Source organism: Cotesia typhae, unplaced genomic scaffold (assembly GCF_013202065.1).
Source record: "Cotesia typhae breed Kobodo isofemale line unplaced genomic scaffold, CoteBio_Ctyphae contig_81, whole genome shotgun sequence".
NCBI lineage: Eukaryota > Metazoa > Arthropoda > Insecta > Hymenoptera > Braconidae > Cotesia > Cotesia typhae.
The window spans coordinates 536,954-609,042 of NW_027423768.1; the positions used below are offsets into that span (position 1 = coordinate 536,954).

At 30.3% G+C, this 72,089-nt stretch overlaps 4 protein-coding genes across 7 annotated transcripts; 2 read left to right on the top strand and 2 right to left on the bottom strand.

Moving 5' to 3' along the window:
• Nucleotides 1-4,662: 4,662 nt before the first annotated feature.
• Nucleotides 4,663-5,541, bottom strand: LOC141533024 (uncharacterized). Its single transcript, XM_074251675.1, has 2 exons — nucleotides 5,463-5,541; nucleotides 4,663-5,396 (listed from the first exon to the last, which is right to left on the bottom strand). Exons 1-2 carry the CDS (start codon nucleotides 5,539-5,541, stop codon nucleotides 4,663-4,665), a joined length of 813 nt encoding a protein of 270 aa, XP_074107776.1.
• Nucleotides 5,542-18,404: 12,863 nt separating this feature from the next.
• Nucleotides 18,405-34,726, bottom strand: LOC141533026 (uncharacterized). Of its 4 annotated transcripts, none has more exons than XM_074251677.1 (5): nucleotides 34,581-34,726; nucleotides 30,836-30,977; nucleotides 28,359-28,601; nucleotides 28,220-28,279; nucleotides 18,405-22,940 (listed from the first exon to the last, which is right to left on the bottom strand). In XM_074251677.1, the coding sequence occupies exons 2-5, from the start codon at nucleotides 30,932-30,934 to the stop codon at nucleotides 20,727-20,729; spliced, it is 2,616 nt and encodes an 871-aa protein (XP_074107778.1). In that variant the 5' UTR covers nucleotides 30,935-30,977; nucleotides 34,581-34,726; the 3' UTR covers nucleotides 18,405-20,726. The 4 variants fall into 4 exon arrangements, with proteins under 4 accessions (XP_074107778.1, XP_074107781.1, XP_074107780.1 ...); XM_074251680.1 differs by lacking the exon at nucleotides 34,581-34,726 and having other exon boundaries at nucleotides 28,359-28,523; nucleotides 28,589-28,601; nucleotides 30,836-30,900; XM_074251679.1 differs by lacking the exon at nucleotides 34,581-34,726 and having other exon boundaries at nucleotides 28,359-28,523; nucleotides 30,836-31,764.
• On the top strand, nucleotides 34,587-47,015 carry LOC141533027 (uncharacterized). The gene is made up of 6 exons (XM_074251681.1): nucleotides 34,587-34,896; nucleotides 38,391-38,527; nucleotides 38,616-38,708; nucleotides 38,814-39,122; nucleotides 45,194-45,259; nucleotides 45,351-47,015. Exons 1-6 carry the CDS (start codon nucleotides 34,734-34,736, stop codon nucleotides 45,999-46,001), a joined length of 1,419 nt encoding a protein of 472 aa, XP_074107782.1. The 5' UTR covers nucleotides 34,587-34,733; the 3' UTR covers nucleotides 46,002-47,015.
• A 1,916-nt stretch (nucleotides 47,016-48,931) lies between these two features.
• LOC141533064 (uncharacterized) lies at nucleotides 48,932-49,624 on the top strand. The gene is made up of 3 exons (XM_074251735.1): nucleotides 48,932-49,225; nucleotides 49,295-49,418; nucleotides 49,596-49,624. The coding sequence occupies exons 1-2, from the start codon at nucleotides 48,950-48,952 to the stop codon at nucleotides 49,325-49,327; spliced, it is 309 nt and encodes a 102-aa protein (XP_074107836.1). The 5' UTR covers nucleotides 48,932-48,949; the 3' UTR covers nucleotides 49,328-49,418; nucleotides 49,596-49,624.
• Nucleotides 49,625-72,089: the final 22,465 nt, after the last annotated feature.

A 72,089-nucleotide genomic window follows, 5' to 3' on the forward strand; every position in this document is an offset into this window, starting at 1 on the left:
CTCGGACTGAAAAAAAGACAAAAAATTTTTTTTTTCAAAATTCTTTATTTTTTCGATCAAAGAGATTGATTTTTCAAGAAATCTGAAAAAAAAAAAATTTCAATTTTTTTCGAAATTTTCTCAATTTTTTTCGACTGTTGTTTTACCGCCGGCATTAGCGTTACCCAAAGCGTACCACGTGGAGGTTGCTCGGTCGGATTTACGCTTCTCACACACACACACACACACACGTGTGTGTGTGTGTGTGTGTGTGTGTGTGTGTGTGTGTGTGTGTGTGTGTGTGTGTGTGTGTGTGTGTGCCTTTGTCTGCGTGTTTGTCTGTTTGCAGCTGCCGAATGACCTCTGTACGCACGGCAGTAACTGCTCAGTACCGTGTATTGCCACCTCTGTTCCGAATCACAGCTCGTAAACGCTCTTGCATGTTGATGCATCGTCGAATATCACGTTGCGAAATTCCTTGCCAACAACGTAACAACGCTTGAGTCAACTGATGAAGATTGTGCAGTTGCGGATAGTCTCGCCGCAATCGACGCCCAAGCATGTCCCAAACATGCTCAATTGGGTTCAAATCAGGACTCATCGCTGGATGATTAAGCGTTGTTACGTTGTTGACGCGGAGAAAAGTTCGCGTACGAACTGCAGTGTGAGGACGAGCATTATCCTGCATCAAAATGAACCGTCTTGCCCCCATGCGTGTGCGCATAGGCAGGACGTGTGGCTCCAGAATTTCGTCGACGTACCTATCGGCAGTCAACGTCCCACGAACGATGACCAACGGGGTTCTGGTATTGAAGGACACGCCTGCCCACACCATGACTGATCCACCATTGAAAGCTGTAACTGGTCTCGTAAAACCATCCCGATCTCGTTCTCCACGACGGCGCCAAACGAGAGATCGTCTATCGCTGCCATGAAGACAAAATCGAGATTCGTCAGTCCATAATACACTGGTCCACTGTCTACGACCCCAATGGTGATGATCATGAGCATAGGCCAATCGGGCTCGGCGATGTCGTGGAGTGAGCATAGGCACGCGATTTGCGCGTCTAGCGCGTAGTCCTTGCTCTCGAAAGCGATTTCGAACCGTCGATGCCGATATGTGTTGTTGGGGAGGACGTTGTCGACGATTGCGAAATTGATGAGCGATCGTGTGGGCATGCGCAGTAGGGTTTCGACGAGCATCTCGAATGATAGCTCGATCATCACGCTCGGTAGTGATTCGTAATCTACCTTGACCCGGACGACGATCGTAACTTTGAGTCGCGTTAAATCGGGCATAGGCCCGACTGATAACGGACTGGCTCACTCCCATAGAAGCTGCTATTTCCACCTGACTGTAGCCCTCTTGAAGGAGGGTAACAATGCGAGCCACATCTGTGGCAGCTAAATGTCGACGAGGCATATCAAAAGGTGCTTATCAAAGAAAAGCTTACATAAAATTCACGTAAGGAATTTAGGCTAAAAAGAAAACGTAAAATTCAAGTTTTGTGTGAGGAAAAGCCGAACTCCGCGGGGGGTATATCAATTTGTTTTTATTGAATTTTTAAAATGAGATTTAAAACTAAGGCAGTTGTAGCGGACAGAAAAAATTGAGTTAATTTTTTTTGACAATAGTGAAGCATTCTGAAGACGATAAAAAAAAAAAAATTAAAAAAAAAAATTTTTGATAAAAAAAATTTCGAAAAAAATTTTCGAAAAAAATTGAAAATTTTTTTTTTTTTTTTTCAAATTTCTTGAAAAATCAATCTCTTTGATCGAAAAAATAAAGAATTTTGAAAAAAAAAATTTTTCCAAAAGCTCTCTTACCGCAAACCGGAATGATCGTTTTAGCCACCTATCGAGGCTCGCGCAAGCTCATTAATTAACGAAAATTTCTAAGTCTTAATTTCTCAAATTTAATTCTTTAAAATAATAATCGTCATTTCCTTCATTATACATCCATTCGTTTCATCAAATTCACAATTCTTTATTATTTTAATCGGCCTTTCTTTCATTATCTATCCATTCGTCGAGTTTCCATACTAAAATCGGCTTGGGACTTAGAATAATTTTCGTTTGCCTAAATTATTTTTTACAAAATAATAATTTCCCTGGTCTTTTAATTTCTTTTACAATTAGTTTCTTTTGATCGCTTAATTTGCTCAGCTTCGAAAATAAATTCTCACACGCTTAATTTCTTAATTTAATCACACCTTCCGAAACAATAATATAATATTATACATAAAAAATATTTAAATAATAATCACTGCCATAATAAATATTTCCATTAAATAATTAATAAACATCGCCCTGAAACTTTTCATACGAAAGAAAAAAACTATACATAATTTATTTATCAATAAATTTTAACGCCAATAATACTCGAAAATACTCGGTTTGGACCCGCAATAGCAACTACTAATTTAATAAACTAATACTGGACACGTATTTTTAATAATAATAACGGAGAAACAAATAAACCCGGTGAAATCGGCCGGTCGAAGTATCAGGCGAACATGAAAGTTGAAGAGTAGGTAACCGCTGTCCTCTCCCTCCTTGCCCCGGTCTCCTCTCGCCGTCCCTTCTCTAATCGTCAGTCCCTTTTTCTACCTAGCTGTCTCTGTCTCACAACCTTGGTCATAGCTTCTACTATTGTCTCTGATTGGATTTTCTTCTTCAGGATTATTTCCAGCTCATCTCGCTGTGGGTAAAATCGTGGGCACTCAAAGAAAACATGCTCCGCGTCTTCAGTGATTCCTGGGCAGGACGGGCACTCTGGTGAATCATCATACTTGAAGCGGTGAAGATACGTCCGAAAACATCCATGTCCTGACAACATCTGCGTCAGATAGTAATTGACCTCGCCATGACTCCGGTTTAGCCAAACGTCGATTTTCGATATGAGACGGTATGTCCATTTTCCTGTTGTCGCGGCGTCCCACTGCGATTGCCATCGTGCGATGCTGTTCTGCCGTTCTTCAGCTCTGAGTTCCTCGGCACTTAGTGTAGTTGACCTCTTTCGTTGGTAAAAGTTCCGTCTTTCCTCAGCTAGAACTCTGAGCGGCAAAGTTCCGGAAATGACACACACTGCTACTTCTGATATCGTGCGGAATGCACTGGCTAGTCTTACAGCGCTCAGTCGATATACTGATCCAGCTTTTCTCCATGATTCTTGCAATTTCAGCGCGTCTGCCCAAATGGATATTCCATATGTGAGCACCGATGTGACAACTGATGATAGTAGTAGTCTCCTGCTCTGCTTTGGGCCTCCGACGTTCGGCATCAGTCGTACGAGACTAGCCCTCATTACTGACGCTTTGGCACTGACGTGTTCCACTTGCTGTTTAAAGTTGAGGCGGGCATCAAGCATCACTCCCAAATATCGGATACAAGGTTGTGATGTGATTTCTTGTTCACCGACTTTCAGCTTGATGGTCTCTAACACTTTTCTGCTGGATATAAGCACTGCCTCAGTTTTGTATGTAGCCAGATGCAGGTTTACCGTATTCATCCACCGATGGACTCGCTCGAAGGTGATGTCGAAGATGTTGTTAATCTCGTCAAGGTGTTTAGCGACGATTACTACGGCTACGTCGTCTGCATACGCTACGAGTTTTACACTTCTTGGCAATTTCAATCTCAATAGGCCATCGTACATGATATTCCACAGCAGTGGACCAAGTACAGAGCCCTGAGGTACACCTCCGGTAATATCGTACTCTTTTTGACCATTTTTCGTGTCGTATTTAAGAACTCTATCGGTGAAATAGCTGGCCACCATTCTACACAGGTATTCTGGAACGTTTTTCTCTCGAAGAACTTGCATGATGCAGTTCCAGTTGGCGGAATTGAAGGCGTTTTTAATGTCTAATGCCGCCACTAGGCAATACTTCTTTGTGCCACCCTTCCATCTGGTTCCTGCGATCGCTTCTTTAGTCGTGCTAACAACCAGATTGATCGCGTCCAGGGTTGATCGTCCTTTCTGGAATCCATACTGGTTGTCTGCCAGGAGTGGGTCGACTACTGCATTTATTCGTTGATGAATTATGCGCTCAAATATCTTACCCGCCGTATCTAGCATGCAAAGTGGTCGGTAAGATGACGGTTCTTCTGGTGGTTTCTTTCCTTTAGGTAACAGTACCAATCGTTGCTGTTTCCACTTACGAGGAAAAGTCCCTCCTTGTGGCATGCATTATAAGCGTCTAGGAATAATGTTGGAGCTGCCTTTATGATGGTTTTCAAGGCTAAATTAGAGATTCCGTCCAATCCCGGCGCTTTATTATTCCCTACACGGTTACAAGCCTCCAGCAGTTCGTCTTTAGTGACAGGTGGGATGTCGTCCAATTCGCCTGGCGCCAACTGGTAATCGAAAGTGCGTTGCTGTGGAAACAGTGCAGTGACGATTTTCTGAAGAAGTTGGGGACACGTAGGTGATGGCATTTGTTGTTTTTTCAGGTGGGTCATAACCACCTTATAAGGCCTACCCCACACGTCTTTATCCACCTCGTATATAAGCTCTTTTCAGCATCTTCTTTTGCTCTCTTTGATGGCTTTATTCAGTTCACGGCGCGCCTTTTTGTACTCTGCGATCAGCTCCACTGAGTTGGGCCGTTGATAGCCGCGCTGAGAGATTCTTCTTTTCTTATGGCACTCTTTACGGAGGACGCTGATGTGGTCGTTCCATCAATGCACCGAAGGTCTCGAATTTATGCCACGTTTACGAGGCATACTGGCATTACAAGCATCTGTTACTCTCCTCATCAGGTCCTTAGTCTGTTCTTCTGCACATCCAGTGTTGATCGGATCACCATCGAGGGCTATTAGTAATGCTTCTGGGTCAAAAGATTTTACCTTCCAACCAACGATGTTAGGCTGTTTGACTAGTCCCTTGGGGTTCTGGTCGCTTGATATTTCCCAGGATATTGCATGATGGTCGCTGGCAGTGTAGATGTCCAACACTTTCCAGTTGCAGTCGCCTCTAGCAAGACTATTACTGACAAAAGTGAGGTCTACAATTGAGCTTGCGTCACCTTTGGTGTAGGTCGGCGTATCACCACTGTTGAGCAAAACTACATCTAGTGTGGTAAAGGCCTCCAGTAGTGCTTTCCCTTGTGCGTTTGTATGTTTGCTGCCCCACTCAACTGCCCAGGAGTTGAAGTCTCCGGCTATCGCTACAGGATGGTATTGCTTTGCATCTTCGGTTAGTCGATTCAGAAAATCAGTGAAGTCAAAAATGGAGAAGCTAGGTGGTGCGTAGCAGCTATAGAAGCGGATGCCTTCTACTGATACTGCTACAAAGCCGGCATTGCTGTTGTCGACTGCATTTTGGAAAGAAAGCTTGCCACATGACCAGATGACAGCTTTAGATCTGCTGTCAGCTTCCCAGGGCTGGGTACTCAGGTGTTTATATGGCTCTGCTATCAGTACCAAGTCCAGCTCTAATTCTCACACGGATTGCATGAGCAGGTCATGCGCTGCCTCACAATGGTTGAGATTGAGCTGCAATATCCTCATGCTTGTTTGTTCGTCAACTTCTCGAGCGCCTCCTGAAACACCGGGCATCTGTAGGTTCCGGCATGGTGAGCCACGTCCTTTGCTCCTTGCTGCTCAACACATATTGCACACTTGCCAGAATTTTTACAGTCAGCGATACGGTGCCCTTCTTGTCCACATCTGATGCAGAGCTTAGATCGGTCTACTTGGCTTTTACATTGGGGCCCAACATGTCCAAAGTGCCAGCATTTAAAGCATTGGATTTATTTCAAGTAGTTTTAAGCATTTCGTTTATTTTGCTATCCTATTTTGTTAACGACGAGTATTTCAGCATGGCCCGCCGCCCTGAAGAAGAGGTAATAGCTAGCCGAAGTCGAAGCAGTAATTAGTTGGAGATCACTTTCCTGGGGCCCTTTTATTAATGATAATTTTTTTTTAGTAAGCCAAATTTTAATATAAACGGTGAGCCTGGCTTGGTAAATCCCCGGGTCAGGCAAAATCCCGTTATAATATATATATATCTATATATATATATATATATATATATATATATATATATATATATATATATATATATGTATATATATATACATATATATATAATATATCTATTATACATTAAGCCACACCGTCCATCTTACGGCTAGCATTTTTAACAAATATAAATAATGCTGTGAAGCGGGAAAGAATAGGAGTTACGGATAATTTATTACGTGAAGCGTTCCAACTTATACATATATATTTATACGATACTAGCGTACCCAGCCCGCTTCGCCGGGCTTTATTTAGGCATACAGGAATTTTATTATTAACCAAGGGCTTAACCAAACTTAGCTTTTTAATACACTTTGGACCGATTCGAGCCGGTAGATTTTGAAAAATCTCAAAAAAACTACAAAAAAAAATTTTTCAAATGTGGTTTTTTTTCAATTTACTTTCAAACGGCTTTATCGATCGATTCTAAAAACTAATCAGCTCTTAACATTGAAAGACCACGTCGATTGTCGCCAGTCCCGTCAAAATCGGTCGGTTCGTTCGTAAGTTATCGTTGTCGAAAGAAAACTGAAAAAGTGTTTTTTTGGAATCACTCCGAAATTCCTAGTTCAATCAATCCATACTTAAAGATTCTTTATGAGGCTTCAAAAACTGCGTCGAATGTTGCCATCCGCGTGAAAATCGGTTGATTCATTCAAAAGTTATTGGGATTGAAAATTCAAAAAATTGTGTTTTATTAAACTGCTATTAGAGTTTTGAGCTCGAAGAGCTAAAAATGACACAAAAATCATATTTTTGAGCTCGAGGAGCTCAAAAACGTAATGTGTAATTTTGAGCGCTTAAGTACGAAATGAGCGGGAAGTTGTTGTAGAGATGGCCTTTAGGGTCAACTATCGTCCTAATTTTTTTCTATTCGTTTTTCTGCCAGGTGAAGATCATCACCTACACTCATAAACATATTAGTTAACACAATATCGTCTCTACGATGAACGCAAAAACAAATAGGGCTTGCTTGAATATTCACAATAAAAGTTCAATAAAAGTTATTTAATATTAAGTTACATATCTCTAATGATGTGAATTAACTAATAATTTACCTGGTGTTTATTAAGTTCGAGAATATAAAGTGCCGAATCCCCAACATCATTACATAATAATTAAAATTATTATGCTCAACAGTGAACATAATATAGTTCATTTTCCCATATGATCTTACAACAATTACACTCGAAATTATGCCACCAATTCTTATAATCTTTGCAATTGTTTGATAAATGTTCGAGAAACTTTTTCTTCACGAGCAAATTTTTTTTCCGAAATTTGGTCTAAATAGTTTTAAATTTATTATTGAATTTTGTGTTTAATTCATGAATTAAGTTATACATTATAAGTATTTATATAATTTCATTCAAAATCAATTTTCTTTATTTGAAAAATCTACTTCCATTTCGACTGCCGAATGGTCTTTTTATTATTTATCATTATTTTCAAATAAAAACAACAGTAATTATTATCCTTCTAACTATTCAATTATTTTTTGTAGTTCAACCATTGAGTTAAAACAAAAATTTTGATTTTTTTCCAGTTTCTCCACATAATAAAAATAGTTATTTTCGATACATATGCGCAAAGGTAGGGATTCTGACAGCTTGAAGTGACGCGAATTTGAGGTCTATATCTATGTAGGAAAGTGCGGCGGGGCCAGGCCTGGCCCAACTATGCAGAACTCTAGGCAAGGCTTGTAAGCCAGAGCCGGGCCCAGTTTTGGTTTAACTCTGGAATGATAACGATGGCCCAAGCCTAGTTACCACGCCCCTGGCTGGTTATCAAAACTGGGCCATAGTTAATTTTCATATCTAGCCTATCATGTTTGATAAAAAATGATGAAAAAAAATTTTTTTAATTATTTCGTTTTATTCTCATTTTAATGTAGAGCCAACGTAAGTTTAGACCGTTAAAATTAACTCTTAATTCAAACCTAACTTTCGTTGATTATAGAAATGAAGAGAAAATCGCATGTGTTCTAACCGATATTCGAAGCCGAGCTGCGTGCTAGACCGATAACTAACCCCTATACCTACATCGATAAGCTAACGTACATCTCATCATTCTTTTAAGCTCAATCTACATGGTGACGGTGTGACGGTTTATTATTTATATTATTCATGTTATTGTACGCCTCATAGCGCGAAGCGCGTGAGGTTGTGCTTTATACTCGACTCGTCAAGGTCAAGCAATTTTGTGATCTTTAAATGCATCTATCACAACCATATTACACTTATACAATGATATAAGTAGATGTACACCGAAAAAACACTTAAATTAAACCATCTGTTACTTTATAAAATCATTTCATGTTGCTATTTTGAAAAAAAAAAACGTTTTGAAAAAAATTTTACGTGGACGTCCGGATGTCACCTCATTTTGGATGTACCAACGATTACTCCCGAACAAATTGATATTTCAGAACCGGATCTTTTTTATTAGTTTAAGAATTCGATAAACTGGGTCCGTATTGCATATCAGTGGCCTAGCTTACGTATTTTTTTTTTAAATTGAATTTTTATTAAAATTTACTACGATACAACCGTACAAAGCTAAACGAACTTTCTTTATTTGTCACGTGAAAACTATAGCGCCACTTGATCAAGCTAGATTTTTTTTAGACTGCGTGCGCGCATGACAAGAAGAAAGGGCGCCGATATTTAAAAAAAAAATAAAAAATACTCTGTAAGAAATTACTTAATTATATTTTTTTTTTTTTTTTTAATTCATTAGACAATTAATTTTTTTCTTAAAAATTGAATGAGCGCTATGAGGCGTGCACTTTTAGATTTTCCAAACTTTTTAATATTGTGTTTTGATGAAAATTAACAAATTTTTACAAATGTTTATTAGTTAAAAAAATGTGTTAAAAAAAAGTTAAGTTTATATATTACTTTAGACTTTGAAAATCGTTCTGTATACTTTCAATATCTTACTATAAATTTTAATTTGTAAATTAAAAAATTTAAGGGCTTGCTCAATAGTTCGATCGAGAAATGAACAATAATGCGTCAAAAAAAAATGTTTATCACAATTTTTAACTTCCCGCTAAAAATCTCAGATTTTCAAAAATCGGGAAGTTATTGTTTTCACCCCGTTTTACAAAAATCGAGTTTTCATCAAATCTCGACGTTTGAAGGTCACAGGAAGCTTCCCTGACTATTTTTACGATGATGCCCGTGTGTGTGTGTGTGTGTGTGTGTGTGTGTGTGTGTGTGTGTGTGTGTGTGTGTGTGTGTGTGTGTGTGTGTGTGTGTGTGTGTGTGTGTGTGTGTGTGTGTGTGTGTGTGTGTGTGTGTGTGTGTGTGTGTGTGTGTGTGTGTGTGTGTGTGTGTGTGTGTGTGTGTAAACCTCTTGTAACTTTTGAACGGCTTGACCGATTTGATCGCGGTTGGCGCCATTCGAAAGGGCTTACCCAAACTTAGATTTCCTGAAAATTTGAACCGATTCGGACTGCTAGATTTCGAGAAAATCCAAAAAAAGTGAAAAAAAAAGTTGTTTTTTTTTAATTTTTCTTAAATATCTCCGAATTGGCTGAACCGATCGGTCTCAAAATCTAATCAGCTCTTAACCTTGAAAATCTTCATCGATCGCCACCAAAAACGATAGAATCGGTTGATGCGTTCGTGAGATATCGTTGTCGAAAAAAATCGAAAAAAGTGTTTTTTTGTAATAACTTCAAATTCATGGCTCGATCGATTTAAACTTAAAAATTTTTCATGGAGCTTCAGAAACTACGTCGATTGCCGCCAAGCACGTGAAAATCGGTTGATTCATTCAAAAGTTATAGCAGTTTAAAAATTAAAAAAATCGTGTTTTATCAAATTTTGATAAGACTTTTGAGCTCGAAGAGCTCCGAAGCTTAAAACAGCTACTTTTTTTATAGAGTTCGAAGAACTGCGTCGATTGCCGCCAACCACCTGAAAATCGGTTCATTCATTCAAAAGTTATTGCCGTTTGAAATTTCAAAAAATTGTTTATTTGAACTGCCATTAGAGTTTTGAGCTCGAAGAGCTCAAATTGACACAAAAACAATATTTTTGAGCTCGAAGAGCTCAAAAACGTAATGTGTAGTTTGAAGCGTTTAAGTACAAAATGAGCGGGAAGTTGCAGGGATGGCCTTTAGGGTGAACCGTTTTTCTAATTTTTTTTTTAATGATTTTTTGTATCAAAGATTGAAATTGCATCAAAAATTTTTAAATTATCTTATAGACAACGCATTCGTTTATAACAATTTATTAAACAATAAGAGATAAAAATTTAAAAAAAAATTATATTTATGCAGCTTCTGGTAATATAGAAATGGATCATTTATAATATTTTGAATAAAAAAATTTTTTTTCGACCATTAATCTAAGTTTTTAATTTTGCCACAGCGAAAATTATCAATAAAAAACTTAAAAATAATTTTTTTTTATTTTTTTAACAGTGGTCTATTCTGAAGGCTTTCAAGAATTGCTCCAAAAGAAGAAAAAATTTTCAAATTTATGGTTTAACAATTATCACACTTTCAATCTTCATGTTCAATCAGAAAAAACTTATTAATTAACTATTGCATAACTAATTATAAAATTGTGATAAAAATTTTTTTCGGACGGATTATTGTTCATTTCTCGATCAAGCTATTTAATAAGCCCTTAAATTTTTTAATTTCTTAAATTTTATATTTAATATGATAAAATAATTTTCAATAATAGTGTCCAAGATAGGCGTGGCTTTTACGCAAGCCAGAGCACCCGTTTTCGGCTTTATTTTCATCCTTCTGGAAAAATTATAGACATTGGTCCTACAATTTTGGGAGTTAAGACTTCTTTAAGGAAATTTCTTGCTATTTTGATTATTTTAAAAAACTTTTGAAATCCTTATTACTCTTGCAATTTTTGCAAGCAGAACTTAATTCTTTTCAAAAATCATCTAGATGCCATTCCGAATCGAATGACACCTTAAAACAGTTATACCTTAGCAGGCTTTGTGACCTCCTGACTAAGATATCCTATTTCGCGCCAGAGATGTTCTGGACGCCACCAGGAGAGTTAATTGATGTTAAGTTCACTCGGCCTCCTGGAACCGAGTTACTAAGGCTAGCTCACACTCAGGGAGTGGGTATCCAAAACTGATATTCGGTTACAGAATATAATTTAATCAACTAATTATTACTAAGTGAGAGGAAAGAGGCTAGGTTGTTGAAATTATTGGCACGGCAAGACCACAATTAAATCAAATAAATTAACAAGTTTATTCCCAATGACTCTACGATTAATACTTGACAATTTACTCCCCAGAATAGAATAATTACTTGATGGCCTGGTCTTCGCCATAATCTGATTAACACAACTGAATCACTTCGAGGATGCTAACCAGTTAGCTCGCAGATCACAACTAATTAAACTAAACTATCCCTAACTGAGACGACCTCGTCTTCGCTAGTACAACCCGCTCCGTCTGGATAATGATTAGCCCCCTGGCTTCTTTGGAGATCCTTCGGGTTGTAGGCTCGAAGATCGACTGCCTGTTCCACCGCTCGACTGACTCTTTTAGGGCCTCAAGCTCCCCACTCCGAGAATTAAAACGAGCGACCGCGCCGCCTAGTGCCTGAAAATGAAACTGACGAAGGCCGGTACGCAAGGCTCCTGCACGAGCACAAGTATATCAATTTGCACTGTTACAACCTGAATCCTAATTTTCGGAGACTGCTGAAAAAAATTGACGAAAAAGGCACTTGTTAACTAGATTATTGGTCGCTCAAAAAGTTTCATAATTTCCAATTATTAAATTAAAATTTTTATGTAATAAAAATTTTGTATCTATAATTAAGAATTTTTGATGAAAATATTATCATTTGGTCACGACAAGCTTAATCTTTCGAAAGAAAAATAATCGTTTTCACGATAGTGTACTCTATTTTCCCTGGTTTACACTTTCAAAGAAAAATTTTTTTAAGAATTTTAAATTTCCACGCTCAAATTATATGCGCAGGACACACAATGCAAAAAAATTAAGATATGATGAAAAAAAAATTTTTTTTAATTCTTAAATTTTCCCGCTGAAACTAAATGCGCAGAATCTTGGCGTATGTACGTTCTGCGCATGCGTAAAAATTTTTTTCCAACGAAAGCGGCCAATATTAAAAATGCAACTGTAAATTATAATATTTTAATGTTTTTTAAGACCATATCAATTATGACGATATGCAATTGTTTTGATTAAATAGTAAATTTTTAATTTTAGCATTCGCCAACAATTATTCGTTAAATAATAAATATCTTCTGTTTAAAATTCTATTACTTCATGATTAATTAAGTTTCGATTTCCCATTGAGTGGCCAAGGCTAAGGTTACCTAAATTCTGGCTCAAGTCTGGGTTGCCATTCAATGGCCATGGCTAGACTTTCTAGTCTTTGCTAACGCGGGTCATCTTTGGCCCGATTGCGGCTTGGTTACCCAGTCTTGGCCCAGGCATGGGCCAATATCGGTGCGCCAAGCTTAGTTGCCCATAAATAATGTTATTTTTGTTTGAAAATGATGATAAAAAGTGAAAATTAAAATTAAAATCTCTTTATGTGCATTTATTTAAAATCCATAAATACTTGTTTCTACTTTGATGGCCTATAACTTTTAAACCGTTCAAGTTATGAAAATTTTATATCAAAACAATTTTGTATAGAATTTAATTTTCTACAAGAAACATTTGTCAAAAAATTTTTACTATTTTTTTTCTACGAGAAATAATTGTTTTTTTAAATAAAAATTTTTTTTCCATGTTATTTACATGGGAAAAAGGACCCCTCTTTGAGGCTAATTTATAATCGGAATTAACAATTTTTTTCAGGCCGGAAAAATTTTCTCTTACCCTGAAGAAACTTTTAAGACGTCAAGCAAAAAAAAAATTTTCAGAAGAATCACCCTAGTATGTATGTATGTGAGTGTATGTATGTATGTGGCCCTCTTATAATTTTTGAACGTCTCGACCGATTTCATCGCGGTTGGCACCATTCGAAAGGACTTGACCAAACTTAGATTTTGAATATACATTGGATCGATTCGAACAGGTAAATTTTGAGAAATCTCAAAAAAACTACATAAAAAAAATTTTTTGAAATGTGTTTTTTTTTTTCAATAACTTTTAAACGGCTCTACCGATCGATTCCAAAAACTAATCAGCTCTTAACATCAAAAAGCCACGTCGATCGCCGTCAGCCCGGTCGAAATCGGTTGATTCGTGTGTGAGTTATCGTTGTCGACAGAAAACCGAAAAAAGTGTTTTTTCGGAATCACTCCGAAGTTCCTCGTTCGATTAATTCATATTCAAAGATTCTTCATGCGGCTTTAAGAACTGCGTTGAATGCTGGCAACCGGGTGAAAATCGGTTCATTTATTCAAACGTTATTACGGTTTGTAAATTCAAAAAGTTGTGTTTTATTAAACTGCTATTAGAGTTTTGAGCTCAAAGCTCAAAATCACACAAAAATCATATTTTGAGCTTGAAGAGCTCAAAAACGTAATGTTTAATTTTAAGCGCTTAAGTACAAAATGAGTGGGAAGTTGCACGGGTGGCCTTTAGGGTCATCCCTCGTCCTAATTTTTTTTTTCATTTTTCTTTAGCGAAGTAATGCTAACGCGGTCCCGCAGTACCAGGTTAAGAGAGGGGAGGGTTTTAGTGAGTAAGAATCTCACACTACCGGCAACCAACGTCATCAATATCTAGCCGGTGTCTATGAAGATTTCCCTCCTCTCGCCCAAAAAAAAAAAAAAAAAAAAAAAAAAAAACACACACACACACATACATACATACAGACACCGTGACAACCTCGCGGGGATAGTCAGGGAAGCTTCCTGTGACCTTCAAACATCGAGATTTGATGAAAACTCGATTTTTGCAAAACGGGGTGAAAACAATAACTTACCGATTTTTGAAAATCTTCGATTTTCTTAGCGGGAAGTTAAAAAAATCGTTTTTTATCGAACTTTGATAAGATTTTTTAGCTCGAAGAGCTCAAAAGCATAGGAACGCTATCTCTTTGAGTTCGGAGAGCTTAAAATAACACATAAACTGTATTTTTGAGCTCGAAGAGCCCAAAAATATCATAAATGCAATTTTAAGCGCTAAGGTACGAAATTAACGGGAAGTTACAGGGATGGCCTTCAGGGTTAACCGTTTTCCTAATTTTATATTTTCTTTGTTTAATTATTTTTTTGGTTAAATTCAAAAAATATTTTTCTTTTAGTTATTTTTAAAGATTTGAAAATAATATAAAATAAAACAATAAAAACAAGATTATGCATACAATCTTTAAATTTCGATAATTTATGTAGAATATGAGTACCTACGGCATGCACATTAGGATTTTCCAAACTTTTTTCAATTATCGTATAGAAATTTTAGAAAATTTAAGAACTTAAAAGTTTTGAAGCACTTTTTGGGTTTCAGCATATTATGGCTACTTTATCACTATTTTGAAATTGCCTTAAGAACCGGATGTAGAGGTTGGTATATAAAAGTGAAAAATATAGTGGTTCAACTTGATTATGAGAATGTGGTTGAACTCATTATCGACTTGAGATTACAACTATCATGATAATAAATGTCTAAGCCTTATCCGCCGAGAAAAATATATTGATTAGACTGTTATAATTCAATCTTGCTATACTAAACTATATTTTCATCAGTGGGTAAAGTAGTTATTTATAATTTCAAGAGTAAGATTATAAATATTAAGAAATAGTTCATTATTACGCCACTAGAGGAAGGATATTACATCTACTTTTTTTACATTCATTGTGGATAAAGTTTATTTACGTGAGAATAGATAAAAGTTATTGGACTTCACTCTTATTTAATAATTATTTATGAACATTAACCATTGATATAATTGAAAAAAATAAAACGTTTTTTAATTAATTTGTCTCTCGAATGCTACGATGGCACACCTTTTTCGAGTTAACCAAGAATTTAAAGACTCGAAGGTGTTTGATGATTTGGTGAGTCAATATGTAAAAAAAACCAAGTATACTTTTGGTAGAAATGATTCGAAATTGATGAAGACTCACTGTGAGAATAATAATAAAAATGTTGATGACTATCCCAATCTAAAATATTATTATCGCTACATGCGATGTAGTAGAGGTGGAACGTATATTCCGAAAAAAAAAGAAGGTGCGAAATCACGGAATACTAAGTGAGTATATATTTATAATTACTTATTTATCAAAATTTATCAGTTGTGCTATTATATTTGGACTAAAATAATCTGGATTTTAATTTTTTAATCTTACATTTTACCATATACTTATATTTAATATTTATTACAGATCTAAAAAAATCCATTGTCCCGTAGTGCTTCACGTAACAGCAAATTTAAAAAAAAAAGTACTGGTAATCAAAAAATGGGTTTCTCAACATAATCATCCACCAGTAAGTCATATATAAACCAGGCAGTAAAAATGACAGTTAATATAATACAATAATATAAAATTTATATCCAATATTCTACACTTTTGTTTATTAATTTGATGAAATTATATTAAGCACAGTAGTGCTAACATAATAATTTTTAACACACAAAAGATTTTAACTTAACTTTTTAAGCAGAAACTCTCAGTAACATTAAGTATATTTATTCATAAGATAAAAAATGGATTTCTTAAATAGTCCTCTTTTGTTGACAGGAAAATGATGATGATAATGTGAAACGCAGTGATGGTCATAGTGAAGACACGGCGAGGAACGATGAAAATTCTGATGATGAATTTGAAACTGCTCATAACAAAAAAATCTTCTAAGTCTTCGGTGGTCTACACACAGGCTAAAAAGAGATATGAGCTTACTCCTAAAAATGTGGGAAACAGCTCTGAAAGTCAGCTTTTAGTTTCGGAAATCGTGAAGCGGATAAAGAAAAGTGTCGATTATGATGAGAAGACAGTTCCAATGAAAAAAATATGCTTTTAAATTTACTGGAAGAATTTGAACAGTTAGATAATCTACCACATTCCTCAGATGAATCTGACGAAGAGTCTGCGCACCTCAAACTTGTACCTTCAGCTAATCAGTCTCCATTACATCTTCCAATCTCACCGAGTAATTCATCATCGCATGAACAATTGCTTTCACTGAATAATTCTCCAGTACATCTTGACCTTTCATTGTCAACCGAGTCACCGCAACATTCACCGAGTTACCGCAATATGTCACCATCACACCTTCAGCGTTCAAATTCACAAGAAAAGTCTCAAAAGAATTCTCATAATGCAGTACCGTGTTCACTAAAAAAAAAACCTATTCCAAAACCATCAAATGATGACCGGGAATTGTCTACTGCGAATAATAAAATTATCGTTGAGAAAATAAAGTCACGTGGACGACCTAAACGCCAACAAAGGCCTGCTATAGGCGCCGATTATTTGACTTATGGCATTAAAAAAACTAAAAAAACATAATTACAGCTGTTATAAAATTGAATTAATCAACTCAATTTATATAAGTTTCATAGAAGCTTCATATTTAAATATGGGGTATTCCATGCCAAATCGACCGCTTTTAAACCTGACTCCTTTAAATTTAGCTGAAACTTTTCTATTCTTTTCTACCCTTTGAGAAATTTTTTAAAATTTTTTTATCCAACCCAAAAAGAGTTATGAATTTTTCAAAAAAATGGCTTTTTTATTTTCAAGTAGCCATAACTTTTTTAGACATTGACCTTTGGGTACTTTTTTTTCTTTTAAATTTTTGTTTTTGAACGAACTTTTCGAAAAAATACCCAAAAAAAAAAATTAAATATAGATTCTATAAAATAATCCGTTTTTTTTTTTAACAAAATCGTTATTTTTCCAAAATTCGTCCTTTTTTTTTTTTTTCTCAAAAAAATTTAATGAATTTGACAACTATTCCAGCTCATCCCGGACAGGGCCGATTTCTTTTTATTTAATTAAAAAAAAAATTTGTTTTATTTTAGATTTGACAATTTTTTTTTTCAATTTAATAAAAAAAATTTTTTTCAATAATTGGCCCGGTCCGGGATGAGCAGGAATAGTTGTCAAATTAATTGAAGGTTCAAAAAAAAAAAAAAATAAAAAAATAAAATGACTAACTTTGAAAAAATGACTAACTTTGAACGATTTTGCTAAAAAAACCGATTATTTCATAGAATTGATCATATTTAATATTTTTGTGTATTCCCTTGTGGAAATAATTTGCTGAAAAATCTCTTTTAAAGTCTTTAAAACTCTGCAAAAGACATTTTGAAAGTCTTACCTTCCTTAAATAAGTCCTGAAAAGAGTGAATAAGTCTTATAAACTCTTCAAAACTCTGAAAAAATCAAATGTTCCCTGAAATTTCGGACTTTCAGTAAGATTTCTAAAGAGTTTAAAAGACTTTTTTTTAGTATTACAGAAAAAAAAAATGTAGGCGAAAAATGTACTCTGCAAGAGTTTTAAAGGATTAAAAAGACTTATGAAGTAATAATGCTCTAAATCGTAAAAAATATTTTAATACTTATTGTATTGTCTAAAATTTATGTTTTTTTATTTATAGTCAGCTTTAATACATCAATTAGTATATATATGTACCAATATATGTGCATATATGTGTATACATTTTTACAGCTAGAGTACATCTTTTGAATAACTTAAAGAGTAATATAAAACTGGAAATTGAATTCTTTTCAACTTGTTATCAATTTGTGCAATTAAGTAAGTTTTTTTCATTAGTTGAAAAGTGTAGATCAAAAAATATTTATTAGTGTAGCTCCATTATTTATAATTTTAATTTAACGATGAGAATTGGGCTCCGCGCGGCCGTTTCGGTACTTAGACGTTGTTGCTAACTAAAGTATGCAACACAAAATAATTTTTTTATAACATTCAATATTAATTTAAAAATCTGAATAAATTATAGTATAATCTAGACAATTGAGGGAATATAGCCCCGCCAAAAAAAAATTTTTAGCTTGATTAAATAATTTTTCGGAGACTTGAGTCTTCATAAAATCTTTTATGAAAGTTAAAAGAATGTGTCTACTAATTTTTTTTCTTTTGAGAGCTTTTGTTATATAAATACTAAACAAAATGGCATACTGAAAATTTTTAAACGTTTTTTCATTTGTTTATAATGATTTTTGAACGTTATCATATATAGAAATATCCGGCTAATGTGATAAAAAAATTTTTTTTTCCAAAATATTTAATTTTTGTTGTTTTTGTATTAGCATGTAGCGTTTTATAGCTTGGCTAAAAAATTTTTAACTTTAATTGTTTAAAAATTTTTTTTAAGCTTTATTAAAAACTTTTTATAGAATTTATTAAAAATTCATTGAAAATTTCGTAAGATTGCAAACATTAATTAAAGAATTCATTATTATTGAGATTTATTAGTACAATAGTACTAATAAATAGATTGTTAGCATTGATTTATATAGAGTCACTTAATATACTTTACGATTTTGTCAAAACTCTGTCTCCAACTTCAACTATGTATCAATTGAGTGGCCCTGTCATTGGCCATTGGTTTTAATAAAATAAATGAAATGAAATGAAATAAACAAACAAATTTAATATTTTTGAAAAAATTGTTTTTTTGGCATTATCTTGTCTTAGTAAAATGATGATTAAAAAAAAATAACTTTTTTATTGTCTATAATTGTTTTTTTTCATTTATCCACCATTTGAATTATTAATTAAGAAATCGTTTTTTTAAAATCATCATTTACTAATCTTATTATAATTATGACAAAAAAATTTTTTTTTTAAATTTTCATTGTTTATTTTATAAACTATTTGTTGTAAACAAATTTAAATTTTCGTTTTATTTTTCTTCAGTTGCTTTAAAAAATTGTAGCCAGATATTTCTATTTTCGATAACTTTGAAAAATCATAAAAAAATAAAAAAACTTTTATAAATTTTCAGTACGCGATCTTGTTTATTATTTATCTAACAAAAGCTCTTAAAAGAAAAAAAATTAATAGACAAATTTTTTTAACTTTTATAAGAGATTTTATGAAGACTCAAGTCTCCGAAAAATTATTTAATCAAGCTAAAAAATTTTTTTTTGGCGGGGCTATATTCCCTTAATTGTCTAGATTATACTATAATTTATTTAGATTTTTAAATTAATATTGAATGTTACAAAAAAATTATTTTGTGTTGCATTCTTTTGTTAGTGACAACGTCTAAGTACCGAAACGGATGCGCGGAGCCCAATTTTCGACGTTAAATTAAAAATATAAATAATGGAGCTACAACTCCGGGAGTCGGGACTTGTTTTACTGTAATTTTCATCTCTTTTAGGATCTTTTCTTAAAATTCAAATATTTTTGATATTTTTAAAGTTCTATCTACAAAATGAAAACTACCTTTTTTCCTCTTCGTTTTTTGTTTATAACAAATGAAATTTTTGATTCTGAATCCAATCCACTAATTACCATATTTCTAAGAGAATCGGATCGATTTCTCGCGGAAAACTTACTTCTCGACTAGACTACAAAGAAATAATCAAATCTTTCCTCTTTATAATATCATATAAAATAAATAGATACATCTTGACATAAATATACTATATCATAGATCTTAAATAACAGACATCTGGATGAAATGTATAAATAGGATTAGAATTTTCATGCAAAGTTAAAACATTAATAATGAAGACGTCAAACACATTAGAAAAATGTTACCAAAATAGTTCACAAAATACAATTTAACGGAAGAAATGTAATAATAACGTCAGGTTTACAATTTACAAAGTTTATAATTTTTAACTTCCCGCTATGTATATATGTATGTATGCACGTACGTGTATGTGTGTATGTATGTGAGCCGCTTATAACTTTTGAACGACTCAACCGATCGGAACCTACTAAATGGCGCTCTGAACAGTTTTCTCAAACTTAGATTTCCTGAGAATTTCAACAGATTCGGATCGATAGATTTTAAGAAATTTAAAAAAAAGTAAGAAAAAAAATTTTCCGAAGCTCGTTTTTTGAAATAACTTCTAAACAGCTCTATCGATTAATTTTTTAATCTAAATAAGTGTTAACCTTGAAAAACCACGTCTATTGCCGCAAATCCGGTCTAAATCGGTCAATTCGTTCAATAGATATCGAGAACGAAAGAAAACCCAAAAAAGTGTTTTTTTAATTATTCTGAATTTCCTTATTTTATCAATTCAAACTTGAAGACCCTTGATGAGGCTGAAGAAACTGTGTTGTATGCTGCCAACAGCGTGCACATCAATTGATTCATTCCAAAGTTATCGTTTGAAAATTCAAAAAACATTGTTCTATAAAACTTTTCTTACACTTTTAAGCTTGAAGAACTCAGAAGCGTAGAAAAGCTTTCTCTTTGAGCTTGGAGAGTTCAAAATAATAGATAATTTGTATTTTTGAGCTCGAAGAGCTCAAAAACATTATTAATCCAATTTTAAGCACTTAAGTATGAAATTAGCGGGAAGTTGCAAGGATAGCTGTCAGGGTCTACCGTTTTTTTAATTTTTTTATTTTGTATTGATTGCATGCAATTAACTGATGAGCTTGCACGAAATCCACTGAAATATTAAATGTAAATGACATCAAGTAATTTTAATCATAATTTCTTTCCAACATGTTGTTTCCAATAAATTAACTTATATTCTTCATTTTCTTGTACATTCATCCGAACAATATATTTTTTAAACAGTAAAATTGTAGATTCTTTTGACTTAACTATTTATGTTTTTATGTTGTTTTCTTTAATCTCCATAACACCCTTGTGTTATGAAAATCACATACTGCTTATTCTTTATAGATGTCAACATACAAGGTTGTAGGATCATCTTTGCTTCACAAATTTGTAAATTTTTAGTGATTAAACACTTTTCAATGTTGTGGACGGTCACATTTTTAGATGAATGAAAATACTTTCTTAATCTGATCACTTCTTCGTAAAAAATATACATTTTTTTCTCTGTTTCATGCAAATAAAAATAACAAATATTTTTAATGATACCAACCCGGCCATTTTTTAATAATACCACAGAGTCGTCTATTTTTTCACATGAACGATAATTTTGTGAAGTATATCTTTTGCTATTGTAGATGAATCTATTAAAACACTTACAACTATCTATTCTATTGAAAAGCTTTCGCTCAATATCATTCAAGTAATATTCTTTACCATTTCCAATGAGAATGCAGCCGTCTACTTCAAAAAAGTTTTTTAAACGTCCTGACAAATTTTTTCCACAAAATTTCAAAAATGGTTCACTTACATTAATTTTTTTCTGTAATGGTGATAATGCTTTTTCAAACAAATAACGCCGGGCAATCTGAATGGCAATATTAGTGGGACTTTTTTGTAGTTTCAGTAAGAAATGATTTTCACTCTCGAAAACGAATGTATTGTGACATAGCAATGGTCCTAATTTTCGAACACTTTTCACAATGTGTAATAATAAGTGAATATTATAGGTCATTACTTCCTTGCCAAAATATTCTTGATAAGTTACTACGTATCTTAATATTAAAGAGTCTGCCCTATCTATATCATCATTGTCAATTTCGTCTGATAATAAGATATAAACAGCCTCCACCAGTAAAGCTAGGTGGTCTAAATATTTTTGAGGAAGAATCCCCTTGAAACATATCAGTGAATAAAAAAGTAGCCATGATCGCCACTCTGTAGCCTTCCACATTTCTCTTTCATGTAATGATCTGGGAGAGCGAGTAATACAAGAAGGATGTTTAAAGCTCAACAATTTTACATTCAATGCTTCTAGTTGATTCGGGTTTCCAACGTAGTAATCTTTACCGAATGCAGTAAACAGAATTTCGCTATGTTGCTTTATTACACCCAATAAGATCGCGTGCATATAATCGGGTGACATTCCATCGACGATATCAAAATATTTCAAATTCATTAACTGCGATGGTCCCCATACACCCATAACATCTTTACCATATTTATCTTGAGCGGCTTGAACCATTTGTTTTTTGATCGACTCGTCTGTTCGCTCTTTCGGAACAACCATTGCCATTGGAAATTTTGTGGAGTTGCCTACACGTTCCGTTGGATGCTCACAGTATGTACAACCATAAGTACCATTGTACTGTTTCATATTTAAAATTTTACATCGTGCTACCGAATCAACGACGGCACAAATAGGGATAAACTTGCTTGTTATTATTTGTTGTCGTAGATTCCATTGTACACCTACTTCTGATAACTCATTCATTTCATCCACGAATGGCTTCAAAAATAAGAGCATATCTGGTTCACTTTTATCCGCCCATAAGCCTATCATTATCATGTGTTTAGATTGCAGTTTAGGAGGAAGTTCATTAATACACGCATATATGGGCCAAATAGAAACTTTACTTGATTTAGATGGTTGACAGCCATCGGTATTGAAGGTATACGATAAATTATATTCTCCTGAAAGAGGGTTATTCGGCTTTAACAATTTTTTATATAATTCACCATCACTCATATTTCGAAGAATATTGTTGCACTTCTGATTTTTAGTTTTAAGACTCTCCATTAAGACTTCTTGAACTTCTTCATCTTCTAAAATTGCTTTTAATTGAGCAGCAACACCAAATGTTAAAAAATAATTTACATCTGGAGATTCCTCATTATCTACACACACTTCACATTTAAATTCTTCCCTGTTGAATTTATTTCTAGCTCCAAAGTAATTATGGCAATCAGTGCAAAAGATATGATATGTAAGAATTTCTTCGTTGAGTTTTACTGTCTTAAGTAATTTGTACTTCGATGCAGGAACCACGTCATCTTGAAACAAAGTATTAATCAACGACAAAATTGCAATTATACTTTTCCATGTAAGCGACTCTTCGGCTCCTAATGCCAGTGTCATCATCAATGCTTCTCCACGTGTGACTGCTGAACAGGAACAAAGTGGTTTTTTAAAATTGTCTTCTAAGTCATCCGTTTCTTCTGCCTGCTGTGAAAATTAATAAGTCGAAAGTAAATAACAAAATACTAAATAGCTTACAATTAATATTAAATCACGTCAAAAGATTTGAAAAAAAATTATAATAAATTATTAAATGTTGTGAAAACGTCTCAAGTTTTATATGATTGTAAGCATCACACAATTAAAGATAATTTTAAGATTTCTAGTTAAATGTCAAAATCTGTTGGAACATGAGTTTCTGATAATTATGTATCGCATTTCTTAACTTATTACGAGTTTTTTTTTTCTTCTTAAAATTTATTAATGTAACGATTTAAAAAAAATAATTTGAAAGCTTCTTTTTTAATTTCTTGTTTATGTAGATTAGTTTAATGAATCCAATTTTCACATTACAAATTTTAATTTGATTTTTGCTTTAGATATTTCCAAAACAAATTTTACAATATTAAAATCATATTCAAAGCGAATTCAATACTATTGTACAATCAATCACGCACAAAGTCAATCCTGATCAAAGAAATTCTATTTAAAATGATTAAAAACAATTTTTAAAAAATTAAAATTAAGTTGACTGATACACGGAAAAAAAATTTGACGCTGACACATGATTTTTTCGTGTGGTTGCTACATGATTTCTTCATGTGACTGCCACATGATTTTTATTTCTAAATTACGTATCTAGAGATAGAGTTTTTTCGAATACACCCTTAATTCTTATCATATAATTAATTGAACATTGGTAAGAATGATATGGAACCTTTCAAAGGCACAACTCCAGGTCACCCTTCTAATGCTACCTAATCTAACCAAAGAAACCCGTTTTATCATATACATTACTGGCTTCAAAATTTTTTTTATTCTCTTGAAGAAGTACGAGCGTAACTAATGAGTCAAAGTAATCTTAAAATTTTTTTTCAAGTTTAGTCTTCCTAATATTCATAAAAATTCTTTATTTTAATTTAACATTATTTTGAACAATTTAATAATTAATGATTCTTATTTATTCAATAAAGTAAAGTAATAAAATGACTTTCGTATTTATTACTTGCCGAAATAAATAAACAGATTTGGCAATAGAGCGCTTGATTATACCCATAACAGAAACGTGGATGAATGTGTGAGTTAAACATTTCTCTCTGTAACAATAGCTGACAGTAAACGAGTTACAGACATAAAAATTTACTTCAAATATTTCAAAAATTATATCGATAATGTATTATTATTAAACTGTTTTTATATTTTGGAATAATACAAGTTTCTTGTGTATAGTTTTTTATTCATTCAAGTTGGGAGATTAATATTGAATAAAATAGTTCAATTCTCGACAAAAGTTTGTCCGCCATAAGAGCTCGTGTATAAGGAGATAAAAATGTGATTTTTAAAATTTAATATCTAAAGAACTAAGCAGTGAATCTTTTTAAAATTTTGGGATTATACAGTAAAAAATTCTGCGTCATTGCGTCAAAAAATTTTGTGTTAAAAATTTTTGTGTTAAAATTTTACACTTTTTTGTATTAATTAAACACTTATTTATGTTAAATTGACACAAAAAAGTGTTAAATCAACACATAAAGGTGTAAAATTTTAACACAAAATTTTTTGACACAATGACGCAAAATTTTTTACTTTGTAGATAAATGACCTATTTATTTATCCGTATACTTAATTTCAAAACTCAAAGTTGGAAATTATTTTTTACATTAAATTTGTTCGTACTTCTTTAATAATATAAATTATTATCATTGCCTGCCACATGAAAATCTTGTGGCTGCTTCAAGTTCTTTTTTCCGTGTATATTGATATATACTTTACTTGTATTGAACACTTTCAAACAAGATTTCTTTATTAGGTGAGTCCTACGGATTTCAGATTTAAAAAAAAAACAGTTTTTGGGCTTCCAATTTTCGTGTAACCGTCTTGAAGCATATTAACAGCATTTTTACTTTTTTATGAAGACGAGAGCAAGGGATATTCAATCTACCACATAAATTAGAGTTTTGAATTCATTGAATACTTTTTAGCATTAATTGAAATATTTTTTACGTTGTTTCTGATTAAGTTCAGAGGAACTGAACGAAATATTAAAAAATATTTTTTCAAGAAACATCAAAAAGAAATATTTATCTGTAATTGAAATAGTTGAAGTGTTTTCAAATAGTTTTTAGTGTTAAGTTCTTTTTTTATACCATTTTAATTTTTTTCTTATAAAAGCACAGATAAGCTTTAAGAGGTCTCAATTTTGTTATTAGAATCCGCATTCAGGTTTTGAAATATTTTAAGAAGTCGCAATATGGCACGCCGTTTTACTATTTAATAGCAAAATATTTTTTAAGAACATGAAAAAGAAATTTTTCTTTTTCATTTAAAAAAGAATTTTTTGAGTCAATTGTTTTTATGTACTGACATAATAAAAATATAATAATTTTATGTACTGACATAAAATTAAATGCTTATACATAGGAAGAGATACAGGAATAGTCGAATTATAATTATGTTACAACACAATTAAAATGTTTTAAAATTTTTGGTTTGGAAAAATAAAATTATTTTTATTATCTTGTAACATAATGATAATTAATACAATTCGATTATGCTCAAAGATAATAAATATTTTTATACAGTACGAAAAACATAATAAAATATATTAAAATTATGTCATTACATAAATAAAAATCGGTTGATTAAACTTAAAACAGTTAATAATCTTTGCAAAATTTTTGTTATTGTATATCGAAAAAAAAAAATTAGGAAAACAGTAGACCCTAAAGGCCATCCGTGCAACTTCCCGCTCATTTCATACCTAGGTGCTTAAAATTGCACTAATGATGTTTTTGAGCTCGGAGACAACAGTTATGTATTATTTTGAGCTCTCTGAGCTTAAAGAGATAATGTGAGAAAGCTTTTGAGCTCTTCGAGCTCAAAAGTCTGATAGAGGTTTGATAAACCACAATTTTTCAAATTTTTAAACCGCAGTTGGTGGCGATCGATGTAGTTTTTTGAGATCTACAAAGAAGAAGTAGCTATTTTATGATTTTAAGCTCTTCGAGCTCAAAAGACATCAAAATTCGATAAAAAACGATTTTTTCAATTTTCAAACTGCTATAACTTTTGAATGAATAAACCGATTTCTACGCGATTGGCGGCGATCGATGCAGTTTTTTAAGCTCTATAAAAAGTTTTTCAAAAAAAAAATTGATCTGATCAAAAATTTCAAAGTTATTATAAAAAAACACTTTTTTCGATTTTTTTCGACAACGATAACTCACGAACGCATCAACCGATTTTGACGCTATTGGTGGCGAACGATGCGGTTTTTCAATGTTAAGAGCTGATTAGTTTTTGAAACCGATCGATTTAACCAATTCGGAGATATTTGAAAAAAATTAAAAAAAATGTAAAAACAATAACTTCCCGATTTTTAAAAATCTTCGATTTTCTTAGCGGGAAGTTAAAAATCGCTTAATTTTGTAAAAGTTCAAGTCATAATAAAAAATTAAAAATAAATTTATGTTGCAACATAATTAAAATTAAGACATTTTTTATTATGTGTTGACATAATTATTTATATTGACAACGAATTTTAATTATGCAGTAACATAAATGTAATTTGAATTATTCATTGTAAAAATAAATAAAATCATAAAGATAAATGAAAATGTAATAATACTGAAGCGATTAATAATATCAACATACATAATTTTAATTCTTAATTTTCATTATGTACATAATTTTAATTTTTAATTTTCATTACGTATGTAATTTTAATTCTGAATTCTTATTATGTACATAATTTAAATTCTGAATTTTTATTATGTACTTAATTTTAATTCCGAATTTCTATTATATACATAATTTTAATTCGTAATTGTATATAATTTGAGATTAAAATGTAATAAATAATGACTTCAATAAAATGAATTTTAAGGAGACATTTAAATTAGTGTCTCAACATAATAAAAACTGTTATTTAAAATTATGCCCCTACATAATTATAAAACTCTCATTTTTAATTATCATGACACATAATAAAAATACGCTTTTGATATTTAACTCAACTCAGAATTTTAATTCTTCTATACTTCATTATGTCACGACATAATAATTATTCTTTATAAAATTTATGTTTAAACATAAAATTAATCTATAACATTTCAATTATGTTTTGAAATAAAATTAGTATTTTTAATTTTAGTTATTAATTTTTAGATAATTTTTCTGTTACTATTAAATAGTAAAACGGCGTGCCATATCACAACGTTATGGTAACAAAGTGCTTAAGGCAAATTAGTATCATAAATGTTCGATCAGTTCCTGTAGCCTTCATCAAAAGCTTCATAAAAAAATTTTGGGAGAGTTTGAAATTTTAATTCCTTTCATACATGTGAGATCCTACACTGGTAGATTCAAATGAGGATTTATCAGTGTTGTCGTTATGAAAGACAATTAATAAAGTCGCGAATTTCTTTTAATACGGTTGCCGAAAAATATAAAAAAAATTTTTTTTTTTTTATATGAAACTCCCAAGACTTGATTTCATGATGACTATTCGTGAATATTTTAATTCGTATATTATAAAATTTTTCTTCTAAATCTAATAAATAAGTCTTACACTTATCCTGAGAATATATTCAACAGATTTTTAAAGTAAAATTTGAATTGTTAATATTTAATATCAGATTTATTAGACAAACTGCTAGGAAGATGAATAAAAAAATTGCTAAGTAATTTTAAAATTTTCTTTAAAAAATTGTGAAATTATTAAATTTTCAGTTAGATCTTAGGTATAATTAGCGAAATCCTCAAACACTTCTTCCAAGACGATTTTACAATAAATTTTTTCATTCCATCATGGGTCTTCAAAAAGTCCTTCATTGTCTCACATTTAAAGCAATTTTAAGACAGTTGTTTTTTTTTTGCACAGGTACACAAAAGAATTTTCCATACAACTAAGTTTGAATTAATTTACATGAAAATTTGGATTCTTGTGATTAAAGCCAAAAAATAACCAGCTATTATAATATTACAAACTTTAACTCATAAATTAAGTATAATAATTAGCAAAAAAAAACAAAACATTTTTACTAAAATAATACGATTCAAAGGACTATTTAAGAATAAAACTACGTAAAAGAAATTATGAAAGATACTTTCTATGACTAAATTTACGAATAAATATAATTATTAATTTGAAAGCCAACGCTAATTTTTAACCTTGTTTAAATATTTAGTTATGAATGTTCGCTTTATATTATCATATGATATTAAATATTCAAATTTATTTCAGTTTACTTAAAGATGAAATATACCTGATTCTGTTCATTTCTATTATCCACATGACAATTATCTTCAGGTGATGAATCTTCTGCCTGCAAAACAAAAAAAATTGTGTCAACATTAAAAAAATTTTTTACAATTCTATTAATAACTTATCTATTAATAACTTACGTCAAAAAAAATTTCTCGATCTGAAGATTCTTCGTCATAATCTTCATAAAGCCATGAATTGAACACTGAATCTGTGGTAATTGAACTCTGTACATTTATAAGGGGACAATCAGTTTCAGCCGTAGTTTCGATTAAGTGTATGTCGTTTTCACCAAAAATATTTTTCTGTGAAAATGGATCAATTTCGTTAGTGTTGTCATCAGCAATGTTTTTATTATGAACTTCATTACTTCCATCCGTGATCTACATGACAAACAAACAGATATTTTTTTATATTAAACCAAAATAAGGCACGTAAAACTTCCAATAATGAACCATTTGTGAATAATAGTCATAAGCATGAATAAACTTAAATTTTTTAATATATTATTATAGACGTTTTTCCCGATCCTGTTATTATGAAGTATATTCAAAATTATATACTTTTATGTGTGGGCCATAATGTTTTTTATTTTTTTATTTTATATTTATTCTTGAATTGGTTGTTTCGATGTAAGTTGAATGAACCGTCTTTAACATTAAAAAGACTTAGTTAGCATTACATAACAAAATTTTTTATGATCAATTAGTTTTAAGAAATATCACTTTTGGCACTGACCCATTTACATTCAGCTGAAACTTTTCTATTCTTTTCTACGCTTTGAAGGACATTTTTAAGAATTTTTTCAAATTTTTTTTGTCTAATCTAAAAAATCTTAGAAATTTTTCAAAAAAATGGCTTTTTTATTTTCAAATAGCCATAACTTTTTTAGACATTGACCTTTCAGTAACTTTTTTTAAAAAAAAACATTGTTTTCGAATGAAATTTTCGAAAAAATACACAAAAAAAAATCTGATCAATTTTATAAAATAATGTTATTTTCAGCAAAATCGTTATTTTTTCAAAATTCGTCACTTTTTATTTTTTAAAATTTTTTTTTCTCAAAAAACACTGCAATCAATTTGGCAACTATTCCCGCTTATCCCGGATAGGGTCATTTTTTTTTATCTTCTTGTTTATTTAAGGAAGTACGAGCGAATCTAATGTAAAAAATAATTTCCAACTTTGACCTTTGAAATTAAATATACGTATAAATAAATACGTCATTTATTTAATCCCAAAATTTAAAAAAGATTCACCGTTTAGTTACTTAGATATTAAATTTTTAAAATCACATATTTTATCTCCTTATACACGGGCTCTTATGGTGGACAAACTTTTGTCGAGACTTTAATTATTTTTTTCAATATTAACCTCCCAACTTTAACGGATAAAAAACTATACACAAGAAACTTGGATTATTGCAAAATATAAAAACAATTTAATAATAATACATTACCGATATAATTTATGAAATATGTAAACTCAAATTTTATGTTTGTAACTCGTTTATCGTCAGCCATTTATTCGAATAAAGATTTGACAACATCGCGTCAACAGCTGAGAAAAAAGAAAAGGATACACGGAAAAAATGAAACCTGACTGGTTCATTTTCGGCACCAGACTCAGTCGTATGCAAGAAAAAATGGAAGAAAAATTAGTTTACACCAGACTGAGTCGTGTGCGCACACGACTCAGTCTGGTGTAAACTAATTTTTCTTCCATTTTTTCTTGCATACGACTGAGTCTGGTGCCGAAAATGAACCAGTCAGGTTTCATTTTTTCCGTGTAGAAATATAGTTACAGAGAAAGAAATGTTTAACCCACACACTCATCCACGTCTCTGTTATGGGTATAATCAAGCGCGCTATTGCCAAATCTGTTTATTTATTCCGGCAAGTAATAAATACCAAAGTCATTGTATGACTTTACTTTATGAAATAAGTAAAAATCATCAATTATTAAATTATTTTAAATTAAAATAAAGAATTTTGACGATTATTGGGAAGACTAAAATTAAAAAAAAATTTGAACACTATTTTGACTCATTAGTTACGCTCGGAATTCCTTAATTTGAAAAAAAAAAAAAAAAGACGAACTTTGAAAAAATAACGACTGCTCAAAACAACCGATTATTTGGTAGAATTGATCATCATTGATTTTTTTTGACTATTTTTTAATAAATTCATTCAAAACAAAAATTAAAAAAAAAAAAAAGGTACCGAAAGGTCAATATCTAAAAAAATTATGGCTATTTGAAAAAAAAAAGTTACTTTTTTCAAAAATTTATAACATTTGTTGGGTTGGATAACAAAATTTACAAAAAATTCTCAAAAATGTCTTTCAAAGGGTAGAAAAGAATAGTTAAGTTTAATTTAAATCTAAAGGGGTCAGGTTCAAAAGTGGTCAATTTGGCATGGAATATCCCATATATATATATATTATAAATTTAAGCCAATAGAGAGGATTCTTGAGTATATTCGAGCTTAGACATTACAAACAATAATCAATTAGCAAAGGTTGGAACTATCAATTTTTGCAAATGTTTATCTAAATAAAATTATCATAATTATAATATTTTTTTTTAATTAATGATAGAAAATTAATTTATACTTACATCACACCGTAACCTTTTTAATTTATCGTAAAATGTTGATCGCGGCATAACGCCGTTTCCGTCTGAACCCAAATATGATTTATATGGACCTCGTTTCATCTTTCACTTTTACTTTACCAAGTTCGTATTATGCGAAAGTATTCTTGTAAATATAAATTTTAAAAATATATTTAAAGTCGCGATTAGAAATATCTTTTATTATTTGTAGACACATACTATATATATACACAAACATATATGTACATATTTACACCACAAATTTTCAATCCATCATACTCTTTACAAATTATATAATTGTATATATCACTTTTACGTTTAATTCAAACAACACTATGTTTTATATGCATTAATAATATGATGGAATTATATCATAGAAAGAATTATTATGAAAAATACAGCACAGAATCATAAAATGCCGGCAAACACGTGTTTATAGCCTGAGAGTAATAATAAGAAAATGTCTGTCGTCTGGGAGTTATAGAATAGTACCGAGCCAAGGTACTTTTTCATATTGAAGTGTACGTTGCGCGCGCAAGCGTGTAATTTCAGAGAGAGGAGAAAGGACACAAAGAAGGCCCCGAAAGGATTAAATAACGAAAAATTAAAATGTCTAATTTTCGGTTTTCATCATAATTATTATTTGGACGTAAAAATTTTTAAATTCATTTTTTTTGGAAACTGTTTATCTATGGATTAATGTAAATGAACACACACAAATGAAAATCATATTTTGATTCAAGTGAAAAACTATATCTCTTTCAGTTTTCTTAAGACTAATAATTTTTAAATGATTTAAGAAAAAATTGTTTCCGACCAGAATTCATTTACTTTATTGTAGAAATAAATTTCCCATTCTTGAGATGTCAGGGCGACTTTAAATAAAAAAATAAAAAAAAAAAATTTGGTTGCCTGTAAAGTCGGTATACGGGAGAAAGTTTTACGTGACAACGACTTTGAGTGGTAAAATAATTTTAATGTGAATATTCATTCGTATAGTAGGAAGGGACTAACCATGCCCGAGTGGAAGGGACGCGTGCCTCTCACTCGCTCTCATTGTGAGCGCATAACGTGAGCGGAGCGTAACGCAGTTTCTTGAAGTGTCACCCAGCAAACCAATTTATAAGACGTTGTCACGTCAAAATTTCCCAGTATGAAATATTAATTTTCTTAAATGAAGAATAAATTTGTTTATTTATAAATAAATATTTTGTTTTGAGTAAAGTTTATAAGCGTATTGTACAAAAATGAAAATTAGCGATGCAAAACGAGAAGAAATTTTTGAATATACGAATAAATTGCTTTGGTAAAAATAATTATAATTTCTGTTAGAGACTGTTATATCGATCTCAATTTTAGAAACACTATCTCTTGCTGATTATTGCTTATTCGTATAATTTCAATAAAAATTTTTAAGCACAGTCGGAAGGGAAATAGACTGTTTGTTTACGACTTTCAATGGAAATGGGGTAAATTGCATTTTTATTTTGTTTTTTAAATACTTAGAAAAAATATGAAGATCATTTTTACAAAAAAAGAATTGCGGAAATTTAATTGTTTAAAAAATAGCCATTTTTCAAGTAATTTTGAATTGAAATATCTTGGAAACAATGCAAAAGTAGTCGAGACTCTCCGAGCTCAAAAAAAAAAGTAATGCAATTTTAAGCACCTGGGTATGAAATGAGCGGGAAGTTGCACGGATGGCCTTTAGGGTGTACCGTTTTTTTAATTTTTTTTTTTTAATCTTCGCTGTTTGATAAAAATAAGAAACAATTTTGATTGCATTTCTTATAACATTGTTAGAAAAAATTAAATTTTATTAATAATAATAATTAGAATAAATTATAAGATAAATAATAATAAAATTTGTTTTGTAATAAATAAATTAATTTTGTTTAAACTAATGGCGAGCAGTGAAATTTTCTTCCGGAATTTTAAACTTAAATAGATAAAGCATGGGACCGATAAAAAAAACTGCATTTTTTGCCCGAGAAGTCAGTTAAATTTTTATTTGTTAACTTAAAAGTTAATTAACAATACGAAAATAAACAAATAATTTTAAGTCGTAAACATATTCTTAAAGTATAGATATTTGACCATGAATCCTGAAAATTTCACAAATTTATCTCTTGCGGTTGATTTTTAATCCATTTTTTAATTAAACGTGTTTAAAATTTTCATTATAAAAAAAATTTTTTTTTAATCAAAATTCTGAAATATCGTTTGAGGGATCAATTTTCCATCATAAGTACTAATAAAAATATATATATAAATTAAATTTTTATGATCAGGTGGTAAATACAGAGGGGTCCAATACAGAGATCGTCGACTGTAATCATATTATTCTTAATCGCCTTGGGCCGATCGTGTCTCTTTTTTGGTAGTTCCGCGCTCTCGCTTGCACGTTCAGGATCGGGCGGAACGTGATACTTTTTCGTGCAGACAGCCGGTGTTCATCGACTTAATAGATGTTATTGCGTCAAAAAAAATTTTTTTTTTTTTATTTTAATTTTTTTCCTAATCTAAAAATTTTTTTTTCAAAAGTTGAATTTTTCTTTGAAAATTTGAAATTTATACTTACAAAGAAAATTGCTGCCTCAGGATTTTGTCCTGTGCTAGCAACAGGATAAGTCTCGTTGTTAAAACACGAAAATCCTGTTGCTATGAAATAGAATTTTTTTTTGGAATTTTCAGAAGACTCTTACGGCACTTATTTTTTTTTTACGTGTAACAATCTTTTAAAAATATAATTTAATCAAAATAACTCATGTTGTAAAATAAAAAAATTTTTCGTTTGATTTTAAAATTTAATTGAAAATATGTAATATTTAAAAATACATAAATTGTTAACTACAAATTTGTTAAGACATCTTCAACGGTGATTACCTGGACAAGAAGACAAAAATAAAAAATAACGTTGTTTAACGCATTTTTGTATGAAACGTACAGAAATGCCAAAAAATTTTTTTTCTCTAAACTAAAAATTTTCTTGGACTTAAAAAAGAAAACAGAATTTTTTTGCTACGCCCTTATGGCATCTGTAACGCGATATGCTTAATCGAATTCACTAATTCAAAAAAACAAAATACTCCACGTTTTCGATTAACAATATTAAAAAAATATAAAAAATTTGAATTTATAATTCCCACAAAAATATGATGCCAAAAATCAGCTACAGCTACTCTAGCGCGTTTCGGAATACACCATACACCTTTACTTTACTAAATTATATTATTTTTAGAAATGAAACTTTATTGTTGCTGTTGTGAAGTTAGCAACCTGCTACATTAAGAAGCACAGTGCTACTCCCGTATATGCCTTGCACGGTTTTTTTTTTAGAGAAGAATATCTCAGAGTAACGGACAATAAGGGATAATAACGCATAGTAGCCCAAACTTCACATTATAAAGTTTACAAGCATGAAAAATATTTTCAGCTTATAAACATAGATGGACCTTCATACTCCGCCGTCCATCTTACGGCTTTAAATACATTATATTATTTTTAGAATTTTTACATGAAAAATTATGTAAATTCTACCTATTTTGTCTGATAGTAGGCTATTAACCAGAAAAATACTTCAAAGGTAGCTATACAAGCATAGTATTATAACATTCCATGCTTGTTAAGATCGACCATCTTCCCCCGCCGTCCATGTTACGGTTTAAAATTAATGTATCAAAAACGGACAGTCACACACATACAGATGCGCAGGCAGAAACGCAGACATACACACTATACTATATACCGGCAACGCTCGATTGCAAGATAACTAATTGACTGGTTGATCTGTTCATTCTTATCATTTTCATAGATCAAGTGTCACGTGTTTTTCTTCGCAGCACTATTTAGTGTATTGTGGTTTTGTTCGATGAAAATTTAATAATATTTATTTTAAATAATGTACGCCTTAATTAGTGTCCCTAGTGAAAATAATAAAAGAATTATTGTAGATACTTGCTACATACGTGATTTCAAGAAATACAATGCATTAACAAAAAACAAAGTATATCGTTACGAGGACAGTGAAAATGCATATAAATGTATTATTTTACGAGTGTCAGGTAAGTTTCAAGTAAAATGTCATTTTCATTTAACGCATATTTAAATCTCTATTTGTTTGTATTATATTTCATCATTTCATTCTAAAATCTTATTATTTAAATAGAAATAATTAATCCGTTCATTACACAAAAAATATATGCACTATTAACAAAAGAAAAATGAAGAGATTTCTTATTTCAACAAATTTTTTATTTTTTTATTTATCAATAATATTATCTCACGTTTTATTAAGTATGCTGAGTTGATAAATATACTTATAAAATTTAACTATAATTGAATATTTATTGTTATAAATTTCTGAGATATGAAATAATTAGACGTTCAACAATTTTTATTAATGGGGAAAAGAAAAATTATTTTTTACTAGAATTCATACATACTCGTGCATAAAAATTTTTTTCTAAGTTTTTAATCATGATGTAAAATTAGTATATTACCGTATTAAATATAACAAAAAAATACTGTAAACCGTATCCATATTTCTAATTATATTTTAAAATCGTCGTTATTTAAAAAATCGTAAATTTTTAAAAGTTAAATGATTTTAAAAATTTTAATCTTTTTAAAAACTTTTTTGTAACTTGGGAAAGATGAACAAAGTAAATAGCTGCGTTGTGCTCGCATTACCGAGCATAATACTTCTCAAGGACAGGAGTGAGATACTTATTTTCTAATCACTAGATTGCTAGCAAAATCTTGTTGTTTTGTCTTTGTGGAGACGATAAGGAAATACAAATATCTATAATGCTTGTAACTGTCAGCGGTATCGATGGATAAAAACAATTTTTTTTCTATTCCAAAAAATTAACAAAAAATCAAGGTCAACATTTTTATTTTAATAAAAATAGTAAGTTATAAAATGAAACAACTAGGAAATTATCGATAAGTTATTGGAATAAAATAATATCACTACATTCAAAATTTTAAAACACAAAAATTAGCCTCTGCACGTACAAAAATTGAAAGCTACAATACAAAAACGACTTGGTATTTTTTAATTTCAGATTTATTAGTTAAATGCAATGGACGGAAAAAAGAAGTCAGCAATTATTTCAAATAAAAATAAAAATCATTAATGTTCTGTAGTTTGATGAATAATTTAAAAAAAAAAAAGTGAATTATCTGATACCTGATATTCTTTTCGCAGAATTATAAATTGATAGGTATGAGTAAAATCGGTTGGAAGTTTTTCTTTACCAATTTTCGAGATCTGAGATTTAATGATTTGAAATAAGTTTTCATTGAGGCACTTAAATGAAATTCAACATCGGTACTCTTTATCAAGTGCAATAGAGAAAGAGAAGGACAAAAGATACTGTGTCCTTCTCTAAAGGGGAAGTTAACATAATAATCATTATTTTCAGATGTAGCCTAGTTGAAAAGTTGATTTCCTGCGAGAAACAGTTACCAAATAATAATATAATATCTAATAATATGAACATGTAGTTACCTAATAATATTATGAACAAGTTTTCTAATAATATGACTGATGGCTTAAACGATTCGGATGACATCTAGAAAAATAACGTTTTTAGGTTTTTTCCTGGAAAAGAAAATTACAATTGTTATTAACAAAAGACAGTTAAAAAAATTAGTCGTCCACCAGATATTTGGCAATATCTCAAAAAATATAAGTGATAGCTTAAAAGTTAAGAAAATTTTTGATAGAGCAGGAAATTTTAGTTAAAAGTTCTCTTCTCCCGGAATTGTAGCTCTAACATTTATAATTTAAATTTAACATTGAAAATCGGCTTCCACGCGGCAGTTTCGACATGCGCGCACCGCCACTGTAGTTAACGTAGTTTTAAATTATTTTTTTATGCAATTAAATATTATCTGCAAAATAAAAAAAATATATTCTTATGTTACCTTGACGGCTTAAAGAATGTGATTCCACTGTAATAAACGTTGTATCACTATTTTTAAAAATTTATTGAATGCTTAATTCAAATTATTTTTTTTACGGGTTTGTATTGTCGTAAAAGACGGTCCCCGCACGGAGAGAATTTTATATTAACTCTAACAATACTTGTTTTGTAGATTTTACTATCTTAGATGGTAATTAATTTTATAAAAGTTAGAATGTTAAATATAACAATTTAAATTATAATCAGTACAATAATAAAATAATAATTCCTAAAATAGAGCGATAGTACCATTTACTATCGAGATGGTTACATTTACCATCGAGATGGTTACATTTACTATCGGGATAGTTACATTTACTATCACAAGTGGTTAAAGTTACCAATTGTATTATAAGCTATTCAGTAAAAGTAAGCACTGAATTAATCAATAACATTATTAATAAAATCATAATAGTAACAATCTATATGATTAAGAGAATGAACAGAATTGCGTGACCAGGGTATTTAAATAATAAAATGTGTTTTTTATGGTTAAATTTGCCATCGTTCGAAAAGTCATCACCTGGAGTTATTCCTTTTTATGGTTTCATATCATTCCGGCTAATAGTCAATTTATGATGATAATTATTTAGACTGCATTCGAAAATGCTCTATCTCTAAACACATGATTATAAAATGACATTGAATCTTGTAATCTATTGACATTTTTTAAGATTTAAGCTCATTCCGATATTAAAGTCATTGAGACCTTTCATTTGAGTACCCACATCAATTTTTCATATATTTTATATATTTATATATATTATATATGTACATATATGAAAAATATGTATAAAATGCACGTGGGTACTCAAATGAAAGCTTTTGACGAGTGTAACATCGGGATGAGCTTATATCCTTGAAATTGTCGTTCAAATGCTGTAAGCGAGGCACACACACACACACACACACACACACACACACACACACACACACACACACACACACACACACACACACACACACACACACACACACACACACACACACACACACACACACACACACACACACACACACACACACACACACACACACACACACACACACACACACACACAAAACACAGACATACATACATACATACATACATACATACATACATACATACATACATACATACATACATACATACATACATACATACATACATACATACATACATACATACATACATACATACATACATACATACATACATACATACATGCATACATACATACATACATACATACATACATACATAGTGACAACATCGCTGGGGCAGTCAGGAAACCTTTCTATGACGTTCAAACGTCGAGATCTGATGAAATCTTGATTTTTATAAAACGGGGTGAAAACAATAACTTCCCGATTTTTAAAAATCTTCGATTTTCTTAGCGGAAAGTTAAAAATAGAATTGAGTAAAAGGTAACTACTTTTTATATTATTGCATTTTGAGACAATGTTAAATAATGTGACATGTTAACTAGCTGTTTACTATTACATTCAACTTTATCCATCAAATTTTCTATTTCATACTAGATTTGTTTAAATTCAATAAAATATAAAATATTAATATGCATACAAATGTTTTTCAATTTCAGAATCACAAGATACATTGTCGAATGAAAATCTTCGGATTCGAGTTCCAAAGATAACGAACCCTTCATCGTTAGAATCATCCCCAGATGATCATGACGAAGAGGAAACGCGGGTCGCTAAGGCTAAAGCAGTTAGAAACGTACATATTACATCCATCAGTTTAAGAATAGCATGGTATTTAAAAGAATCATTAATAAAATATTATTTAAAAAATTTTTTTTTTATAGAATAAAAAAGAAACGGAATCATTAGGTAAAAAAAGAAAAGTGGATGAAATAATGAAGATTTACCAAAACAGTAAGAAAAATAACACGATGGCTGTACGTATATAAAAAAAATAAAAATTAGCGAAATTTAACTGAGACATTATGCTTATAAATGTTCATTTTTTTAAAGTTATCACATATTATTTATCTTTTTCTCAGATTTCTGAAGAACTCGATTCAAATGGTGATGCAAGAACAGTTCAACCGAATGATACTCGATCCGACGATTTAGATGCCATTGAAAATCAATCGGATGTGGAAACTGATGACGAGTACAGAACTGATAAACATAATTCGGCAGTTAATAAGCGATTTACTCGAAGCAGAATAATAAGTGATTCTGAATCAGAGGGAGAAGGGGAAGTCACTACTCAAAATCATGAATATGTTGAACCAATTGTCATTATAGATAATAAAAATAATACACTTGATGAAGAGGGAACAACATTTGATCATCTTCAAAATCAGGTATATAGTGAAGCATTTTTTGGAAATCATTAAAGAGAAATTAAAAAACTTAGATAAACGGTAGACCCTAAAGGCCATCCGTCCAACTTTCCGCTCATTTCGTACCTAGGTGCTTTACATTGCATTAATAATGTTTTTAAGCTCTCCGAGATCAAAAATACCATTGATGTATTATTTTGAGCTCTCCGAGCGTAAAGAGATAATTTTTTTATGCATTTGAGCTCTTCGAGCTCAAAAGTCTAATAGAGGTTACTTAAAACACAATTTTTCAATTTTTTAAACTGCAATATTTTTGGAATGAATGAACCGATTTTTACGCGGTTGACAGCGATCGACGGGATTTGTCCATGTTGAGAGCTATTTAGTTTTTGAAATTGATTAACAAAACCGTTGGAAAGTTATTCCAAAAAATTTCGGAGTTTTGTTGAAAAAACACTTTTTTCCAAATATTTCATCGGAGATATCTCTCGAACCAATGAACCGATTTTTATGTTCAAGGCGGCAATCGACGCATTTTTTTGAGTTCTAAAAATTATCTTATTTCATCAAAAACGATCCGATAAAAAATGTCGAAGTTATGTGGAAAAAACACTTTTTTCAGTTTTCTTTCGTTCACGATATCTCTCTAACGCATTAACATATTTTGACCAGATCAGTTGTGATCGACGTGATTTTTCAAAGAATTCGGGCGGATTTGCTTTTGAAGTTGATCAATCTAGCCGTTTAAAAGTTATTCCAAAAAGTCAACTTTTAAAAATGATTTAATTCTTATTTTTTTTAAGATTTTTCCAAATTTCTCAAAATCTATTGGCCCGAATCGGTTCAAATTTTCGGGAAATCTAAGTTTGAGGGAACTCTATAGAACGCTGTTTGGTTGGTTCTGATCGGTTTAACCGTTCAAAAGTTATAAGCGAGTCAATCACAAAAAAAATTAGATAAACGGTAGACCCTAAAGGCCATCCGTGCAACTTCCCGCTCATTTTATACCTAGATGCTCAAAATTGCACTAGTGATGTTTTTGTGCTCTCCGAGCTCAATTGTACCGTTTATGTATTATTTTGAGCTCTCTGAGCTTAAATAGATAACTTTTGTATGCTTTTGAGCTCGTCGAGCTCAAATTTTTTTTTTTTTCCTTTTTTTTCGACTTTTTTCGAAATTTAACGTTCCGAATCAATTCCAATTCACAGAAAATCTAAGTTTGGCGAAGCCCCTTTGGAATGACACCAACCGCGATGAAATCGGTCAAGCCGTTCAAAAGTGACAAGAGGTTTACACACAGGCACACACACACACACACATACATACAGACATAGTGACACCCTCGCGGGAATAGTGAGAAAAGCTTCCTAGGACCTCAGAACGTCGAGATCTGATGAAAACTCGATTTTTTCAAAACGGGGTAAAACCAATAACGTCCCGATTTTTGAAAAGCTTCGATTTTCTTAGCGGGAAGTTAAAAACTATACGCCCTTCTGGCTTTAAAATTTTTTTGTCGTAAAGCTAAAAGGGCGCTTGCAAAAAAAAATTTTTTTGAAGTAAAACTTTTTTAGGCGCGACTAGGGAGTAACTCAGATTTTTTTTCTGACGGAAGTAACGCTTACTATAGTCTGTGTAGTTTCCGCTATTCAAAAATAATAATTTGGATTGGTCGTAAGTAAATGTCATATACTCCATGCTTCTTGACTTATACGCTAGTGGCAAATATCATAATCAACTAGGATTATTTACTTCTAATATTTTAAAATGGATCAATTGTGAATAGCAAAGTGAATAAAAATTCAACAATTTTAAATAAATTATTTTTGGAAAATCCAAAAGTGCACGACTTATGATGCTGATTTAATTATGAAATATTAATAAAAAAAAAAAAAAAAAAAAAAAAAAAAAAAAAAAAAAAAACATTCCCGTTTAAAAATATTAATTGAAAAGAATTGAAAATGATAAAATTTGAATTCTTTTCAATAATTTCAATTCTTTTGTTTGTATATATAGATATACAGTTTGCATCATACATTGTTTTATACATGACGGACAGGAAAATTTTTTGAACTATTTTGAGGTTTTTTTCCGTTTCTAGTAAACTTAATCAATTTTTGAAAAGTGTCAAATTAATCTCCATTAAATTATCTTGACAATAGTATACAAAATAACGGTGACCGTCTCTTTTTTCTCATGCAAAAATTTCTCGTCACAAAAATTGTCAGCAATAACTTTTTGTACAATATTGTTTCACACAAAAACCATGATAATAGGAGCATGTTAATATTTTTTTTAACTTGCCGCTAAGAAAATCGAAGATTTTAAAAAATCGGGAAGTTTTTGTTTTCACCCCGTTTTGCAAAAATCGAGATTTCATCAGATCTCGACGTTTGAAGGTCATAGGAAGCTTTCCTGAGTACCCCTGCGATGTTGTCACTATGTCCGTATGTATGTATGTATGTATGTATATATATATGTGTGTGTGTGTGTGTGTGTGTGTGTGTTTTTTTTTTTTTTTATATATAGCGAAGGAAATTCTTTTACGAATCTCGGCCTTAGATGTTTTGCCTGGTATGTCGGACTCAAACATTAGCTTAAGGTGACTTGCTAATGCCAATACCGACTAAAACCTCCGCTATCCTCCGACCTCTGATCCCCACGGTATCCGCCGTTAGGCATTACTTCATGGGCGGAGGATATAGCTACTGCTCTTCCTTCTGGTAGCTAAGATGTTATTTCTTCTTTCTTCTAGTTGTTGTCATTTGCTCTTCTTCTTTCGATGGAACGCAGGTCCGTAAAGACCTCAGTTGCAAATGTGCTTACAGCGTTCCATGCGGCTTTTGACGACAACATTGCTTCTACTAGTGTTTCAGGTTGAATACTCTGATGCAAGATATTTTCGAGTTGATCACGCTGTGGATTGAATCGTGAACAATCAAAGAAAACATGTTCCGCGTCTACAATTACTTCTGGGCAGGACGGGCACTCCGGTGAATTATCATGTTTAAAACGGTGTAGATAAGCCCGGAAACAACCATGTCCTGATAACATCTGTGTAAGATAGTAGTTGACCTCACCGTGACTCCGTTTCAGCCAAACTTCAATTCGTGATACGAGACGGTGCGTCCATCTACCCTTCTCTGCAGTATCCCATTGAAACTGCCAACGTGCGATGCTCTTCTGTCGTTCTTCTATCTTGAGCTCTTCAGCACTCAGTGTGGTTAACGCCTTCCGTTGATAAAGGTTCTGTCTTTCTTCAGCTAAAACTAAGTGTGTGTGTGTGTGTGTGTGTGTGTGTGTGTGTGTGTGTGTGTGTGACTCGCTTATAACTTTTGAACGGCTTAACCGATCGGAACCAACTAAACGGCGTTCTAAAGAGTTCCTTCAAACTTAGATTTCCTGAAAAGTTGAACCGGTTCGGGCCGATAGATTTTGAGAAATTTTAAAAAATCTTAAAAAATATGAGAAAAAAATCAATTTTTAAAGTTGTTTTTTTGGAATAACATTTAAACGGCTCGATGGATCATATTCAAAATCTAATCAGCTCTTTACCTCAAAAAACCACGTCGATCGCCACCAATCCGGTCAAAATCGGTTAATTCGTTCGAGAGATATCGTGAACGAAAGAAAACCGAAAAAAAAACGTTTTATCCGAAAACTTCGACATTTCGTATCGGATCGTTTTTGATCGAATAAATTCGATTTTTTTTTAGCTTAAAAAATCGCGTCGACCGTCGCCAAGAACGAAAGAATCGGTTGATTGGTTCAAGAGATATCTTCGACGAAATATTTGGAACCGAGTGTTTTTTCAACATAACTCCGAAATTTTTTCGAATAACTTTTAAACGGCTAGACTAATCGATTCTAAAAAGTACTCAGCTTTTAACATAAAAAAACCACGTCGATCGCCGTCAACCGCGTAAAAATCGGTTAACTCATTCAAAAGTTATTGCAGTTTAAAAATTTGAAAGATTGTGTTCTATCAAAGTTCTATCAGACTTTTGAGCTCGAAGAGCTCAAAATCATAAAAAAGTTATCTTTTTAAGCTCAGAGAGTTCAAAAACATCATTAGTGCAGTTTTAAGCACCTACACGGAAAAAAATAAATTGCTGCTGCAACAGGAGGCAGTCATGTTACAGCAACAGGAAAATACTGTAGCTGCAACTGGATTTTTTCCTGTTGCTGCAACATGACTGCCTCCTGTTGCAGCAACAATATATTTTTTTCCGTGCAGATATGAAATGAGCGGGAAGTTGCTCGAATGGCCTTCAGGCTCTACCGTTTTTCCAATTTTTTTTTATAAATAATTGTACTTAATTGTAATAAATTTTCGCTGAGAAATTTTGGAGGGATTCGTAAAGACGGGGAGCCAAATATAATTAAATTCTAATGTGATATTTATTATTCAAGTTAAAATTTAATCATTTTAGTGATATCCCTGGTTAAAAATATTGATTAAAAAGATTTGAAAATGATGAAATTAGAATACTTTTGAATACTTTCAATTCTTTTTCATGTATATATAGATATACAGTTTACATGGGGTGACTGATTCCCAATACTTTTCAATCAATATTTTTAATCAGGCATATACCGTCAACGCCAAAAGAAGTTATACTTCAATCGCGCGTAAAGGTTACACGCACACATTTTTTTTTTTATTCACTTTTCTCATAGATCTGAATGTTATAAACATTTTTAGACCGGTTGGAGAAAAAAAATTTTTCTTATACGCACTTTTGGCTCTACAGACCCAGAAGGGCGTATATGTTGAGATGCGCCCTTCTGGTACTAGTAACGCGACATGCAGACATAGTGACAATATCGCAGGGGTAGTCAGGGAAGCTTCCTATGACCTTCAAACATCGATATCTGATGAAATTTCGTTTTTTGCAAAACGGGGTAAAAACAATAACTTCCCGATTTTTTAAAATCTTAGATTTTTTATTGGGAAGTTAAAATTTTTTTTTTCTTCAATTGAATAAAAAGAAATGTAGAAAATAATCGGCCCTGTCCGGAATGACCGGAAATAGTTTTCAAATAGATTAAAATTTTTATTGAGAAAAAATAAAGTGACGAACTTTGCAAAAATAACAATTTTGCTTAAAAAAAAAAGAAAAAAAAAACGGATTATTTCATAGAATTGATATTAAATTTTTTTGTCTATTTTTTCGAAAAGTTCATTAAAAAAAGAAATTTAGGAAAACGGTTGACCCTGAAGGTCATCCCGGTAACTTCCCGCTATAATTCCATACCTAGGCGCTAAAAATGGCACTTATGATGTTTTTGAGCTCAAAAAGTAAAATGTGAGAGTCATTTTGAGCTCTCCGAGCTTTTCGATCTCAAAAATATAATCAAAGTTCAATGAAACACGATTTTTATAATTTTCAAATTACTATAACTTTTGACGTAATCATTCAATTTTCACGTGAAAAATTTCGGAGTCATTATAAAAAAATACTTTTTTTGATTTTTCTCGACAACGATATTTCCCGAACGCATCAATCGATATTGACGTTCGAATGATACTAACCGCGATGCGATTGGCCTAGCCATTCAAACGTTACAAAAGGTTTACACACACACACACACACACACACACACACACACACACACACACACGCATGCACGCATGCACGCATGCACACAAACACATTCAGACGTACGGACATCATCACGAAAACACTCAGGGAAGCTTCCTATGACCTTAAAACGTCAAGATGTGATGAATACTTGATTTATGCAAAACGGGGTGAAAACAATAACTTACCGTTACATAATCTTCGATTTTCTTAGCGGGAAGTTAAAAATTCAAAAGAAGGTACCGTAAGGTCAATGTCTAAAAAAATTACGGCTATTTGAAAATAAAGAAGCTTCCTTTTTGAAAAATTTATAACTTTTTTTGGGTTCGATAATAAAAAAATTTGAACAAATTTTAAAAAAAGTCGTTCCAAGGATAGAAAAGAATAGAAATGTTTCAGCTAAATCTAAAAAGGTCTGGTTCAAAAGTGGTTGATTTGGCATGGAATACCCCATCTAAATTCACTCTGAACAAGTGACAATATTAATTAGAGAAATAACTTTTTTTGTAGGCCTCGCATAAAACACCACTACAAACTTCTTCCACCAGTGCTCGACCTATTTTGAATGATATAACGGTAAGCTCTAATGAACCAATACCTACTATTAACATTTAATTTCTTCTACAATGTAAGTGATAGATATTTCATTTACGTATTTTATGTTTAGAATTCAGATTCAGATCTATCGATTCAAAATTTAAAGGAAGTCCTACAAAAGAAAAATGAAGAAATTTTGAAGTTAAGACGTGAACTTCAAAAAGCAAGATTAGATGCAGCTACTGGGCGTAAAAACCTTGCTCAAATAGAGCAGCAACTGCGTCAACTACAACAGCAGCAACATCGACAGTCGTTGCAACCACAACAGCAACTACCTCAACAACAACAACAACAACAACAACAACAACAACAACAACAACAACAACAACAACAACAACAACATCAACGGCAACAGCGTTATGATCCGTACTATTATTTAGATCACGATGTGTTCAACGTTGGCGACGACATTACAATTCCAAGTTGCGATGCGCGTGTAGCATTTGATGCAAATACACCCGCTAAATTCATCCGAATCATGTCTCACGCAATATGGGGTGTGGATGCTCTCTCGCAAAGAGTAGTACGCAGACAGAAGAACACGACAGGTCGTAATCAGTTATCACCTCGAAAAAAAGAACTCTTGCAAACACACTATCGATATTATTTGGAGCAACAGAATTACTCTAGAGAGATATTCAATAAAGAAATAAAAGAGGTGACTGTCAATAAATATCTGGACAATGCTATTCAAGTAGCAAAAAAACAGTTAAAACAATAAAGTTTTAGAACTTCCATTTAAATGTTCTCTGTCGGCTGTGTTACAGGTCTACTCATAAAATCTCTACTCACAGCTATCAATGACATCTGAAATCAGTTACATTTTTATTCGAAATCATATTCATTCAGTCACAACTTTATTCGATCAAATCTTTACTCGGATTCAACTTTACTTAATATAACTTGCTTTCAGGTAGAATTTTCATCGATTACAGCCTCACTCAAAATTCGACATTAATCAATTACACTTTGCTTAGCTTCAGTAGTATTAATTTTCAAGTCTATTCACTGACTTTTTAATTCAGTTATATCTTTGTTCATAAAGAATTTAGTCACTTACATTTGCAATCATTTACAACTCTACTAACGTTCATCTCTACCTACAAATTTATGGTTAATTGATAATGTAAAAATTCGTGAGTAGAGATGAACTTGACTACTTGTAATTGATTGAAATTTTACTTGAAAGCAATTAATATTGAGTAAAGTTGAATCAAAGTAAAGATTTGATTGAATAAAATTGTGACTGAATGAATATGATTTCGAATGAAAATGTAACTGATTGCAGATATCATTGATAGCTGTGAATATAGATTTTATAAGTTCACTTGTAATACAGTTAATTAGTCAATAATTGATTATTCTAAAAAAATTAGTTAATTCTAATACGAATAATTGTTCTTTGATTTATTCTTTTATAAAAAAAAAAATAAGTTAATAACTAAATATACTGTGATATAAATCCTTCACTTAATGAATAAAACTTACTTAATTGCCTAAATTGATGATTTGTGGAAAAATATATAATTTTCATTTTTTTATTATTCTTTAAATTATTCAAAAGATATACTTTAGCTGTACAAATATATAAGCATACATATGTATGTATACAAGTTTAAATTGGTTGGGAAAACAAATATATGTTGCATATGCACATACATTTGTACATATATATTAATTGCTGTATTAAGGATGATTATAAATAAAAAACATATATTTTAGACAATACAATAAGTATTAAAATATTTTTTACGATTTAGAGCATTATTACTTCATAAGTCTTTTTAATCCTTTAAAACTCTTGCAGAGTACATTTTTCGCCTACATTTTTTTTTTCTGTAATACTAAAAAAAAGTCTTTTAAACTCTTTAGAAATCTTACTGAAAGTCCGAAATTTCAGGGAACATTTGATTTTTTCAGAGTTTTGAAGAGTTTATAAGACTTATTCACTCTTTTCAGGACTTATTTAAGGAAGGTAAGACTTTCAAAATGTCTTTTGCAGAGTTTTAAAGACTTTAAAAGAGATTTTTCAGCAAATTATTTCCACAAGGGTTTTATCGAAAAATTTATTCAAAAACGAAAATTAAAAAAAAAAAAGGTACTAAAAAGTCAATATCTAAAATAGTTATGGCTATTTGAAAATAAAAAAGCCATTTTTATGGAAAATTCATTTTTTGGGTTGGATAAAAAAATTTCAAAAAATTCTCAAAAATGTCTTTCAAAGGGTAGAAAAAAATAGAAAAATTTCAACTAAATCTAAAGGGGTCGAGTTCAAAAGTGGTCGATCTGGCATGGAATATCCCATACATAGTAATGTTATTTAATGTTTGATATTTTTCATAATTTTAGAAGCGTTTTTAGTGCTATTATGAATACAATAAAACTATCATACATCTCAAAGTACTTTCTCCCTTTCTTTTTTAATTAAGTTCATCTACTCAAATTTAATACACATTGATTGTTACAGTATACATGTTTGACTACTAATAATAAATCGATTATTTCAGTAAGAAACAATATAATCTTTTTTTTTTTTTTACTTCTTTATAATGTGCAATTATAAGTATTTATTCACTCGATGTATGAATTGTCATAGAAACATTTTTATTTTTATTTTCTTTCAGCATATTTTATTCTTATCAACGGGTTAGAAAAATTTTATTTTATTACTAATTAAACACAAAATAAAGTTTTTAATTAGTAGAAATTTTCGTTAAGGATCAATGAATACTTTTATGAATTTATTCAATGCAACTGGTACTTAATGTGTTTACTAGTATTCAATGAAATTAATTATTAACGTTGAAGCATTTTTATTTGGTAATAATTTACTATAGGAGCTTCTGGTAGCTAGCCAGATCAGTTTTAGGTAAAAAAAAAGTTTTCTGGTCTTCCGTTACTTACTGTACACACAAAAAACAAATTTCTTGTGCCAAGAAAATTTTAAGGAAAACGAGTTATTCTGGAGCAAGAAAAAATTTTCTTGGCTCAAGAAACTTTGACTTCATTCAAGAAATTTTCAATCTTCCTTAATATTTTCTTAAGCCAAAAAAATTTACACTCCAGTTAAGAATTTTTTTTTTCAGTGTAGATCTTTAAATAATTGATAGGTCCTTCCAAGAGCTAACAGGCTGAAAAAAGACTTTTCTAATCCCCAAGTAGTGAGAGGCTCTTCAACCCGGTCCTTTGGAAATAATGAGATCATATAAAAATTAATATGGTATTATCTTCTAGAGATCTTCAAAACTTTGATGGCTCTTCGAGATGATTGCGAGTTCTTTTCGTTGCATTGAACGACAAATTTACTTACAAATTTTGAGTGAAAATATTGAGATTATAAGTTGATATTTTTATGATAAATTTTTTGATATCATTATTATTTAGAGAGAAATTTAGTTTGACACTTAATTCTTTGCAGTTCCAACTTGACTCTTATAAATATCAGAAGTAAACTATAATTTTAATTTATATTAAATATAATGTCTATAAACATTAATTTCGCTAAAACTTTCGCTATTCATATATGTAAAATAAGTAGGCAATTTATCCAGTATAAAATGGTTGATAAAATAGTATTCTGCAATTTTATTGAGAGTAGTCTTTATTCTGATCTAACCTTTTGGATGAGGTTCATGGTGAAATAAAATAGATACTTTGATTAATGCAATCATGACTTCTAATCCCGACTTTGAATTTCAAATTGGAATGACGTTCCATTCTTGGGAAGAATGTCAAAAAAAAATTGATATTTACGATAAGAAAAATCATGAATTACTAACTACTCTCAGAGGCGAAAGACTGTATCAATGTGATTTCAAAAATGTTCATCAGACCGCCCAAGAAATTGAAAAATTAATAGAAAGGCTACAGTATAAGTACAATATTTTAAAATGTAAATTTGGTCCTTCAACATCAAAACCAAAAAAACAAAACACGAAAAACAAGGTAAGATTCTACCAATGCTTTTTTAAAGTTAATATAACTATAATAGTTTTTATTTTATTTTTGTAATAGTACTTTCAACCACCACTGTCCATTTTATATTAAGTTTGATACAGTCAAAGTTGAACCAAATAATTATGAACTACAAATAACTGATATTAATATTAACCACAAGAATCACCCGTCTCATTACAAGGTAAACTTTTTTTATCAATTTCCTGTAATTTTTGATTATTTATATTGCACTGATAAAGATTCTGTAATCATAGAGCCATATCATTAATATATTTAATTAATACAATATTAATTGATCTATATATTCATTTATGTGTTTATTTAATTATAAAACTTACTTATGTTTAACACCATCCAGCAATTGTATAAAGCATTACCAGAAAATCGAAAATTATCTTCAGCAGTGAAATTGAAAGTTAAAAATTATATACGCTTAGGATGTAGCAATAAAAAAATAAGATGTGAGATTGAACAAAAATACAACATTTTCGTTACGTCCAAAGATATCTCCAATCTTAGGCAATCACTTAGACCCGCAAATAGTAATGATTTAAAAACATTTGATAGCCTTTTGAGGAGAGAATATGGTAAGAAATTTTTATTTATACTTATTAACTGAATAAATTAAATGGATCGCAATGATTTTTATTTAGTGGCGTATATTTGCCACAATTATCACTAATTCAAAATGTTGAATAAATGCCGCTATTACATTTTAGCCATAATAAAGTATTCGGATTTGACAGTAATAAAGTATTATCAATTATTCTGATAATAATTTAGTAATGAAATTGTCGCCTGTTTGGTAGATAAGCAGTGCTTATTAAACACTAAATATTATTTAAGGATAATCAAGAAAAAATAAGAATGTAAATAACAACAATGATAATAATAATAATAAAACGCTTAAGTTCAACTAGGTATAGAAATAGAAGTTTCATTCTTTTCAATTATTTGCATGAATATCTTCAAATTAGTAAAGAAAATTATCGAATTTTTAAAAAGTTTTGTCAATCAGCCGAGAGAAATTGAACGCATATTTACATTAATACGTTCATTAATTTAATCTTCGAATACATTTGGCTACTTAATTCATGTTATGAATTATGAGTCATTTTGAGTAATTTTTTATCACTATTTTCTAATTATTCAAAAAAGTTAATTAAAAATTCATCATTTGTATACATTCCTTTCAATAATTCCTATAAATCAAAAATTATTATTTGATTCACTCACTGAATGTCGGATCATTGTCTGGATAAACTACTGGCGGCTAAAGCGAATAACGCAGTTTAAAATCAAATTATATGTATAAAACCATTATGATGTATCAAAAAAATTATAAAATTTGATTTTTTTATGAACTGTTTTTAATTAAATTAAACAAAATTGAAGTTATAATGAAAAAAATACGAAGTGTAAATATAAAGATATATTTTGTAGAGAAAAGTGAATAGATTAAACATTGCTATTTCGATAGCAAACATTATTTAATGTTTAATGTAAAGTATTTGTTACTTTAAAGAATTTTTTTATTTATAAAGTGAATGGAAAATCGAATTAGGAGATATTAGGAGTAATTTACACACTATTACAGTTCTCATTTTACAAATTAAACAACCCTAGAAGGCAAAAGAACGTACAACTTAAAATATTTATCTATTTAACCTCAAGTATAAAAACAAATTTAGTGAATATTTGGCAATAATACAAACTGATCAACAAACTTTATTACTTTTCATTGATTTCAAAACTCGATTATTTACGTACTAACATTTTTTTATGAATTTCAGGTTGCACGACAAGAATTAAAATCGACAGCAATAATACTTTTGAGGCCTTACTTTTTACAAATTCAACAATGAAAAAGTCTATGAGTGATTGGCCAGAAATGCTCTTTATTGATGGGACCTATAAACTATTTAATTTAGGATTCACTCTTTATTTGATTATGGTCCAAAATGGTAGTGGAAGGGGCGAAATCGCAGCAGCATCAATTGTTACGAAGGAAACGGCTCAGAATATTGAATGGGTTGCTAAGAACTTCCGTGAACTGAATGAAAAAGCTTGCAGGAAAACAACTTGTGTGATGACTGATAAAGATCTCACAGAGCGACAAGCATTTGCCAAAGTTTTTCCTAAAGCCCAATTTTTGCTCTGTCTATTTCATACTTTAAAAACCTTCGACAGAAAGTTGAAATGTATGAAAATAAGCAAAGATGAAAAATGTGTTAGTTTTAAATGGCTTCGTAATTTAGCTTATGCTAAGTCACCAGACTATTATGACCGTATGTATCAAAAATTCTCATCTGAAGTGCCAAAATGTGTTAAAAAATACTTTGATTATAATTGGCATCGTAATCGTGATGAATGGACTAAGTTCGGGATGGCAAAATACAACTATGGAAATGACACAAATAACATTGTTGAGAGTACAAACAAACACGTGAAAACTGTTTGCCACTACCACAGTACGCTCTGTGAATTCGCAGATAATTTTTTCCAGTTCCAGAAGGCATCGAAATTAGAAGGCAATTTACAAATGGCAATAGAAGGATTGAAAAAATTAAATATTGAAACAAAGCTAGATTTTAAATTAGATGAATATGCCGATTATTTGACAAAAGTAGCTTTTAATAAGCTGAATGAAGAAATAGAAAAATATTCTACTATTAAAGTTATTGGAAGTTGTCACGAAAATAAGGTTTGTAGCATGATGGTAAACGGTTTTCGGTTTACATCATCTACTACTGATTGTAAATGTCTTTTTCGAACGAGCCTAAAATTGCCATGCGTTCATATTTTGACCTCGAGAAAATATTTCAACTTAAATTTGTTTAGCGCAGAATTATGCGACAAAAAGTGGTCGATACAAGTGATTCTAGAAGTCGTGAGTTCTAATTTTGATATGTATTCAGCCGATTCTCATGTCATTGATTCGTGTCAAGAATCTGAAGCTATTATAACACATGATAGATTAACACTTGACAATGTGTCTGCTGAAACTAATTCTGGAAATACACCAGAAAATGAAAGGCAACGATTGCTCCAACAATTATTCGATCAAATTTTGAAAAATGCTAATTACGCAACAGAACTCGAATTTGAACGAATACATCAGAACCTGAAAAAATTTACTGAAAACTTACAAGAAAGTCAATTAGTTACTAATAATTCTCATAATAATGTTGAATTATCTTCGATTATTACGATGCCACCAGCAAGAAAATTAAGAGGTCGGTCTAGAGCAGACATGAAAACGACTACTGGGTTTTTTCCACGCAAACAATAAATGTTTGCATCGACTTCAATATTAATAATCTTAATTTTATTTTAATTCATATTGATTATTTATTCGCAAAGTACTAGTAAATTATTTAATTGCTTTCAAAAAGTACTGATGTATTTTTATATTTAATTTTGATATTTATAACTTTCATAAAGATCACTTTCAACTCAAACTATAACCTAATTTTTTAAAGTTCTTAAACAAAATAAATTGTTTTTCTAGTTATTAAAGAACTAACGACAGTTTTTTCCAGAACAATATAACCAATAATCACAAATATAAAATTCAATACGTCCTATATATATATTTTGGCTCAATTTGATTCATTGATAAACCATTGAAAGCCACGTAATTGTTCCTAGAGATGATTAGTCAGTATTGCGTCACTGAATTAAATTATATATAGACCGAAAGTTAATCTTGGCCGTACCGTAGTTTAATAAGAACTCTAAAACGTACTTGCATTAGACAGTATGGCACCGCTGTTTCATTTTTTGGGTCCTAAATTTAATTACATGAAAGATTTAACATTTTAGAAATTTTTCTATCAAACTGAAAGATAATTAAACTAAAAGATAATTAATTGGTTCCTAAGCACCTCCAGAGAATGCTCTCCAAAGATGAGCTCTTAATATTGATAGGAAGATCCTCCACATAACAGATTTGCATATTTTCTTCAGTCCCATACAAAAAAAAATCATATCTCATCATTCGTTGATTGTACAGCAAAACTCGTCTATGATGTTTAGTCGAAAATATTAGAATAAACGTTTAAAAAATATTGATAATCATTACCAAGTATATATTGATAATCATTACCAAAAATATTGATTATCAAGTTTAATAATTACCCATGGGTGCACCTTACTAGTTTTTCAATAATTTCTTCGAAAAATTTCAATATAATTCATGAGTTTCGAATAAATTAATGCAAATTAAAATTTTTATCATCACAAAAATAGTTTGAACTATTCTTCAAATTATTTTTCAGACATTAGTATGTTTGGATATTTTGAAAGAAGCAAATTTTGTATTGTTAATAATTTATTATTAATGATTTCTAGTTAACAGTTCAAAAATTATTGGAAAAAAAAGTTTTATAATTATTTCGGGATTATACTAACTAAATGCAACGGTTTACCCGAGAAAAAATATTTATATATAATTATATATGTTTATATATAAATTGGTTATATATGATTATATATGAAAAATGGCCAAATATAATCATATATAATTATATATAACAATGTTTAATTATATATTTATCGCATCTAATTAATTATTGGGTTAATTTTATGGATAGAGTATTTAATATGGTCCTACGCAATTCTCTAAAAATAATTAAAATGCAAAAAAAAATGTCAGTATATAATTTTACTGCTATAACACCAGCGGTCACCCATCCAACTACTAACCCTACTCAATGCGGCTCAACTTTGATGATCTCCGTGCGTCTTGAAGTTTCTGTCTGCTATGCTGCTATCTTAGACAATAATGATTCTATGATCTACTTAATGCCTCATATATGAATTTATGTTAAATATAATATAAAAATTGATTTTATAATATAATTGGATAGTCATAGTTCATAATTAATTTATTTTAATAAATTATTCATAAAATAAATAATGATTTTACTATTAGGTAGTAGTAGAGCAGACCAAAATATTTCATAGGAAATGTAAAAAATTTGTATTTCAGAATTATATAAACGTAATTATGAACACCATTTTGCACTTTTTGTGATTATCAAAAAAAAATTTATTTCAAATAACAAATTTTGATCACATCTAACTATACAAGTCTGATTAGATCTAATTATATAAAGACTCATTCATATATAATCAGATCGGATCATATATAGACTTATATATGGATTATACATGGGGTTATAACAGCCAAGTATGATTATATCCAAGAAAAAATTTTTATATATGTATTAATTATATATAAGCATATATAATTATATAAAAGGGTGTGCCGAAATGTAACTCCCGTGGAGGACCTTTTAAAATTAGAATTTTGAGTTCTGCTTTTAACAGGGGCTGTGTTTGGGCATTTCCTGAGATATTTCGGGGGGAGACGATGTATTTGATTATTCATAGGATTTTTACCAGGAGATTGAATTGGGCACTTCTGGCCAAAATTTGAATTTCCACCGGAAACGTCCAAACTAAGCTTCTGTTAAAAAATTCTATGAAAATCAAATACATCGTCTCCCCCCAAAATATCATAGGAAATGCCCAAACACAGCCCCTGTTAAAAGCAGAACTCAAAATTCCAATTTTAAAAGGTCCTCCACGGAGTTACATTTTGGCACACCTTATTATATATACTTATATATAATTAGATATGGGACTTTGTATAATCTGGCATGGCTGTATATTGCTCCATATATAGTCATATATGATTATATATGACCTCATATACAGTTCCATATATAATCATGTATGATTATATATAATCTTGCAAGGCTGTGTATTGTTCTATATATAGTTTTGTATAACTATATATGATTATATATAACCTCATATACAGTTCCATATATAATCATATATGATTATATATAATTATATATAACTATATATACTTATATATAATTATATATGGAACAATATATAATCTTGCTTGACTGTATGTTGCTCCATATATAGTCATATATAATTATATATGATTATATATAACCTCATATACAATTCCATATATAATCATGTATAATTATATATGATTATATATAATTTTATATAATTATATATGTGATTCCATATATAATCATATATGATTATATACAATTATATATGATTATATAGAAAAATTTTTTCTCGGGTAATTTGCGTTAGGAATCATTTATTCTTGTATTTTAAATTAATATTAAGCTATACCTGTAGGTATTGTGTAATTAAAGTCGATATGTCATTTTTTTCATGAAAAAGAATATCAGCAACGGTAGTATCTTTAATGCCAGATTAATAATTGGTTTTTTTATTTCGCCCTACAATGCTTTAATTCTTTCAATAATTGGTACATTTGCTCCAGATGCAGATGATACAGTGAATTCACTTCTTAATACACTACTCACAAAAATTGAAGGAATAAAAAAAAATGCAAATTTTTTTTAGATTTTTGACAGGCTGTATTTTAGCGGAAAATGATCGTATCGCAAAAAAAAATGCAAAAAGACAAACAAAAAAATAAAAAAAAAATTTTTTTTTTTTACAAAAAAAAATTTTTCAACTTCCCGCTAAGAAAATCGATGATTTTCAAGATTGGGGAAGTTATTGTTTTCATCCCGTTTTACGAAAATCGAGTTTTCATCGAATCTCGGCGTTTTGAGGTCCTAGTAAGCTTCCCTGACTATTCCCGCGATGGTGTCCGTATGTCTGTATGTACGTACACTGTTAAACATTTTTCTAAAATTACAATCATACTATTGTTATGTAAGAAAATTTTTCTTTACATATTTATTAATTATAAAAAAATCGAGTATAATTTTATTTAAATTTTAACGATTCCCAGATAGCAATATGACGTCTTTTACAGTTCTTAAAGAACTCTTATTTAAGATTTAGACGTCAGAATTTTGATCAAAATGACGTCCGTAAAGTTAGAAAGGTGAAGTCGGCAGAATCACTCGTTTCATATCTCAAAATTTAGTGCTCATTTAGTGCTAATTTAGTGCTGATAACAGATATTTGGTGCTGTGATAGGGGGACTAAAAATGAGAACACTGCTAACTTTTCATTAAGCTAGCAGTGTACCATTCGTGACCATGCTATGATGTAGTTGGAGCGAGAAGCACATCAGCTAATAATTTAGTGCTCAATTAGTGCTGCCTGTACAAGCAAACAGATTTTTCAAAAAAACATTTTTTCAATTTTTAAGTATAGATAACTGCTGACATAACGATACGAGCAATCATAGAGCTGGAAGATGACTTTAAAATCGGTATTGGTAAAATTGAAAAGAGTTACTAATTAGTGCTAAATTAATGCTACCGGAGAACCCAGAAAAATTTTTAGAAAAATCATTTTTCAACTGCCCGCTAAAAAAATCGAAGATTTTCAATAATCGAAAAGTTATAGGTATTATTCTGTATTGCAAATATCGAGTTTTCATCAGATATCGTTATAAGGTCACAGGAAACGACCCTAGCAATGTAGCTGCTGTGTGTGTGAAAAAAAAATTTTTTTTTTCAAATCGACTACTGCTAGTTTAACGACGCTAGCAGCTTTAAGAGCTAGAAGAAGACTCTAAAACGGAAACTAATGAAATTGAAAGACGTCACCATTTAGTGCTCAATTAGTGCTGCCAGTAGAGCAAAAGATTTTTTAAACATAAATGTTTTTTTATTTTTTTTCAAATCAACTACTGCTAGTATAACAACACTAGCAGCCTTAAGAGCTAGAAGAAGACTCGAAAACGGAATCTAATGGAATCAAATCACGTCACTATTTAGTGCTCAATTAGTGCTGTCAGTACAGCAAAAGATTTTTTAAAAATAAATTTTTTTTTTATTTTTTTTCAAATCCACTACTGCTAGTATAACAACACTAGCAGCCTTAAGAGCTAGAAGAAGACTCGAAAACGGAATCTAATGGAATCAAATGACGTCACTATTTAGTGCTCAATTAGTGCTGTCAGTACAGCAAAGGATTTTTGAAAAATTATTTTTTTTTTAATTTTTTTCAAATTAACTACTGCTAGTATAATGACGTTAGCAGCCTTAAGAGATAGAGAGAGACTTTAAAACGGAAACTAATGGAATTGAAAGACGTCACTATTTAGCGCTGAATTAGTATTGTCATTGTAATAAAGGAGTTTTGAAAAATAAATTTTTTTTTGGTTTTCTTTTTCAAATTTACTACTGCTTGTATAACGACGTCAACAGTCTTAAGTGCGAGAAGAAGACTATATATGGCAATAATTACATATTTAAACGTAAGAACTAATCCTTTTTTACACTAATATTTGTGTGGCCTCCATAATGTTCTTCATGACTTCACGCTTACATATTTATTATGACAGTCGAATTGAAATTTCTGTGAAATGTAATTAAACTATGCTAAAAATTGATTATACTGCATTCAACGGACAGTTTACAATTTTTTTTAATTTTTTTACCAATTAAATTATTATGAAAATAATTCGAAAACCTTCTTACCCAGCATGATACCCCTACACAGATGAAAAAATTATCTTGACCTAAAAGAATAAACTTCAAACCAAAGAAATAATTTTGAAGTATTTTAATGTCTTGAACCAAGGTAGAGAAATTTTGAATCGAGTGAAAATTTATTGGATCAAAGATTATTTTTTTATATGTGTAGATCTTTCCGCTATCCACACTCATTGCTCGCTAATGTAAGCTTAGCAGTATATTGTTGAACTCGATGAGCTGAACAAATCGACATCGATGATTTTTGAGCTCAATGTAGAGATCTTTACATGTTGTAAGCTTTACAATATTCACATGATGTAAGATCACCCAATAGAATTTATAATTATTTTTGTATAAATTACAGGAATTATTTAAGAACGACTGTTTTTCAAAATTTTTAAGACTTAATTGAACTACATACCATAAAATTAGATTATAAATCTTTAAAATGTGGACCAAATAAGGTATTAATAATAATTATATTATTATATTACGCATATTAGTTTATAATTATTTCATTTGTGTCTTACATTATTACTTTACCGTCGATCCTTAATGCAAAACGGATTTTAGAAAAAAAAGTGCTTTATAATTGTTACTAAATACTTTGTGAATGCATTCATTTATGTACTTATTAATTTTTGAACATCTACACATGCAAACTGACAATGTTCACTGAACTTTTAATCATTCATGTAGTTCTTACATAGAAAAAAAATTCGTTGATTGAAAATCAAATTCTTGGCTCAAGAAAATTTTCGGGCGCCAGAAAGAAAGTCTAAAATTTTATCGGTTGAAGCGAAAATTTTTGTTGAAGTTTTAGTCTTAGTGAGAGTAATTCTATCTCGAATTAGATTGTCATTCTAGTTGAATCGACAAATGTTTATATTTGATTTAGATTTTTGATTTCTCAATTTGAATAACTTTCATCAATGAAGACTAATTATTTACGTATGTCAAGATCAATTTTTCTTAGCTAGAGATAATAATTGTTTGAACTAAAGTATTTTTTCTTCGCGATGAGAATTTACTCACTTTAATCACCAAAAAGTTACCTCGTCCTGAAAAACATCTATTATGGCATAAGCAATATAGTCGTTGTAAGTGAGCAGTGCCACCTATTCTAGTTGAGAAAAAGTTTTCTTTCCTCGAGAACAGTTTTTTTTTAATATTTGGTATTCTTTTTGACTATTTTAGTACGCAAAATTATATATTTAATTAAATAAATCAGATTAAACTATCCCAATCAGTATTATTTAAAAAATAAAGATGTTTTCCCCCTTCTGCAATAGAATTGCAAAGTTCTGATTGATAATCGCTTAACTGAGTCAAATCTTAAAACGTAGTTTTTATCACTTTCCTTGAAGTTTGAGTTATTGAGAGTCCACTGCTCTGTCAACATTTTTTATCCTTGGTGATTAAAGAAGAAAATGATTTACCCTATTATTTTATATGTTGATGAGCATAGCTCACACTTGACTCTTTCTTTAAGTGAGTTTTGTGCAGCTTAAAAGATTGAGCTGATATCGTTTTATCCAAATTCCACGCACTTAATACAACCTTTGGATGTTGCGTTGTTTAAACCTTTAAAAAAAGCTATAAAAGCGCAGTGATGGAATGGCGTAAAGAATACGACAGTGCTTTATTTTTAAGTATGGCTAGGATTTTTTAACAAATTTGATCCGAGTGAAACAGAAACTGAATCCATTATCCCTACATTAAAAATACATGACAGTTTGAAGTTAGTCAATAGTCGAAAAAATGAGACCTGTTTCCTTATTGGTAGAATATAAACCCTTCTCAGTTACTATTGGTCAATCTCCTGGTACGTGAACATATTAATATATCGATATAAATCGAACAGGATAAATTCATTTGAGAATTCCGATAGGGGCCCGCGAATGCGCGCCGTTAAAAATTATAGTAATTTAAATGATAGAGGCAACGAGCAATAAAAACGCTTCAAGTCTTCAAGGTATCTTGAATCATATTGAGTTAAATATGGATCTTTCAAAGGAGAATAAAGGTAACAAAATTTAGTTAGATTAATAAAAAATTCTTTATGCTCACTAACAGCGCTGAATATTTTAATTTATTGCAGTTGTGAACAATTCTTTAGTACTAAACGAGGACTCAATCCAGCAAAATTTGCTGAGCAAATGCACCTTTAAAGCATCAATTAAACCAATCAGGCTCAAATATACCATCTCCTTTTAAAAATATATTTTTTTAGCCAATAACTGATAAGCAAAATAAAATAGAAGTGGCAAGAGACAGAAGAAAGAAAAATTACTTGCAGTGGCCAGTAGTCAATAATGGATTAAGTACCATCAGAAGAAAAAGAACAAATTTTGGCGCAAGAGAGGGCCAAAATTGTTCAAGAAGAAAAAAAACTAATCAAAGAAAATGAAATAGTCTACTGTCCCCACTACGAAGCTTTTCTGGAAGTAATTGCCAGAGTCTATTTTTTTTAAATGTAAAAAAATTCAAGGCATTCAATGGTGCGATTTGCACGCAAAATTTCGTGGCCGATTTTTTTTTATTTATAAAAAATTGTTGCAAAAAATATTTCAGCTGACTTTAATCAATATGTACGGAAATACTTTTTCCGTGGAGTTGTTTAAACGTTATAACTATAAAAGTTCAATGTTTTCAGAATCCATTGGTCACAATTTTTTTATAAAAATATTCATTTTTAATAACAATGTGATAAAATTAAATAAAAAAAATATTTACCTAACAGCTGAACTTACTGACAGTCTGCACAGCTCTTGAGTGGGGGAAGTTGCACGCGCCGCTGGGTCCGTTTGAATTGCCACGGCGTATGACAAATAAAATTTTCAAGGAATTTTTTTTTAATCATTTAAATAATCGTGTTTTTCAAAAATTATTATTTGAACTATATTAAACTTCAATTTTGTATGAAAAACATATTATTTTCAATGATAAAAATAACATTTACTTTTGTAAAAATGTGTTTTTAAACTAAGCTAACGACTCACCGAATTTTATTTTAAGATTTGTAATTAGAAAATATTAAGATAATTTATATTTAACGATGAGTAGTAATAATTAAAAACATGTTAAGAAAAATTTTCTAATTTTGCCATTGACTAGTTAAGTATTAACAACGAAATTTGATACTTATATACACGGAGAGAATTTTATGGTAACCCTAACAATACTTGTTTTGTAGATTTTACTATCTTAGGTGGTAATTAATTTTACAAAAGTTGAAATGATAAATATAACAAATTAAATTATAATCAGTACAATAATAATTCCTAAAATAGAGCGATCGTACCATTTACTACCGAGATGGTTACATTTACCATCCCAAGTGGTTAAAGTTACCAATTGTATTATAAGTTTTTCAGTAAAAGTAAGCACTGAATTTATGATGATAAGTATTTAGGCTGCATTCGAAAATGCTCTATCTCTAGATACATAATTAAGAAATGACCTTGTATCTGGTAAACTATTGACATTTTTTAAGATATAAGCTCATTCCGATGTTACACTTATCAAGATCTTTCATTTAAGTACCCACATCATTTTTTTATATATTTATATATATTATATATATGTATATATGAAAAATATATCGAAATGTATGTGCGTAATCAGATGAAAGTTCTTGATGGATGTAACATCGGGATGAGCTTATATCTTTAAAAATGTCAATAGTTAAAAAAGTACAGTGCAATTTAAAAAAACTCATTATTTCATGAGGCAAAATTTTATTTATTTATAGTTCACAAGTTACGACTGTCACATAGCGACTGCAAGTTGCTAGTAATAATAATAATAATAATATTAAAAATGACTTTTATTTAATATAAATATCAATTTGATAAAATATAAACTCTGATGGTAATAATTATCATCAAAGATTGTAGAAATTATCAATTTGATTTTAAAAATTATTATCAAGATAGTTAATCAAATTATCTTAGGTAGTTGAAAATACAATCTTATAGGAATATAAAAGATGGTAAAAATTACTATATTGGTGGTAAATGTAATAATTTATATCGTATTTATAATAATAAAAGGTAGTATTCATTACTATCGAAGTATTTTAGAGCTTTTTACAATACTCAGATGATAGTATTTACCATAAAATTCTCTCCGTGTAGTAAACATTTATATTTTTTACTATTTATATAATAATTTTTGAAAAACACGATTATTTAAAAGATTAAAAAAAAATTTCTTGAAAATTTTAGTTGTCATAGGCCGTGGCAATTCAAACGGACCTAGCAGCGCGCGCACTTTTTCCTATTCAAGAGCTGTGCAGACTGTGTCGGTAACAAGCTCAGCTGTTAGGCAATTATTTTTTTATTTAATTTTATTATTTTGTTATTAAAAATGAATATTTTATAAAAAATTTGTGACCAATAGATTCAGAAAACATTGAACTTTTATAGTTATAACGTTTAAACAACTCCACGGAAAAAGTATTTCCGTACATATTGATTAAAGTCAACAGCAACATTTTTTGCAACAGTTTTTTACAAATAAAAAAAAATCAGCCACGAAATTTTGTGTGCAAATTGCATTATAGAATTCCTCGAATTTTTTTGCGGTAAAAAAAAAAATTAGACTGGCAATTACTTCCAGAAAAGTTTCGTAGTGGGGAGAGTAGACTAAAAAAAAATTAAAAAACAGCAAATGAAAGAAAAAGGAAATTAAAAATTTGAAGTAGAAACAAAAACCGAAAAAGAGTTTAAAAAAAAAATAAATAATTATAAATTTTGAATATTTTGTTTTTTATTTATCTATATTTCTATATTTATTCATTATAATACTATTTCTCATATTTTAAATAAATAACGCAACAAAATAATCTGTTTATGTTATTTATTACATATCTTTCTTAGTGAGCAGGTATTGGGATCACCTACTGATCAGCTACTGAGTTCTGTCAGTATTTCGTGATCATGTACTGGTGTAAAAGATACATTAAATAAAAAAATCTGGTAATTATTATAAGTGGGGTCAAACTTATTTTGGCCATATCAACGTAAAGAATTAACATTTTTTAATTTTTTTTAATCTGCTTATTCTTACGGTGGATTTATGATAGTGATGTCGAAAATATCAAGAAATTAATATTTCAATAGCTTTTTTGCCTTTAAGAGTTGGAAAAAATTTTGGCTCTCATGTCTTTGGATGAAATTTCTACTTCATTTTTTTTTTTAGATGTTTTCGATATATTTGTTTTTGAAAAGTACATAAAAAAAATGAACAATTAAAAAAAAAAAAGTTAAATATCACAATTTTCTAAAAAATTTGTAAGTTTTTTTGAAAATTTTTTAAAATTGTGATAATCAACTTCTTTTTTTAATTGTTCACTTTTTTATGTATATTTTTCAAAAAAAAAATACATCAAAAGTTTCGAAACAAAATTTCGTTTAAAAAAATGAAAATTAAAATGGTGAACCCTACTTGTAAATAATTACCCAAAAAAAATGAACTTTATACAAAATCTGTTAATTTTTTGGAGCATGAAAACAGTTTTCACAAGACATGAACATTTACTCCTACCAAGATATATCAATTTGTTGAAGCTAGAAAAAAATTTTTTCAAGACAAAAAATTTGTTTTAATGTATACATGTACACGTTTTTTAAAGTGATAAAATAAAATTTTTCGGGATAAGAAAAATTCTTGAGTAAAAAAAATTTTTTTTCGCTCAAGAAAAAAAGTAGAAAGAAAAATTTTTTCTTATCTCAAGTGAACCTTTTTTGTGTGTAGCTGATTTTTTAATCAGAACAAAACGATAAAATTTTCTATCACTGATGAGTTACGTAATTTCGGTTTTAAATTGTAGTTATATTTGAATTCAAATATTGTAGCCACCGTTAAAAATACCAACTGCATAAACTTTTTGTGTACCGACTGAGTTTTAGAATTCTTCATTATCATTCGATTCCTTATAAGTAAAAAATGAAGTCAACGTAGCAATGTTTTTTACCGATGTGGCTGTGTTCTTATTTACTATAGGCCTATGTTGGCAGAACTCACTATTATTTTGCTATTTGTATCTGATTCATCCGGAATTGAGGTTATTTTTGTCTGAAACATATTTGCATTCAATTTTATAATGTAATTATCAAATTTTGTATTTGAATAAATTACGCATTTGTAGTTGTGTTGTCGAACAATATATTATAGTAATTGAAATATACCATCTATGATTAATGAAAATTAATGAAAATGGATTCTAAGCCAGGACGCAAGCCAGCTGTTCCTAGAGATCAACTATTACAAACAATAGACCGACACGCTAAAGATTTGGTCATCGATAAATGTAAAATCATTCACAAACGCCATGAAATATGGAAAGAAATATCCTCTGAATTAGAAAATAAAATTTTACCGGAAACATTATATTCGATAGTAACTAATAATAAATACGATGTACGGACAAAAATTATTCGCAATTTTAATCAAAGTCTAAATTCGACGTCTACCAGTGTAGAATGTGAAAATACAACAGCAGAAACATCGAACGAATTAGAAACTTTGAAAGATCAGGATCTCGGTGCCGATGGCCAATACCATTTTACATTTAGCATGACTTCTGAAGAGCTCGATAATTTAATCACAACTGTGAACTATCCGAAACGCAAGGGTGATACTAAAACTTTGAAAAAAAATATTTTCAAACCGTATCAATGGGAGACAGTCATTATCGACAAAATTTGGCATTCTACGCATCGGAAATGTGGCTTCAATTTTAAGAACCATTATATTACACATAATAAAATGTTAGGATCCATCAATGGTAAACTATAAAATTATAATTATTTATTTGATATTTTTCACACAATTAAAACTAAAGTACTGAGAAAATAATTGAACGAAGAATGTTGATTTGTATAATTTAGAGATATTATTTTTCACTTTGCCGATAATATTTTTAAATATTATAATTATTAGATACGAGTTAAATATTTTTCATAATTTTACTATAGTTTTTTCTATTAAATTGTAATAAATATCTTATGATAATGAAATATTCTTTTTTTTTTCTCAGGTAATTGTGATTGTGGAAGCATTTTGCATTGTAAATTTCAAGTTTCAAACAATGAAGCAATTTTTACGTGTGATGCAACTCAGGGAAATGGAAAATGCAGTAAAATTTATTTACGTGGTTCACATAGAAAGCACGCCGCTGAAAAAATGAAAAGTTTAACAACGGATGAATACGAGGCTCAGTTTGCGAGAGACAAGTGTATGTATAAAAATGATCCGCAACCTCCACACTTGCCGAAAGCATCTGTTCTGCGGACAGCGAAATCTGAGCTAATTCGCTCTGAGTTTTATCATCCTGACCCAATAACTTCTTTGTCAATTATGCAAAGCAGTATATATCCGGGAACTATTCATTTTTTATCCATTGTGCCCTTTACTGTTTTTTATTGGACACATCACCAGTGCGATGTATTTATCAAATACGCAGCTCATGAAAATAGCTGCGTATTTATTGATGCCACTGGTGGTATCAGTCCAAAATTTACAAAGCAAAACGGAGAAAAAACATCTCAGCTGTTATTGTATTTAATCGCTATCAATTATTCCGGACAACAATTTACGGTGGGTCAAATGATCTCCGAAGCGCAAGACGCCACCGTAATCACTCATTTTTGGAATAAGTGGCTGAGTTACGGATTTCCTCAACCACGGGAAGTGGTAATGGATAGTAACGAAGCCCAATTGATAGCGACGATCACATCTTTCACCTCATACAAGACAACAACAGAGTATGCGAATGCTTGCCGTCAAAATATGGTCCCCAGTTGTTATATAAGGATCGATGTGGCTCACTTTATTCATTTGTATGCAAAATTATTGAGTACATCTGCGAAACTTGTAAAGACATTCTATTTGGCATGTTTAGGCAAATTGTTGTGTATGACAGACGAAAAAGAAATTTGGAGTTATTTGAAGTTGATCATGACTGTAGCGTTAAGTGAACGAACCGGTAAGCTTCCTTCAGGGCAAAACTCGCCGTGCCAAACCGCAAAGGATATTTTGAGAGATTCTATAATAGGTATGATTCAATTCAAACAACCATTGATTAAAAGGTTTCTTAATATTTAAAACATTTTATTAACTGAAAAATGATTTCTTAGCATCGTAAAATTGAATGAATAGTTAATTAATTAATAGATATTTATTAACTGTTAAAAAAAAGTATTTATTTCCAAAAAAATATTTATTGAAGCTTTTACTAAAAATTATTTTGACTCAACGAATTGTTTCTCAAAAAAAGAATTTATTAACAATTCATCATTTTTTTTATCAGTTCAAAAGTTTCTGTTTGAATTATTTACTCAAAGTTTTGTGAGTAGATATATGTATACAATTTAAATTGACCTTAGATAATTTTTTTAGGCAACAGTGAATCCTTCGATGACGCTGAAAACGATGAAAGATATGAATATGCTGATACCGTCGATGAAAATGATGAAAGTGACGACTGCACAGAGTGGTCAGAAGAAGGGAAAAAATTACATGATGATGTGCTTAGTACGCTAAATGATAATGGTCTTGAAGAAAATGCTCTTCATAATATAGCTTTAGTAAGTAAAAAAGTTGTTAAGAGATATAAAGAGAATTCCTCTATGGTCCAATATAAGTTACAATAAGTTTAAAACATCCGGACGAATACCAGCTTCCAGCGCTTCTGTTGAAGGAGAAATCGCACGCCTTAAACGAGGTATTTTTAAGAAAAAAAAAGGTCTACGAGTCGATGCAGCTGTAGAAAAACACATACAATATCTCAATGGAAGAATATGTGTGATAGATGCTAATATCAACGACTTATTGTCGGAAAAAAATAAGGCTTGTGATGATGATAATAATGTTTGTGTTGCCTGCCAAAATAGTCACTTTCCATCAGGGGACCATAAATGTATTAAATGCCGTAAGCCAGTGCATACTTTGCCCGGATGTTCTCTCCCTGTTGATGGTGAGGAGGAAGGTTTCAGTGAGAAACGAATGTGCCGGAAGTGTGCTCAAACACCAAACCGTCCTCCAACTAACATTATGAAAACTAAGGAAATCCCAGACAACAACCCCAGTCAAACCCCAGTCAACACCGAAAAAATGAAAAATCTGTAATTGATGAACTTGATAACGATAACAGTGGCCATATTGATAATAATAACATTAATGATAGTGATGATGAAGATATTTCTGGCAATGACAATGTGAATGACAACGACGACGTTGATAATGACAATAGTGAAGATGATAAAAATGGTAATGTCACTGTAAATTGCAATATTAATAGTAACACTGATAATTTTGTCAGTGACAGTATTGATAGTGATACTGAAGTATGTCAAAAATGCGTTCGTTGCAATAAAAATTTGACTAGCCAAGAATCACACTCTATTGATGATAGCAGTGAAAGCGATACTGGATATAAAGTGTGTTCAACATGTAGTTTAATAAGCAAACAATCAACAAAGCAAATGTTGGGAAAAAGAAAATTTGAGAATTGGAGAGGACAGGGTGAACCTGTACCTGAGAAAAAATCACGCTCTTTGTATATCGGAGCAAAGTCTAAAAATATAGTAGAAATGCTCCAACATAAACGAGCTCATGGTTTGCCTATTTTAAAATGTGGCAATGCTGAAGATCTCCAAGCTGTAAAGATAGGCAAGCGGGTTATAAGCCTCTACAACACTTGCCCATATGATAGTTTATTTCAACTGTTATTGGTTGCAGCGTGCGATTTTCCTACAATCAAAGATAAGGTAATCGATTTACATTTTCACTAGTACGAATGAAATAAAAACGAACATGCACGATCTTACATCACATTTTATTTCAATCTTTATTGTATTATCTGTTAGAGCTTTTAGGTTTTAAAGTTTTCAGCCTTTTAAAAACGAAGAATATGTGAGAGTGTATGAAAATATATATATGTGAAAATATATATGCATATACATGCTGACATATGTATCAAATGTATGCAAACATATATACGCAAATATGCATACAAAAATGTATGTAGACGTACATTTGAAAATACATGTAGCTGTATATGTGTACATGTATTTTTACGCAAAACAAATATCTGAAATATATTTATGATATAAAGTAAAGTACCCAGTAGTTGAACAGGTTTCAAAGTAAAACGTATTTGACTCCACTTTTAATATATAAAGATGTAATTATTAGTTCAAATTAGTGATTTTTATGAAAATATAAACAATTTTGAATTAATTGAAGTGCAAAATAACGCAAATAATTGAATATTTGTAATTTGATAACGTTTTTAAGATAGACTATGAAAGGAGTAGTAGTTGAACAATCAATTCTGACGAGCCGCAGTAGTTGAACACTCCGGGAGCAGTAGTTGAACTAATAAAATATATGGCAATAGGCACACCAAAAATTTTTAACGTTTTATTGAAATATTCTAAGATTTATAGCATGTTATTGAATAATATTAAAAATAATACTGTGGATACTTAATATGTTCATTTAAAAATGAGAAACATTTGTATTTGATTTTTTAATTACATTTTTTATGAATGACAAAGTAAATTTTCAATCATAAATCAAAAAAACTCAATTCAAAACGTCCAATAATTTTTAACTATACCTTATACAACATGTATTTTAATAAATTTTCACATCTATATATAGACATATATTGACATATATTTTTTTCCGTGCGGGATTAATGTTACTTCATTCTATCTAAGGTTTTGTCAGGTTTTCGGCTTAATCAAGTACTGAGACGACTATAAAATAGTATTTCTTTGTATAAATCATACGATTAAAATAAATTTGAAATATATAAATAGATATACATGAACAAAAACAATAAAATGTAAAATCAAAGAAGTGAAAGATTCCTTAAATAATGTAAAATTCGAATATTCAATCCAAAAATTACGAATAATCAGTAAGTAATATTTCCGTCTTATATAGAAAGGTTTTTTATAGTAATTAAAAAATATGACTAAAATTTTTGCTCTTATTTCCAAAATTATTATTTAATTTAATCTACGTTCTCTCAACGTAAAATCTTATCTCTCTACGATGATACTTTTTGACTCTTGATATAGCAATATTGTTATTTTGTCTTTTCAGTACTTGAATGATGCAAAACTTGAAACAATCTAGCTCAAAAAAATTTTGATTAAGCATCAATTTTACTACTTTTACTGTCCACGAAACTGTAAATTAATTTATTACATAATATTCATTTTTTTTAATTTATAGATGGCTACCGAAGAAGAAGATGAACTGTTTCAATTTGTCCTTAAATCGTTGGATGGTTTGAATAATGGTTCTTACCGTCGAAGAGCGAAAATCATGTTAGAACATTTTAAAGTATTGAAATCTGTTCAAAACATTGACATAATTTCATGCGAAGCTCAAGTGGGAAGCTTTACTGCAAAACTTTTTAAGTTGAAACCAAGTTTTGAAGAGACATTGGTATGCTCAAAGAACTGTTTAACTCGACATATAACCCAGCCCGTAATATCGGTCAGGGATGATTCTTTCGATAGATTTACGAACGTATTTGAAAACTACATATTACGATCATATCGATGCAATAGGATTGACTGCAATGAGTATACGACAAAAGAAGATGTTAAAATTGGTATTTATTAGAATTTTATTTTTTTAATTTTTTCTACAATTAAGGTAGTACTACTGTTACCAGAAGAGTCAAATCATAAAACCTAACCTTATTTGATTAATGTAGTAGATTTCCCTATACTAAATCACGTTGGAGAAAGAGAGACACAGATAAATTTTGAATGTTTTTATTAATAAATATTCTCATATTCTTGGAAACCATACTGATTATTGTTAAATATGTTCTAGATGTTATTTTCTCTCGTCTTGATTTTTATAAGAATCTGAACGTCCAGTTTTGTAAAATAAAATAAAGTCTGTGATTTTCCATAAAGATCAATGGTAAAAGCAAAAATATGTAGATATTAATATCTTTTTATCAGGACTTGCTCAGGTTCCAAAAATTTTACTGCTTAATTATGATATTATAAAGTACCAATATGCCAAATTTCATTAAATTCTGAACGTCAATTCTAAAACCAGTAGTACTACCTTAATAGAAGGCTACAAATTTTTACACAATTATCTACAACATTTTCAGGAGATTTGGTTTTGTTTGAGCCCTATCGAGAAAACGGAGCAGCAGTCATAAAGCAGTTGCAGCAAATCCCGATCGAATTCAAGCGTCCGACAGATTCAAAAATTATGAAACTTGTTGGAATAATCAATTATCATCCTCCAACAGCATGTAAAACTAGAACGCAAAGCTTGAATGTAAGAAAAAAAGTGATGAGGAAGAACGTTAGAAATGTTGAAAAGGATGATGATAAAGAAAACGAAGATCATCATAAAGACTGGAAACCAGTAGGGCATTATATTGCAATTTGCAAAAGAAGAGATGGATCATGGGTTCTTTATGATGATCAAAAAAAAAAAGAAAAAATCGTAAGAAAAAGTTTAGAAGTGCAAATTGCGCTCATGTTATACGCTGTAGTATGATAGAAATATTATTACGTTTGTTTTTAGAATTAAATTTATTTTTGTTTTCTTGCAAAGTTTCTTAAGGGGACCTTTAAGCTAGACCCGCTGGTCTAGCGGCCTAAAATTTAAGCTATTTTAAAAATTTTATTTCTTTATAAAGTTAATGACTAATGCTTTCTAAATTTTTTTACACTCACTCTATTACTTATTAACTAGACAAAAATGAAAATTAAGACAAAAATTTTTTTAATTAGACAAATGGCGCTGAAGTTTCCGTCTCCTTAAAAAAAAAAATGGACCTGGCTGGTGCGAGTCGATGGATCTCTCAATCTGATCTGGAATAAAAAATAATGACCGGTTTTTAATTAGTATAAGCATAGTTATCGTCGGAACTAGAATGAAAAAAAAAAATATTTGACAAAAAGGCACGGAGTTGAAAATATTTTTTGATAACGAGATTTAGATTCGTACTTTTAACTACGCGCTATTTTGTCAAATATTTTTTTTCCTTTTTCATTCTAGTTCCGACGAGAACTATATTTATGCTAATTAAAAATCGGTTATTTTTTTATTTCAAACCTGAGGAAGATATCAATCGACATGCAGCAGTCAGGTCCATTTTTTTGGAGAGGGAAAATTCAACGTCATTTTTCTAATTTGAAAAAAATTTTTTTTTGGTCTTAATTTCCATTTTTGTGTAGATAAAAAGTAATAGAATAAGTGTAAAAAAAAATTTGAAAGCGTTAGTCATACCTTCATATGGAAATAAAATTTTTTAGAATAGCTTAAATTTTAGGCGGCTAGACCATCGGGTCCCCTTAAATAATATAATAGAAATGTTACGGATAACCTGCAAATTTTTGAGATTTAAGACTAATAATTTCAAGTTTCCATTTTTATATGAGGAAAAAATTGTATTAACTGTTGAAGTATGTATAATATCACTCTGTACATTTCTAGATACATAATATAGTTTTCTTTCTATGAAATTCATCTGTTGTATAAACCACTTCATCAACAATTCAACTAACAACAATCAAAGTTAAATACGCGTTCTGAACTATCCACCTTTACAATAATAAATTCCACGATTCATGAATTACGTGATTTAAGGGTTACATAGGTTTGGGAGCCTCAGAATAATCAAATCTTTTCAATTGAGCTTATGAAATTTTACAATATGTTTATAATACTCTTTCAAATTTTTAAGTCGATCGGCGTAACAGTGTAGGAGATAAAGCTTAGGAAATTTTGCTCTCAAGCTGAATTAAACGTAAACTAAAAATACTAAACACGTTTTTTTGAAACGATGATTTCAAAATTGGTTGACAGAATTTTAGCGAAATTTATTACATGTGTTCGAGATACTATTGATAAGGACTCGAATAAACGGATTTTTTTTTTATTGCAACTATTTTTACAATATCAAAGTTTAGTGCCAGTTTTAGAGAAATTTAAGGTTTTTTTAAACTACCGAAAATTCAAATTATAATTTTTTTCTTCGTCGAATTTCAAATTTGAGGATTCAACTGAAAGATAAGATTCAATTTGATTTCTTCTGTCATGAGTTATGCTGCCAACACGATAACATTTTTTTTTAGTAGGGTCACTGGAAATGACTTCGCAATGACTAAGCTATTAACATTTGTCAAAAACTCAACGCATTGGAAATCTCTATCATAATACCTTAAGGTGACAGAAGGACAGAATATTCCTGACTCATAATCCCAAAAAAGTAATTGGAACCATAAGATAATTCTTAGGATAGTGACTATTTCCCAATCCTAATCAGTTATTTATACGGTCAAATGGTACAATAATCGACATAATTAAAAATAGTATAATTGGTAAATACCAATAAA

Bases quoted from the DNA above. Each gene is read 5' to 3' on its own strand.
- LOC141533024 (XM_074251675.1), bottom strand. From the start codon at position 5,541: ATGCCCGGTGTTTCAGGAGGCGCTCGAGAAGTTGACGAACAAACAAGC. The intron at 5,397-5,462 runs GTGAGGCAGCGC...TGGTACTGATAG, and splicing joins GCAGCTCAATCTCAACCATT to CAGAGCCATATAAACACCTG.
- LOC141533026 (XM_074251677.1), bottom strand. From the start codon at position 30,934: ATGAAACGAGGTCCATATAAATCATATTTGGGTTCAGACGGAAACGGC. The intron at 28,280-28,358 runs GTAAGTTATTAA...TTTGTTTTGCAG, and splicing joins ATCGAGAAATTTTTTTTGAC to GCAGAAGATTCATCACCTGA. The intron at 22,941-28,219 runs GTATATTTCATC...TAATTTTCACAG, and splicing joins ATAGAAATGAACAGAATCAG to CAGGCAGAAGAAACGGATGA.
- LOC141533027 (XM_074251681.1), top strand. From the start codon at position 34,734: ATGTACGCCTTAATTAGTGTCCCTAGTGAAAATAATAAAAGAATTATT. The intron at 38,709-38,813 runs GTACGTATATAA...TCTTTTTCTCAG, and splicing joins AGAAAAATAACACGATGGCT to ATTTCTGAAGAACTCGATTC. The intron at 39,123-45,193 runs GTATATAGTGAA...CTTTTTTTGTAG, and splicing joins TTGATCATCTTCAAAATCAG to GCCTCGCATAAAACACCACT.
- LOC141533064 (XM_074251735.1), top strand. From the start codon at position 48,950: ATGACTTCTAATCCCGACTTTGAATTTCAAATTGGAATGACGTTCCAT. The intron at 49,226-49,294 runs GTAAGATTCTAC...TTTTTGTAATAG, and splicing joins AACAAAACACGAAAAACAAG to TACTTTCAACCACCACTGTC.